Source organism: Phoca vitulina, unplaced genomic scaffold (assembly GCF_004348235.1).
Source record: "Phoca vitulina isolate PV1807 unplaced genomic scaffold, GSC_HSeal_1.0 scaffold16, whole genome shotgun sequence".
NCBI classification, from domain to species: domain Eukaryota; kingdom Metazoa; phylum Chordata; class Mammalia; order Carnivora; family Phocidae; genus Phoca; species Phoca vitulina.
This window is the reverse complement of record NW_022589719.1, coordinates 29,754,502-29,825,175: the sequence shown is the minus strand read 5'-3', so window position 1 is coordinate 29,825,175 and position 70,674 is coordinate 29,754,502. Positions and strand designations below refer to the sequence as shown.

Here is a 70,674-nt window from a genome sequence, read left to right as displayed (position 1 = left end):
CAATCCTGGCTTCTGCCCTCACCCCTCCTGGCACCTCTCTGGCTCACTTGGTTGACCATGGGCCCAGGGGCTGTAAGCACTCAGCCAGGAGAGGTGAGGAGTAGAGGAGGTGTCCAGAACTGTAATGGGACCAAAGGCCTCCTGTCATCTTTAAGTTGAAAGCCAGGGACGCCCGGGTGGCTCAGTGGGTTAAGCGTCTGACTCTGGATTTCGGCTCAGATCATGATCTCAGGGTTGTGAGATCGAGCCCCGCATCAGGCTCTGTGCTCAGCGGGGAGTCTGCTTAAGATTCTCTCCCTCACCCTCTCCCTCTGCCCCTCCTCTCTCTCTCTCTCTAAAATAAGTAAATAAATCTTTAAAATATGTGTGTGTGTGTGTGTGTGTGTGAGTCAAAAGCCAAACGTTTGGGTACTGAGACTGGGTGGCCGCTAGTAAATAATTACCAGATGCAGCCCCCATATTGGATTTCTCAGCACCCCCAGGAAGCTGCCAGATAAATGGGTCCCAAGGGGTCAGGGCAAACAGCAACATGGACATCTCCATCACAAAGACTGGCACCAAATTAGCAGGGAGGGGGGCGGCTGTGAGTGTGCAAGGAGGAAGGCGAGTGAGTGGCAGAGCGTTCCCCCAACCAGAGGACACCCCTGCACCAGGGAAGACTATGAGGAAATCAATGAAGACAGCAGTGTGGCATCTCAGCAGTGATGTCCTCCAAAGCAGGAGCTGAGAGAAGAGGCTGGCCTGTGAAGTTTAATGTCACAGGGAGCTAAGGGACACTAGCATCTCAGTTAGTGGGCTTGGAATGAACTAAGACAGATAACACGGCCTTCCCCCCACCACGTATTTTTTAAAATAATAATAATAATAGAGACTGGATCTGGCTGGTTCGGCAGGGGTGGGGGTGAGCCTGAGCCTGGGACAGGGCCAGGGATCTGGGTCCACCTGGCTTCTTCACTGTGAACCCTCGCGCTCAGGGTGCATCCTGCCTCCTGACCTACCATAGCCTGGCCTCTGTCTGCCTTCACCTTCAACCAACAGACCATAATAATAAAGCTCCCTGGTCTGTGCCGGTCTTCTGCGGAGACTGCAAGAAGTAACTAGAGGGGACAACACCTTGAATCGGGCCTTTCTTGCCCTCGGGGTTCTCTGCTGAGGCCCCAGGGCCCAGAGGGCCATCTCTGCTGGCTCACTGAGGCGTTAGAAAAGCAAGCCCTCCCCCCAGCCCCACCTCCCCCAGTCTACACCAACGAGGTTGAGAAGTTCAAGAGACGGTTCTGAGGCGCCTGGGTGGCTCAGTCGTTAAGCGTCTGCCTTTGGCTCAGGTCATGATCCCAGGGTCCTGGGATCGAGCCCCGCATCGGGCTTCCTGCTCCGTGGGAAGCCTGCTTCTCCCTCTCCCACTCCCCCTGCTTGTGTTCCCTCTCTCGCTGTCTCTCTCTGTCAAATAAATAAATAAATAAAATCTTTAAAAAAGAGAGAGAGACGGTTCTGAGTTAGAGTGGTCAGCCCAGGAGGAGGAAAAGTGTTGACACAAACACCCCCAAAAAACACCACCCCTCAAGCCAGGTGAGAGGGGGACTCATGAGCGCCACCGTGGAGGGCGGAGGCAGCAGAGAGGACTGTGGCACATCATTCCCACACTGTCGTCCTGGGCGCAGGCTGAGCCGCTGACCCTCTGGGCCTTGCAGCCTCTGGAGCAGAGCCAGGGGAGAGAAGGTGGGAGGAAATGGAGACCAGCCTGGCAGAACGGAGGGGAGAGGGCTGCAGTAGGGAGACCTGCCTCCCACCATGGCCAGAGTGGACATCCAGAAGAGAGCTGGACTGGAGTGCTGCTACGGGACTTTACCCAAGAGGGCTGCCTGTGGGCCCAGAAAGAGGCTTTGTCAGGAGCACTGGGCAGGATCAGACGTTCCCTACATCAGGATCAGTGCAGGCTGAGCCCCCCGAGGGGTAAGCCCACCAGTTCACCTTCCTTGTGTGACAACAGGGTAATCAAGGAGTGCAACCTTTTCCTGTCATCCTTCCTCCCCTCTGGACCCTTCTGCCAGAGCCAGAATGCAGCTGCCTTCCCCGGAGGAAGAAGGTGAATCAGAGAGAGCCAACCCTCAGTGACCACACACCCACCACCCACCTTCCCCTCTGCTGAGAACCCCATCAGCTTGCATTGGAGAAGCTGATACTGGATGGAGGATAAATATTTCTATTGAGATAGGACGAGGCTTATTTTTTAACTTGGCAAAAAGAGTTTATTTTTTGCCCAACTTTTTACAAGAATTTTCAAACACACAGAAAAGTTGAAAGAATAGTGCAATAAACACCCATATGCTCACCCAAAAATTGTTGACGGGTGTGTGTGTGTGCGCGCGCATACGTGCATGGTTTGGCTGAACCATTTGAAAGCAAGCTTCAGACATCACGGCGCTTCACTCCTAAATCCTTCAAATCTCCTGAAAGAATCATACTTTTTGATGCCAGAAATGGAAATTGACCTAACATCGGAAGGAAATGGGTAAAGCTACACTTAGCTGAAATATTTTCTTTCTTTTTTAAAAAAAGATTTTATTTTTAAGTAATCTCTCCACCCAACGTAGGGCTCGAACTCACAACCCCAAGATCAGGAATCCCACACTCTACTGACCGAGCCAGCCAGGCGCCCCCGAAATATTTTCAAGGAGCGGGAAGAGAGAAGAGACAGAGCAAGTGCTAGGGCAGTGGGGTGAGAAAAATTGAACTATTTCCCGCTTGCACCCTGCGAAGTCCAGCCAGTTGAATAAACAAGTTCCATAAAGAAGATAAGATAATATCAGATAATGGCTGCTGCCAGGGAAAAAGGAAAAAAAGCAGGACACACGCAACAAGACTAGGAGGCGAGGCAACATTGGAGTGGCCGGTACAGAATGATGCCACATAGGAGCCGAGACCCCAGTGACAAGAAGTCAGCCAAACAAGACAATCGGGAGATCGGTGTCCAAGGCAGAGTAACCAACAAGGCCAGAGGCCTGGAAGCAGGAAGGCCATGGAGTGACAGGGACGGGGCGGCGGGGCGGGGGGGGGGGGGGGTTGGACAGGAAGTACTGAGAGAGGAGTAGGGTTGGACACCCAGATCTTGTCAGCCAAGGGGAGGAGTCTGGGGAGAATTTTAAGCAGAAAGGCGACTTGATCTGGTTTATAGTTTTAGATACTCTGCAGCTTAGTTGAAAAAGACTTGGGTGGGAGGCCCAAGAGGGAAGCCTGGAAACCATCATGGAGACTGCAATCCTCCAGGCGAGGGAGGTGGTGGCTTGGACCAGGATGGTGGCTGTGACGTAGGCAGTAATTGCCCCCCACCCATTTTAAAGATAAGGACACTGAGGCTCCGAGAAGCGAGGTGACTTCACCAAGGTCATGGAGGTTTTAAGTGGCAGGTCCAGGATTTTTCTTGGTACTTTTTTAATTGTGGTAAGATATATATAACATAAATTTACCATTCTAACCATTTTCACGTGTACAATTCAGTGGCATTAAGTACATCCCCCATGTTGTGTGACCATCACAAACCATCCATTTCCAGAACTTTCTCTTCATCGCACACAGAAGCTCTGGACCCATTAACAGTTGCTTCCCATTCCCCCCACTCAGTCCCTGGTTACCTCTACTCTACTTTTTATATGTATGAATCTGCCTGTTCTAGATACCTCCTATAGGTGGAATCATACAGTATTTGTTTTTTTGTGTCTGATGTCACTAGGCACGTTTTCAAGGCTCACTCATGTTGCAGCATGTATCAGAATTCCATTCCTTTTTAAGGCTGAATAATATTCCGTTGTGTGTGTGTACACCACATTGTATGTATCCATTCATCTGTTGTTGGGGTCCAGGATTTTTACCAGGTTGTCTGAATTTCAACGTGATTCTGGTGGGCTCTGCTCCCGGACCTTCCCCAGAGCCCAGCGCAGTGCCCCCCTGCGGCCACCAGAGGGCGCATAGGGCCCCGCCACCCCCCAGGCAGGCTCGCTGCAGGCACAGCGCGGTTGGTGGGCGGAAGAGCAACGTGGAGCCCAGGCTTTTTGCACGCACAGTCCTACACCCAAAACATGCAGATGAGAGGGAAGCTGGCTGCGGGCAAAGTGGCTGGACTACAGGCTCAGCCTCAAATGGAGGAAAGTGGGGAGGTCAAGGTGGGAGGGGCTGCCCCTATAATCTTCTCCAACAGCACAGGAAACAGGTGCTGTCCTCCCGTGTGAACAACCCCGGTGCTGAGGAGCTCAGTGCGCAGGCGTGGGGGGGGGGGGTGAGTCCAGCAAGGCTCGGACCCCCATTCTGCTCTTTCCCCACAGCTAAGTGAGCTCCAGCCTGAGCCAGGCACATTTTACAGACAAGGAAACTGAGGCTTGGAGTCATGCGCTTCGCTGATTGCCCAAGCGAGTGGAAGAGGCAAGCTCTGAGCACCGCGCCGTGGCCCTGTGCACTTCCCTTCTCCAAACTCAGTGCCCTGATTTCTTCAAGCACACCACAGAGGGAGGGCAGAGTGGTATGCTGTTCTGGAGGCTGGTCTGACCACCGTGGCCTCCCCACTTCTGAGCCCTGGGCCTCTCGTGATGCCACCCGAGTTCACCCTGCCTGGTTTTGGCAAGCCACCTCATGTTGACCAAAATTTCTGCCCACTTAAATCCTTCCATTTTTCTCGCATGTGCTGTTGGTTGCTGAGCCATTTCTCCCCATCCCCCACCCCCACCCCGGCCCCCACCGCATCCATGTGCAGCTGGGTCTTTGGATCCGAGTCCAGGAACTGACATTTATCCCTGTCAAATTTCATCTTGTTTGTTCATCTGACAAACATTTGTTCCGTGCCCACGCTGTACAGGCACTGGGGACACAGCCCTGAAAGACGAGTCCCCTGCCCCTAAGGAGCTCCCCCTGTCTTAGGCGCAGCCGCAGCTATCCCGTACCGCGCACTGAGCTGGGAGCCGCGTGCAGGTGGTCTCACTGGGCGTAGAGGTGACGTTGCCCCCATTTTGCAGACGGGGAAGCCAATGATCAGAAAGTTGATGCGACTTGTCTGAAGGGGCATACCTAGAGAGTGGCAGGCTCAGCACTCAGCCCTCCAATCCCTTTGGATTCTGATTCCATCCTCCTACTTAGATACCTTCTATCTCAGCTTTGAGTTCTCTGCAAGCCTGAGAAACTTTACTCGCTGCATTTCATCAACAGCACTGACGACACCACCCCACAGAGCCCCGGGGTAGGCCACCACTGCCCCCGTTCCCCAGACAGACAGCCGTCTATGATCCCACACCCTGTGCGTTCAGAAGGTACAACACACCTGACTGGAAACCACAGGACCGTTCTCCACCCCCATGCCCAAGCCCCAGCCCCAGGCTCCCTCCCCTGTCCAGGCAGCTGCACATCTGCTTGTTGGCATCTTTGGCCATCAAACCGGTCCCCAAGGCCACATCCTCTATGGGCAGGAGCCTTTGCCTGCACCATGGTGAAGATGCATCTGCCAGTGTCCCTCCCCAGGGGGAGACTGGAAGTCCAGGGACCAGGAGCGGGCAGTTGCTTTGGGATTTCTCAGGCTCCGAACATCCCCCTGTGCATCTGTGGCTTCTTCTCTCCCGCACCGTCTGCTCCGGGAACCTCAGCCCATCTTTTTCACTCAGCGTTTCTGCCAAGCGCAGGGAGATCAACTGCAGAGCAGGCCTGTGGCAGGAAACAAGGCAAGTGGAAAAATGCGCTGCTGGGGGAGGGAGGGTTGTGAGGTGGTCTCCAAGCTCCCAGCCAGGACCCAGAGACACCATCCCCCATGACAGGGTTCAGACCTACCACCCCACAGGACCACGAGCACCTGCCCTCCTCCCAGCCCTGTAAGGTTAGAACTATTACTGTGCCCATTTTGCAAGCGAAGACAATAGGGCTGGGCGGGTGGGGTCCAGGGCTGAGCACTCCCCCTGCGGAGACCGCTTCCTGAAACGAGATGGGGGGGGGGGGTGCTTGTGGACAGAGCGCACCTGCTGTAATGAACTCACGAGCTCCTACCGTAAGCCCACTCGGCAGCGGCAAACAGGTCAAAGCCAGGCCCTGCCCTCACGGCCTCCTGGTTGGGGACAGGAGAGGTGGATGACAAGCATGTACGTAATTCTGGGCAGTGACAAATGGAGCCTGTTAGTGAAGGTGTTCCTAGAGTTGGGGGCACTACTCTAGTTAGTTCTGGAAGGCCTCTCTGAGGAGGTGACATCTGAGAAGCCGAGGAGGAGCCGGCCTTGGGAACAGCGAATATAAAGATAAAAGAACATGAGTGCAGCGTGAAGCCAAACCCACCCACCCCCATCATGGCTGATTTCAGACAGGGAACCACCGCTCTGATATGAGGCCTTGGCAGGAAAGCACATGGGACAGTGTCCTCAGGGTGCCTGACCCCTGGCACCAGCTCCATGGATGCCTGTCCCCTCCACTCTCCCTCCAGGGCTCTGTGGCCCCTCAAAGCCACGCTCTGTGTCTTTTTCACCTCTCCCATCCTCAGCACCTTTCTGCACAAGGTCCAGCTCAAAGAAGGTGCCGGATACATGTTTGCTGAATGAACAAACACTGGAAGGCCCTGCTCACCAAATCCTAGGTCCAGCAGGGAGTACGTGTGAGGACAAACCCAAGGAAATCCTCCCTTGTTCTACAAGGAATCACTTGATGGAGTCTGTGGCTCCAATGGGTGGTAGAAGCAGAAAAGACAAAGGGATTCCAGAAGGTGGGAGGAGGGGTCGCCTACACAATTGGAAAATTTCACAAAGTCCAGATTTCAAGCTATTTTTAAAATATCTGAAGCTCTGGCAACCCCAAGCCTGCATATTCCCATGGCAACACCAGCTGGTGCTGAGCACCGCTGCCCCCTTCAGACCGGACATGCGCTCTGCACTTCTCCGAGCACCTAGCCCACCTAGCCCACCCCACTCATTCACATCACCTGGTGCCGTGGGCACCTGCGTCGGCCAGCCCTGGTTTAAGACATTTCATGAGCAGAAAGCAGTGCCAGGGACATGGGGACTGAGACATCTGCTGCTTCAGCCTGTAGCCAGGGGGTCCCCTCCCTCAGGTTCTTGGAGCAGTCGTCCAGTGTGGGGGTTTCCAGATCCACAAACATCCATTCTCTGTGCTGGGTTCAGGTGGCAGGTGGGCTTGGGAACTCCAGGCCACGCCCCAGAGGTGAGAGATACAGTTCCTGATGTGCACCAGCAGGGAGCGCCACTGGGGCCTGCCCTGGGCAGGGGACTCCAGTTGCTTGAGCACAGTCCCTCCGCCATCCTGGGAGCTATGTCCCTGACCTTTCCTACGTGGGGTAACAGCTGCGCCCCAGCCTGCCTGGCAACATGATGGGCTCGGCAGTGACTGGCTGGGCCAGGATAAACTCCAGGTGCCCAAGGACAACCCCAAGAGCCCCCCCTCCACCGACGCCTGGAAAACCTTCCAACCTGCAACCCCCAGGGCCAAAGGGCACCCCTCATGGGCTGCCTTCTCCTAGCAACCTTTCCTCCTCCTCCTCTTCTTCTGCTCGGGCTTCCTGAAGCCCGTTCCCTCGGGACTGACCCTCAAATTCAGTACTGCGTGCTTGGCACTGTGTTCAGGGTTTTATATACTTTATTTAAAATCCCAACAATCCTATAAAGTAGGTATTAATCCCCATTTTACAAGTGGGAAAACTAAAGCTTAACCAGGCAACACAACCTGCCCAAGGCCAAACAACTAGCAAGATTCCAATTTAAGCATGTAGGAACCCTCTTCCTTGGATGGCCTTGCTCCTGTGAAGGAAATTTTAGAATAAATGAAAGGAAAGGAAGGGCTGGTTAGGGCTTGAGGGCAGAGGACAATCCCTTGTTCAGGACCACACAGGCTACCTATTCTGTTAAGAGCCACCCAAGGACAGGGACTGAATCTGGGGCCCCTAAGCCAGTGATAAAGCCCTAGGAATAGCTCTTGGCCTTTGGGAATTCACTGAACATCTCTCCACGCCCACCTAGGGCCATAGTCTGAGCCCCAGGACACCCCCACACATGCTGCGGCTTCTGACTTGAACCCATGATGGGGTAGTGAGGAGGCAGGCAGGCAGCCGCACCTGGAGGGCTCGAATGGTCCCCCAACTGAATGGGACCCTTATGAGGGGCAAGAGACCCAGACAGCACACGGTGAGTTTAGGCACCACAGAGCATGAATCCACTGGTAAGCCACAGCCTTGAGATCTTCCCCACTTCCACCTGCACAGGGACAGAGAAGCCCAGAGAATCATCAGCCCCTCTGAGACTATCACAGCTATGTGTGTCCCAGCCCCTGGGACCAAGGCCCCCACCAGGGTGGGAAGAAAGGTTCTGTCCACACTGTTTATCCAACTCACCTCCCATTTCCCCAAACGTGCCTGCACTCACACCCCTGGGTCTGCTGGTCCCTCCCCGATTCTACCTCCCAATCGTCCAACCCAGTGTAAAAAATACCACCTTCTCTGGGCAACCCACTGTAATCTGATCCATCAAACCCAGTCATTCTTTCCCTCTCTGGAAAGGACTAGAACCGCATGGACTTCTCCCATGGTGTTGAGGCCAATCTCCTTGGTGCTGTAATTGTTTCTGGGCTGCTATTTTCTCTGACAAGCAGACAGGAGGGTAGAGCAGACACCCTAGCTCCTAGCATGGGGCCTTACATACAAGGCATGAAGCACATTGGAAGGATGGAGGGGTAGATGAACAGACAGACGGACAGACGGACGGACGGACGGATGGACAGACGGATGGAGAGATGAACAAACAAATGAACAGGTGAGTGGGTAGGAGAGTGGATGGCCCCCAGAGAGTTCAGCGTGGTCCTCGTAATTGGCCAGAACACCCAGACTCCCCCCTGCTCCCGCAGAGTAAGATTGGCCTATTTCACTTGTCATGGTGCATCCTCTGCTTCAGCGAATTGAGGATTTAGAAAGACAGCACTGTGCGGAGAAGCCCGGGAAGCCGAGGGTCAGATGTGTGTTCCTTCCTTCTTCACTGAACCTTGGTCTCCCTGCGTGTAAGGTGAGGACGTTGGACTTGAACTTGATGAAGCCTTGGGCCCTTCCAGCTGAAGACACATGCCTGTGCTGGGGCCCAGCAGGGACGGGGGCCACCGACTGAGCCCAGTGCAGCTAAAAGGACACCAGGAAGGGTTCAGACAAAAGATGAAGGGATGAAAGAGAAAAGGAAAGAAGGGAGGGGGAAGGAAGGGAGGAAGGAGGAAAAGAAGAAAACGACATTTCCATATCCCAAGCTAAAAATGCACTTAGCATGTAAGATTTCCCAGATGCAACATTTCTTTAAAAAAAAAAGTTGATTTCCACATATTCGATTTAGTATCACAACAAGGCAGAAGTGATGGATCCTCTAATATAACGGAGATGCCTCTGGCAGGGTGGGCCGGGGGCAAAAGATGCCAAAGGAAAGGGTGAGCGAGGGTGAGCGGGAGTGGGCGGGGGTGACGAGGGGGCCGCTTTCTCTCCACCTTCTTTCCCACTTTAGCCAGACCACCTCCTCTCGCATCTGCTTTATATATTGATCTTACAAATCCAATATACTGTTTGAAAAAAAGATTTCTGGAGCGTGTGTGTGTGTGTGTGTGTGTGTAAGCCACTTAACTAATGAAGAGAAATGAGAGGCCCAGAGGGAGGTGATTTGCCCAAGGTCATACAACAAGTGCATGACACGACCCCCCGCGGGCCCAAGAGAACTCCTCAGGCCGGATACCGTGAATCCAAGCATATGCACTGGGGGCTGGGGCTGCCCCTGGCTGGGCTTGCACATCTATACTCTGGCTCACCTCCATCGGCCTCCACGGGAAGTCACCAGGCTCCTTTAAACAACATTCCACTAGGACAGGAACAGACGGATAACCCATGCCCAATTAAGCACCAGAAAATCTCACAGGGGGCGAATGCCCAGAACAGGGGGGCTCGAGCGGCGGCTCAGCTCTCTGCAAGCCTCACAGTCGAAAACCTTCCTAAAACAACCCCTTGGCTGCATCGGAGCATAATTTAATCTTCCTTTGATGACTCCGGATCTCGCCCTGCCTCAGGCCACTCTGAGAACATCAATTACTGCTGGGCCCAGGTGGGGAGCAGAGCCCCAGCGGCTGACTCCGCCCGGGAGGGGGTGGTGGTGAGGGGCTGGGAGAGACATCAGGGGGCGGAGGCCAGCCTGAGCCAGGGAGCCGGACGCTGCCTGGGTGGAGAAGGGGGCCAAGGGGGAGAATGGGAAGCCCCCTCTCCAACCAAGAAGGGGAGCCCTAGGCGGGCCCCTCCCGAGCCCCTGGAGCAGACGGGACGGGGCCGCTCCCTAGAGTCCCTGCAGGTAGAACCAGAGAGGTAAAGGCAGGCAGGAGTGACATTGAAAGCCCGCTGAGGTGACCTTGCTAAGGGAGAGACGGTGTAGCACAGTGGCCCCTTGGACTCTGCAGAAGACCTTGGCTCCACACTGCCCCTGCCCTCCCTGGCTGGGAGACCGTGAGCAAGTTACTTAACCTCTCTGTTCCTTAGTCTCCTAATTTACAAAGTTTAGAATAGTAACGGGGCTGCCGTGAGGTTACCTGAGCCTCCTGTTGACTGCTAAAGAATGAGGGTTAGACCACAGTCCCTGAGGAGGAAAGGTCTGGAAGAACATACATCAGAAAGCACACGGGGTTGGCTCTCAGGTGAGGCTGGATATTTGGGTTTTTTGGGCCTATTTATGTTCCCCATGTTTTATGCAAGAAAAACATTACTATGGAATTAAAAGAATTCAGAGAAAAGAACAAAACACAAGGGACCATGATTTGTCCCCAGAGGGACACAGCTGATCAGAAGAGGAGCCTGTCCATGGAGAGTGGAGATGGAAGGCGGCTGTTCCCCTGGGCCTGAGACTCAGACAGGGAGCCCTGGCTGCCCAGGAGCCCAGCGGATGATAGCCTTGAGCCCTCAGGGACAGACACCCGTGATATTTTCTGCTGGACCTGCCCTGCCATTTCCCAGGAGACAAGTCTCCAGGCCCCTTCTTGGGAGGCACCAGGCAGGGGAAGTGGTGCCCGGAAGAATGTCTTCTGCCCACACGTACACAACACCCCTCTCAGAGCTATTCTGAGCTCCGGGCCTACAGACCATCCGCACAGAGATGACCCTGGGCCCTCAGGACTCAGATCGGACCCCCTCCCAGACCTGCCTCAGGCCAGCCTGCCCCGACCGCCTACCTACCCCTCCGTCTGGCCAGCAACCCTGCTAGGCTCAGCCACACCACCACCCAGCCTTTGCTGAGGCAGCCCGTTGAAAGCGGGGCTCAGTGGGTCCACAGCACCCTCCCTTGCTGGCACCATTAATTCTCAAAAGAAAGTCAAACATTAGCCTGGGGAACTTAATGCCTTATATAAGTCCGCCTGGGGAAGGAACAAACATAGCTTGTTGGAGCGGAGCTGCCAAATACAGCAGCTGCTGCCGGACCCTGGGACAGACAAAGGGCCTCAGCCACATTCCACCGCCAGCCCCAGCGGAGGGAGCCGGGCCCAGCTACCAGGTGAGGAGGAACAGGGACCCCTGCCCAAGCCCCGGCCCCCATAGGCCCCTGAGAAGCCCCCAAGGTCTGGCCTTGTTTCCTTAGTGCGACTGCCTGGGTCCCTTATGCCCTTTGGGACCTGCCTGGGCCCTTTCTGCTGCCCCAGTCTGGTGGACCCAGCCCCAGAGGACAGCCAAAAGCCAGGAGGCTCTGGGCTTCGGGAGATCTTCCCAGCAGGCCACCTGGGCTCTGCTAAGCCTGTGTGTCTGCCCAGGGTGAGCAGGGGCCTCCCCACCTCCCCCCACCACCCGGCCCCTGTTGCCAATGGCCACAACCAGGCCCCTGAGTCCCGGCTGTGGGGCCTACACCACCCCATGCACGCAGCATGTGCGAGCAGCCTCACAGAGCACGCGCACACTCACACACACACACTCACACACGCCCAAGCTCCCACAGCTGCACCTTACACTCCGGCCTCAAGACACACATCACAGCAGAACCCTGGGCACCCACACCTGGACACACACCGCACCCGTGGCCCCACGCCTCGACACGCCGCTGGGTGTGTCCCCCTGTACCCCCGTGTGGCCACACACACCTGAGCCCCACATCCGTCCACATCTATGCACACGCCGTGCCCACCCTCCCGCGGTGTTTGCACACCTCCCCACTTCCCGGCACAGGACCGCACGCATACTTCCCTCTCCCGGGCCAGGTGCCCTGCCTGCGGCTCTGGCTCACCCTGACCTGCACCATGGCCTTCTCCGAGCTCATGGACCGAGTGGGCAGCAAGGGCCCCTTCCAGTTCCTGAACACCGTCTTGCTCAGCCTCCCAATCCTCTGCCTGGCCAACCACTACCTGCTGCAGATCTTCACAGCTACCACGCCGGCCCACCACTGTCGCCCGCCCCCCAACGCCTCCACAGGGCCCTGGGTGCTCCCCAAGGGCCTGAATGGGAAGGCTGAGACGTGCCTCCGTTTCATCTATCCGCCCAACGCCAGCCTGCCCAACGACACCCAGGGCGCCACCGAGCCGTGCCTGGACGGCTGGGCCTACGACCTCAGCACCGCGGACTCCATTGTGACTGAGGTATGCCCAGAGGTGGCCCTTCGTCCTCGACTCACAGCACGCAGCCCACACCCTGCCGCGCTCAGGGATGGGAGAACAGGCTAGGCTCTAGTCTCCCTAGGACTGGGACCGGAGGACAGGGCGCTGGGCAGGCAGAGAGGAAGGACCTGGGTGCAGATGCAAACGAACCAGAAAGTTCAGTTTCGTCGCGTTTAGAGTTGTCAGCGTTCCCGCGACACGCAGCCCATTCTGTGACAGGCACAATGCTAAGCTCTGAGGACACAAAAATGCACTGTCCCCACTACCACGGGGTCCACAGCCCTGCGGGACGGAACAACCACATAAAGAAATGTAGAATTACAACTTCAAAGTACTTAGGGCTGTGACCTTAGACTAGGGCCACTTAGGGCTGGGTGTGGGGGCCGGGGGGGGGCGGCGTCAGGCCGGGGAGGCAAGTTCCCTGAAGAAGTGGCCCTCAAGCTGAGATAGTTCGAACTTCGAGATAGTTCGCCAGGCAACAAGGAAAAGGAAGGAAATGCCATCTTGTTGGAAGGTCCCAAGAAGGGAGGGTGTGTGGAGGAGGGACCAGCGCATCCCCCAAGCCCCCAGAGTTACTCACGGGTTCACCTGCCATGTGTTCAGCTCTTTACTTATTTCCTGATTCTTCCACCTGCCATCCCTGGGACTGACAGAAGTAAATCTGACCCTCGGATGAACTGACAGGCCAGTCAGGAGACCACGGTGATGGGGGAGAGGAGGAGGAGGAAGAACCAGGAACGGGCATTTAGGGAGGATCTGCAAACCGCCAGGCACATTTTGGTGCTTTGCAGACGTGATTCTCACAGCGATATCCCGTCGAACGTGATTTTAGCTCCTTTTACAGATCAAAAAGAGCAAAACTCAGAGAAGGCAAGTGAGGGTCCAGTATCACACAGCTGGTCAGTTTTGGAACTGGGATTTAAGGCGAACGCCCCTAGGAGGCACAGAGAGGGATAGATGTTTACAGCAGTTGGAAGGAGGAAAGAGCGACGAACCACAGGATTCTAGGGAGGCTTCCCGGAGGAGGCGTGGCATCTGAGCTGGGAACAGAGAGGCCACTGTCTTCATTCTCCCCTCAGGGACCATGAGCCCCTCGGGATGTTGCTTCTGCCCCATTAGGAGAGCTGCATTTCCAAGTGTTTACCCTGCCCCAGGGCTGCACTGGGCGTGCTGAGGGTGAGGGCTCTTGGAATCCCAGGCGACAGCACGCGGAGCCTGGTTCCACAACTTTCCCAGGATTTCCTACGCTTAGGACCTGGCACAGGTGGGATTTGAACCCAAGACTCTCTGTGTTCCTAGTCTGTATAACTGTTTTTCATGTGTTTCATGAATATTTATTTATACATAAAGCAGGTACTACGTGCCAGGCCCTTGTTCTAAGCACTTTAGAAATATTAACACTTTTGGGCGCCTGGGTGGCTCAGTTGGTTAAGCGACTGCCTTCGGCTCAGGTCATAATCCTGGAGTCCCGGGATCGAGTCCCGCATCGGGCTCCCTGCTTGGCAGGGAGTCTGCTTCTCCCTCTGACCCTCCCCCCTCTCATGTGCTCTCTCTCTCTCATTCTCTCTGTCTCAAATAAATTAAAAAAAAAAAAAAAATCTTTAAAAAAAAAAAAAAAAGAAATATTAACACTTTTAACCTTGCTGACAACACTGTAAGGTAGTTAGTATTATAAGCTCATTTTTTCAGATGGGACTGGAGAACCGAAGCATGGAGGTTAAGGAGCTCGTTCAGGTTCGCACCACGAGCAAAGGGGCAGATTCAGGATCTGAGCAGAGGCATCTAGCCCCAGAGTCATGCTCTGAACTATGACACTCACTGACTCTCATACCCCTGGATTATATTATAGTTGCTTCTCCTCCTCGTGCCAAGCTCAGTGCCCGAAATGCAGCAAACGAACACTTACTAACAACTACATGCCTACTATTGAGGACAAAGAGTCATAGTCTGCCTGCTCCCCGCCTGCCCTCCAGGAGCTCCCCTCTAGTGAGAGACAGAGCCACCCCTCGAGGACCGCGATGCAACACACACGCTTGCTGAGGCCGAGATCTGCGGCTGCTCCGCTGCATCCCAGCAGCTAGAACAGAGCCTGGCCCAGAGGAGGCACCGCGAAATCAGTATTTATGGAGTGAATGCATAGGAGCTTTATACCCTCAGAGTGCTCTGGGAGCCCAGGGTCGGGGCATCTAACCAGCCTGGAGGGGGGCCCAGGAGGGTCAGTTGGAGTCAGCAACCCCGCACCAGGTGTGACAAGGGAGACAGGAAGCAGGCAGGTGGAAGTGGGCAAGCGTGCCCCAGGCCAAAGCAACAGCGTTGGAGGGCGCAGGGGGCAAATGTACGGTTATGGGAGCAGGATGAGAACAAAACAGTCAGGACTGCGAGAGACAGGGGAATCCTGGAGGGGCAAGCCGTGGAGCGCGGAGGCCACCAGACATGGGGCCGGAGAAGAGGAGGGCCCGGCTTGGAAGCTAAGGGGAGCGTGTAGCCTCTGTTCCAAGATGATAGAGAGCCATCGAAGGGTGTTGAGCAGGAGTGTGGTGCGTTCAGATCACCCTCCAGGGATGGTCCCTCTGACTGCAGGGTGGAGAGTGGCTGGTGGAGAGTTCTAGTCCAGGGGCAGGGAGACCGGTTAGCAGGTTGCCACTGGGATCCAGGGAAAGGAGGATGACAGGGGAAGGGACAGTGGGAATAGATACCAGAGAGTTTAGGGAGTCAGAATCCATGGGACTTGGGGACCCAACGGACATGGAGGTGAGGGACAGGGAGGGAGTCAAAGATGTCTCAATACCTATAAAGTTTCCAAATGTATGAGTGACTTGCTGTACACCCGGCCCCTGGGAAATCGGAGAGGAGGAGTGAAAGCCACCATCCCTGTCCTCTGAAAACACGGAAGCTAGCCGGAGAGACGACAATGGTGCAGGGAACAGTGACGTAACCATCATCCCTACCCCTTACTGTGTGCTTGCCCCGTGCCTGATGGCTCTAAGCACCTGGCCCTTATTAACTCCTTCAATCCTCACAACAACCCAGAGGTTGACACCTTAATTGTCCCATTTGTACAGAGGAGGAAATGCAGGCACAGGTCCCTGGCCCCCTGGCCCACGGCCCCACCATGTTTCATCAAAGGTGGAGCTGGAGTTAAAGCCGGGCAATGAGGCTCCTTAAGACTAAGCCCACCCACAGTCGATCCCTCTGACCAAGCACCCTGTGGCCCCAGGAGGCTGGCGGCTTCCTCCAGCACAGGGAAGGTGTCTCTCCAACCCATCCTTTTTTTTTTTTTTAAGATTGATTTATTTATCTTGAGAGAGAGAGAATGATTGGAAGGGGCAGAGGGAGAAGGAGAGAGAATCTCAAGCACACTTGGCACTGAGTGCAGAGCCCAACACAGGGCTCGATCTCACCACCCTGAGATCACGACCCTGAGATCATGACCTGAGCCGGAACCAAGAGTTAGGCGTTTAACCGACTGCGCCACCAGGCGCCCCTCCAACTCATCTTTCTCATCCCTGGGCCAGGTGCATAGTAAGTGCTCAGCTAATGCTGAACGAAGGCTGTGTCCCCGTCAGAGGCCGACAGGCGGGACTCAGACCCTGCTGACTGCTGGAAAGTGGCTTCCCTCCAGGGAGCCTGGCCAAGAACAGAGGTTGCAGGTCTTGTACTTGGTCAAGCGTCAGTTCACATCTGTGCCATCCAAGTTCCCAGACATGATGCCAGCACTTGGGGTGGGGGGGGGCATCTGCATCCCAACAAACACAGGGGTTCACCAGTCCTCAGGGTACTGTACCCTTTCCTGGGTCGGGCATGAGGGTCAGGACCCATGCGAGGGGTCCCTGCCCAGCCAGGAAAGTGTCAGTGGCCAGAGCCAGTGAGGTGCTGGTTACCAGCACAGCAATTTTTCTGTTTCTGGCTGTACTGCGGACAAATCTGCGCTCCATCTGCTTGGGGTGGGGCAAGCGGGGTTCAGGTCCCCATGAGGCTGGGGTAAAACAGTGGCCCAGCCTTACCTAGAGGTGGGTCGCTGGAGCGGGGGCAGGGTCTGGATGTGCCAGCCCCAGGGCAGAGGTTGGTAATAGAGGTGCGCGGCATCTGGCAACCGGCTCGGTCCAGGTGACCCCAGTTAGCAGAGGCCAGGGCCACCCCCAAGATGGACAGCGTGTGATCATGAGCCAGGGTCAAGCAGCAGAGTTCATATCCTGACTCTGCCCTTTACTAGGAATGTCATGAGGCCAGAAGTCTTGGTTTGCTCATCCGTAAAAGTGAGGAAGAGAGCAAGGGTGAACCCGACAGGAGACCATGCAAGGACCGCATGGGCACAGGGTCCCTGCGGAGCATTCAGCTAATGTCAGCAGCTGCTGGGGCTGTTGTTGTCACTATTATGGCTAATAGACGTGTCCTGAGATTAGAGGGGTTGTCCCCACCAGAAAAGTAGGGGGACCCCCAAGAAAAGGGGAATCAGCTGTCATGGCCCTTCCCAGTTCACCTGGGCCCCCATGGCTTTGCCATACTCCACGGCTTGCACCTAGCCCTCCTCTCGTGGAAACGACAAGCCTGGGTGCAGGTCCCAGCTCCATCCCAACAGTCAGTGACCTGGGGTGTCAGCCCTCTTCTCCACTTCTGTCCCCACATCTGTAGAACAGGATAATAAGGAACTTCCCTCCGAAGGAGGAGGCACAGGTGGGAGGACCATGCCAGTGATGTGAGTGAGCACAGCACAGGGTCCAGCCAGATTGGAGAGAGTCTCCCTCCCCCTCTGATCCCCTAAGCTTTCCTGGCAGAGGCGACCACACATTCCTTTCTCTGAGTTCAGCAGAGATAAGGTTGGAATTTTTCAGAAAGAGCTTTACTAGGAAATTAAGAGGAAACAAAGGCCTTTCTTTCAAGTCTGGAAAGTGTGGGGAGCATGGATTGTGGGTTCTGGGTTCCCTGGAGAGGAGCTGTAGCCCGTAGCTCCCACACCACTGAACCTCAGCCCTGTGGGTGCCCAGCTCAGTCTGAGGGTCCAAGTGGGCTTGGATGCGCAGGCTGGTCCCCCGAGGCCCCTGCAATTCTTCTCTGGCCTTGAGCTTTCCTGTTCTGTCTCCAGGGCCTGAAGGGCTGGCACCACGATGAGAACAAAGACATGATGACAAGTGTAAAAGCAGAGAGGAACACACAGCACAATGTTGTCACTGAATCTAGCAATAGTGTAACCCAACTAAAACCGCAGACCCCATGTGGCCCAGCCTGTGCATCAAGTCAAAGGAACATAAACCACATTCTCAACACCTTTGAGACCAACCAAGCCTTCAGTTATAGGTTTTCTTAACAAGGCCTTCTCAAGGGTTTTTGCAGCTAACCACACCAAAGCATGCCCAAAATGTCTCTAGGTATCTTTCCCTCCCCCCAGAATTCCAGGATGCCTTTAAAAAATCTCTCCAGTTCTCTCTATGTCTGGTTCCCTCATGGCCAGGTGGAGAGAAATCCCCTTCCCAATCCCCTTCCCATTACCACCTACCAAACCCACAGGTATTTCAAACATACAGGAATCACACAGTGTATCTGTTTCCTAGAATTTCCATAACAAAGTACCATAAACAGGGTGGCTTAAAACAATAGAAATCTATTGTCTCACAGTTCTGGAGACCAGAAGTCCAAAATCAAGGTGTAGGGATGCTCTCTCCCAAAGCTCTAGGGAGGAATCTTTTCTTGCCTCTTCCCATTTCTGGTGGTTGTCTGTGATCTTTGGCGTCCCTTGGCTTATCCATGCATCCCTCCAGTCTCTGCCTCCAATGTCTCATGGTGTCCTCCTTATGTGTCTATATCTTCTCTTCTTACAAGAGCACCAGTCATATTGGGTGAAGGGCCCAGACCTACCCCAGTATGACCTCATCCTAACTAATTGTATCTGCCACATTGCTATTTTCAAGTAAGGTCACATGCTGAGGTACTAGCGGTTAGGACTTCAAGCTGTCTTTTCAGGGGACACAATTCAACCCCTAGCAGTTGCATGTCCCAGATCTGAGCCCCATGGATTTGTGTTGATCGGCAGGGCAACCCTGGCCACAGTTTTATCATCAGCTTCAATGAGTTTTATTAACCATAAAATCTCTGGGAGCAACTAAGAGTGCATTTGAAATCCAAGATTTTTTAAATATCTAACCACAAAGCACTTCTTCCAAGATTTAAACCCTCATTTTACCATCTCCTAGTAGACAGTTTGCCATAGAAGTTTTTCCAGTGTGATTGTGAAGTTCTTCCAGTCCTTCTTGCTAACATGTGGTTATAGAGTCTACATATATAGCCTAGACACTCTCCATCCTGACATACACTCATTCTGGCAAAGCAAAACTGTCCTCCATGTAGTATCTGGAATGTGGACCCTATGACCTCTCCTTTAGACATCAGCATATCTTAACCACTAAGGTTCTCCATTTCTCTGTTCTTTCTATGGAATGCTCATTCCTTCAATCCCGCAAATATTTACTGAGTGCCTACTATGTGCCAGGCTCTGTTCTAAGCAATGGAAGTACAGTTGCAAACAAAACAGATGAAACACCCTACCCTCATCAAGATGATAATCTTGAGGGAGAAACAAACACACAAAAAGGAACTATGTAGTATATCTCACGGTAAAATTGCAATCAAGAAAATAAAGGGGGATGGAGTAATGTAGACAGCTGGGAGTTACAATTTTAAATAGGGTGGTCAAGGAGGTTCTTGTTGAGAAGATCTCAAGGAGGTGAAGGAGCAAGCCAAGTGGCTATCTGGGGGAAGAACTTTCCAGGCCAAGGAAATACCATATGCCAAGACTCTGAGGTGCCTGACATGTTTAAGGAGCAGCAAGAAGACCAAGTACAGTAGAGTCCATGGGGGAGATAGTAATAACAAATGAGAGCAGAGAGGTAACAGGAATAAATCTGCTCATTCTGCAGGGATTTATGGGTCATTATAAGGATTTGGGCATGTTTTAAACATGAGTCAAAGCCCATTCTAGAAATGGTATTTCCTGTACATTGCTCAAATTTCAAGTAGAAACTGGCTTGTGACCGTTATTCTAATGCGTACCTCACCACAAGTAGTTTGTAGAAACCAGGACCTGGCCGATCTGGTCTCAGACAGTGGAGAAGGGCAACAGTCTTAAACTAATCCAAATGGGTCTGACACTGACCCTCTCAGGATCCAAGCAGAATGATTTCTTGAGGCACTAAATAACATGGAGGCTGGTGAGGGGGGGAATCAAATTTCCATTTGCAACTTCTTGTGGAATGTATCAGGATAGGCCATGTTGCCATAACAAAAGAGTCAACGGTAATTCAATGGCTTGTGGGGCATAGAAGTGGTTCTCTTTCTCATGCAATAGTTCTAAGGTGGGAATTTCGTGTTGATGGGTGACTCTGCCCCATAGGGTCATTCAGGGACCCAGACTGACAGCAGCTTTGCCATCTTCAACACATGGCTTCCCGAGTTGTTCTAGTTGTCACCCTTCCCATCAACAGGAAGGGAGAAGGCATTCAAGTCCAGACCAAGGCTTCTCTCTTAATCAAATGAGGTGGAAGTAACAAGCATTTCTTCCGCTCACATTGCACCATCAAGAACAACATGACCCCACTCAGCTACTGGGTCACCTGGGAAATGTGCTGTTTACTGTGGAAGGGGGAGGGGGTATGAATGAATTTAGGTGGACAGGAGGTCTTTACTTTAGATTTTCCTAAAGGAGCTCTCCACAGCATGCCACAATGTACCAGAAGTCTCTCTAGACACCCTCTGGCGTACTCCTCCTCACACCCCCTCACTTCCTCCTTCACCCTTTACCCTCCCCTCATGCCACACACATACTGGGCAGGCTCCCCTCTCAGCCAGAAGAGCTCACTGGGTTTGCTGGCCATGCTGGGCCACCCGGAGGCAGCCGGAGCACCTGGAGTCTTCATCCACCCCATCCCCCTCACTTCCAGCAGAGGACGTAGAAAGAGCTCCCTGGGATGTATGGTTCTTCCCCCACACTGTTTCACTTCCAAAACATTCTTGTGAGGCATTTCTAGTTAATAAAATTCTCCACTTCATTACACAAGTAGTTCAGGACAGCTAGACAAAGGGTGCGTGTTGGGGATTAGCAGGAGATTAGGCCAGACAGGTAAGGCAGGGGCCAGAGCATGAGGGCTTTATAAATCTGTGTTAACAACGCTTTCTCTTTACCCAAAAGGCAGGAGGAAGCCAGTGAGTGCTTTAGGCAAGACAGGAACCTGACCTGAGTGGAGTTTTAGAAAGCCATTCATGTTAGCAGGGGAAGCACACATAAGAGGAACTGAAATCGAAGGCTGGGAGACCTGTCTGAAGATCATCACAATAATCATCAGCTGGCCTCAGTCTCCTTATCTGTAGCATGTGGATGATGATGATAGTCATGCCCCAGCATAAGGTTGTCGTGGGGACTGAAGAAGTTAAAGCTTGGGAAATGCTCCCTTATAACAGGGCCTGGTGCATAGTAGGCCCTCCATAAAAATCGGCCGTTATTATTAACCTTGCACTAAGATAGCAGTGGAAATAGAAGAATCCAGATTCCAGAAATATTCAGAAGTTAGAAACTGGAGGATGGAGTGGTGGTGCACTGGAGAAGTATGAGGCAAAGGAGGGGCTCCCAGAGATTGAGGAGTGGGTGACAAGTCTTGTTGACTCTGAGGTGACCGTGAGACATCATCCAAGTAGAATTTCCAAGAAGGCAGCTGAATCGACTGGTCTCCAGGCCAGAAGAGAGGTTGGGTTGAAGATATGGATTGGAGTCTTCCTCATAAAATAGAAATTGAAGCCATAGGAGCAGGTGACGTTTCCTCAGGAAAGTGGATAAAAAGAGAGGAAGATCCAGAAAGAGCCCTGGGGAATCTTTAAGGGATAGAAAGAAAGGAGCCCATGGAGGAAGAGGAGGAGTGGTAAATAGAGAGAGGAAGACCAGGGGGAGGGAGAGGTCAGCATCAGCAATGTCAGGGGCTGCCGAAAGTCAGGGCAGAGCAGGCCACAGAAGGTTCCAGTGGGCTTCGTGAAAAGCTCTCTCTGGAGAGCACGGTGTCGGTGGAGTGGCGGGGGCACACTTGAGCAATGAGCGGGAGATGAGACCAGAGTGACAGCAAGTATAGCTTCTCATTCGAGAGATTCAGCTTTGAAGGGAAGGGAGAAACACAGTGAATGTGGACCGGAAGGAGTTTCCCAGAAGGAGAGATCTGAGAGACAAAGACAGAGGATGTGGGATGGAGCGAGGTGTCAACCATAGAGCAGTGTCCCCGTGGAGGAGAGGGAGAGACCTAGGCTGCAGACCGGCCCTGACCTTGCCCGGGGCACAGGCAAGCTTGGAAGGGACGAGGGCAGGAGTTGAGAACAGACCTGGAAGTGACAGCTAGGCAGATACTACAAGCCTCTGACAGGCCCCGTACGCTGGAGAGGAACTGTTATTACACACCACAGGTCAGGGACCCAAAGAGCCACAGGCAGACCCAAGGAGCCCCGGGCCCAGTTGAATGCAGAACGGGGCTCAGGGAAGTCGGGTGAGGGCTCCAGTAGCAGGCGGGCACTGTGGGGCTCAGGCTGAGCATGGCTGGGAGGGCCAGTCTGGACCAAGCCAGGCTGGCACGACCTTTCTCCTGTGCAGTGGGACTTGGTGTGTGACTCCAGAATACTGAAGGAGGTGGCCCAGTCTGTCTTCATGGCGGGTACACTGATTGGAGGGATCGTGCTAGGAGACCTGTCAGACAGGTGAGACCGGGGAGCCTCCGGAGGGGACGCACAACCTATAGGGACATCCCACCTCACTCTGACCACCTATGCACCGCCCCCAAAAAGGCAAAGAGCTGGGGGAAGCAGGAAGTACTGTCCCTGTTTTGTGGCCTTGGGCAAGTCCCAGTCCCTTTTGGGGCGCAGCCTTCTCCCTGCCCCAAAACCCTCCCAACTTGAGTCTTCCCACCTCCTCAGACCCTGGGGAAAGCCTCGAGGTTTTCAGACACAGCGTAGTGGCCTGTGCGGCCATGGAGGTGCGGTGCATGGACTGTTTAGAGATGGGAAGTCCCTTGACCTCTGCTCAGGCCGCTAAGCTGGGGATAAAGGCCGATCACTCATTAACTTGAACCTGTAACTGCAAACCTGTCAACAAAATAGCAATTACCAGTCAGGCTCTGTCTAAAGCGGGAATTGCATGCCCTACCTAGCCCTTTGGGAGGTGGTCCGACCCTTTGCCCCAAGACCTGCAGTCACTGTCTCAGCTAGCTCACTGTGGCTAATCGGTCCTTCCTCTCCTTTGAGCTCCAGGTTTGGCCGCAAGCCCATCCTGACCTGCAGCTACCTGCTATTGGCAGCCAGTGGTTCAGGGGCAGCCTTCAGCCCCAACGTCTCCATCTACATGGTCTTCCGCTTCCTGAGTGGCTGGAGCATCTCAGGCATTGTCCTGAGCACCGCGATCTTGAGTGAGCCACAGGGGGAAGAGGCAAGGGAACAGGAGTTGAGGGACCCCAGCCTGAAGCCAAGGACCTGACTCAACACAGGTTCCCTGTGATCTTGGTCACATAAGGTGCTGCCCCTCTCAGGATCTCAGAGGCCCCCTCTGAGCATAACGACAACAGCGATCAATACCGAGGACCCCACCCCCTCCCCGGGCCTGACACTCTGCCGGGGACACAATCCCATTCAGTCCACACACACAACGAGGCGACACTGTTGTCCTATTTTTACAGACAAGGACATTGAGACAAAATAAGGGTAGTCATTTGCCTCTGGAAAGACAGTCAAGAGGGTGGGCTTGGAGGTGAGGGGGTGACTGGCTGGCTCAATTGATAGAGCATGTGACTCGATCTCGGGGTTGTGAGTTCGAGCCCCATGTTGGGTCTAGACATTACTTAAAAATAATTTTTTAAAAAATCTTAAAAAAAAAAAAAAGTGTGGGCTTGGAAGTCAGACAGACCTAAGTTTGAGTCCTACCTTCTTGAGCCTTAGTCACAGATCTGTAAAATGGGGGTGATGAACCCTTAGGATCAGGATCAGATCAAGTAGCTGATGGTGGGTGGGCAGGAGCTGGTGCCCCTTCATGGGGAGGTGGCCCAGGGCCCAGCACGATCTTAATCTGGTCCTTGGGCTCCTCCTGCAGATGTCGAGTGCCTGTCCATCCAGATGCGGGCCATCATGTCAACTTTAATGGGTTACTTCTATACCTGTGGCCAGTTCATTCTACCTGGCCTGGCCTATGCCATCCCCCAGTGGCGCTGGCTACAGTTAACCGTGTCCATTCCCTTCTTCGCCTTCTTCCTGTTGTCCTGGTATGTGGCCCTCTCCTCTTCATCTCCCTCCTTACGTGCCTGCCGGGGCCAAACCGGGGGAGCCCGCGTCTGACCAGTCAGGACACCTCTGTCCCAGAGTCGGGAAGGGCATTCCAAGGAGGAGGAGTTAGTACACAAAGATGTGCTGTTGGAGCAGATGTCTGGGGGGCATTCAGGGGAGGAAGGGGCTAAGTTGAGAGGCAGGGCATGGGGCCAGACTGTGGAGAGCACAGAAAGCCAAGGAGCCTCAGCTTCGTGTGGAGGGACAGAGAATGTCTCCGAACGTGTCTGCAGTGCGGAAAGGCCTGACCAAGCTTCTATTGGTGGCACAGGACAGACCCAAGGAGGTGGGGATGAGAGAGAGAAGGGACGTGACTGTGTGGGCAGGAGGAGCCTTGGGGACAAGTCTGAGAGGCATTTTGAAGGACAAATCCACAGGGTTTGGGGACTTCTAGATATGAGGTATAAAGGAAAGGAAAGCCCAAACCTGGGGACCTGGGAGAATTGAGGTGTCTGGGTCAGAGACCCCAAATAGGTAAAGAGCTCACTATCATCACATCAAACCTAAGGACACACTGAAAACAGGAACTGAATCTCCAAAATGTAATTTGGTTTTTTTGTTTTCTGTTTTTTAAGTAGGCTCCATGCTGGGCGTGGAGCCCAGTGCGGAGATTGAATTTACGACCCTGAGATCAAGATCTGAGCTGAGATCAAGAGTCGGTTGCATAAACTGACTCAGAGTGACCCTTTGCTGAGCACTTACTCTGTGCAAGGCCCTGTTCTAGGCATCCACCTAAATCATTCCAGTCCTCATGGCATCTCTGTGTGAAGGAGGCATCATTGTCCCACTTGACCCATGAGGGAACTGAGGTTCAGAGAAGTCAAGCCATCCCCCAGGGTTACACAAAAAGACACAGAACTGGGATGGGCCTCCATTTGAAAATGAGAATAGAATCTTCTAGAGGGGTCTGGACAATCTTGCAGAAAGAGAGGTGGTCAGAGGATCCAGGGTAGAGCTAGGGAATGTTCACAACCTGGGATGGGAGCAGACAAGGAGCAGAAAGTGGGGAAGAAAATAAGGGCAGAGGGTCAGCGGGGAACTGTCGAGAGTGCAAGCCCCTTCACCCTGGGACTTGGGACAAGCCTCACCCACTCTGAGCCTCAAGATTTTCCTAGGCGAAATGAAGATAATAATGCCCGTCACCCAGGGTCATGGGTGCCTGGTCCAAAGGAAGGCTCACTGATTGGGAGCCACTATTCCTAATCTCAGGGAGAAGAGGACAGAGTCCAGGCCCTGGGTGCCTGTGGAGGCCACAGCCACAGCTGACCACCCCCCCAGAAAGGAGTTTTAAAAATATCATTCCTTTCTCCCCACACCTCCTCCTCCTCTGTTCCTCTTTGCCTAGTGACACTTAGGGTCTGCTCAGAGCGAACCAAGCCCAAAAATACAGCCTGGAGGTGGGGAAAGTGAGGTTAGCTGCCCGCTTGCCAATCCCAGGACCTCATGCTGTGCTCCTATTACAGCAGAATTGGTCCTCTGCCCCAAACCCATCCCCTAGGTCATAACCCTAACCTGAGCCACCTTCTCAACCTGCCCCAGGACTGCAACCCTGCTCCTTCTTCACCCCGGGAGGCGGCCCAAGGAAGGCTGGAGAGGTGGACGTACAGGATCATCCAGCTATCTAGCCTTCAACATGCCGTCCCTTCCCCAGGACCCACCTGCCTTGGCCTAGGCCCAAGGCTCCTAGCTAAGGAAGATACCCAACGATAACAAGTAGCCCAGGTAGGGGGCAGAGGGAAGGCTCTTCTGGAAGGGGAAGAAGATAAAGCTAGAATTTGTGCTGGCGGCAGGCAGTCCAGGTGCAAAGCTTGGCCAAGTTTAAATTCCATGAAATCTGCAGTAAAACAGCACGGGTTTCTGGACCTCCTACCCCTGGGCCCTGTTGATGTTGATGTTCTTCCGGTCCCTCAAAAAAGGTTCTGGCATGAGGGTAGTCACTGTGACTCGGTTCTGGCACCCAGGTGGATACCAGAATCTGTACGCTGGGTGGTCGTCTCTGGAAAATTCTCGAGGGCCCTGAAAATACTCCGGCAGATGGCTGCCCTCAACGGCAAGAAGGAAGAAGGAGAAAAACTCAACGTGGAGGTAGGAGCCGGGAGGGATTGTAGTCTGGAGCAGGAACCCTCCTCTCACCTCTGCTTCCCTGCTCACAAGCCAACATCACATCCAATGCCCCAAGCAAAGTCCTCTAGAGACGCCTGCAGCTCCTTCCCTTCTTCCTCCTGCCCGCCAGCTGATCACTAACGGCAACCCTCTCTTTCCTCTTCCCCAAGGAGCTCAAATTGATCATGCAGAAGGAGATCTCCTTGGCCAAGGCCAAGTACAGCATAGCTGACCTGTTCCAGACACCCAACCTGCGCCGTGTGACCTGTTGTCTTTCTCTGGCCTGGTAACCCACCACCCCTCGCTGCCCACACCCTGGCACCTCTACAGAACAGAGGTGATGAACAAGGCTTCTGGCAGTTTCCCCTAAGGGGAAGGTCTAGGGCACCTGCACGAGGAGTCAAGAGATTCCCTCCCTGGGCTGCCCCAGCCCAGCCCCAACCCTGGAAATAAATCTCCTGTGTACCTGCCACACACCTAGTTCCGGCCATCGGGGTCTGCTTCCTCGTCAGGTCACGCCCACCCCACCCACAAGGCAAATGCTCCAAACCCCTTCCCAGCTCACAGCTCACATCCCTGCCATGGCAATTTCCCCATTCTATGCCTCTCTGTCACTGCTCCCACTGGCCCAGCTCTGCCCTCTGGGACCCCACAGAATGAGGCTGGCCCTCACGCTTCTCCGAGTCTTCTCTTCTGTCTGACATTCTACAGCTCCTGCAAAGCCCTTTCTGTCACCTGGTTCTGAGACCCTTTTTTATCCCTACGTGAATAAGGTCCAATATGTCCAGGGACTTCAAAAGGAATCCCAGGATTCTGAGAGGGAAAGGGGAGGCATCTGACCCAGCTGCACAACTTGACTCTCACCTCTCCCATTCTAGACGTGAAACTATTACCCAACCAAGAGAGATCATTTACTACCTCCTTGGATCTCCCAGACTCCTGCCAGTCCTGATATTCTCTGGAGTCAATTATGTGGATCTTTGCCACCACACCCTAGACCATACCCATGTCAGACAGAACCAATCCATCCCAGCACTGAGCCCAGACACAATCTCAGAGAGCTCAAAACAGCTCTCCAGCAGCCCGTACTGATCAGCTGCAGCTGGGATAAGAAATGAAACTATTCATCATCCCTATGACCCAATGACCAGTCTGGGGAGAGACCCCAGTCTGGCTGCAGGTGCCAATCAATCACTCTCTTCCCCTCAGGTTTTCCACCGGTTTTGGCTACTACAGTCTAGCTATGGGTGTGGAAGAATTTGGAGTCAACCTCTACATCCTCCAGCTCATCTTTGGTGGGGTCGACATCCCAGCCAAGTTCATCACTGTCCTCTCTATAAACTATCTAGGCCGACACATCACCCAGGCCAGTTGTCTACTCCTGGCAGGAGGGTCCATCTTGGCTATCATCTTTGTGCCCTCAGGTGAGAAGCCAGGGCTAAGCCAGAACCTAACATGCCCGTGGGCATCACAGGCTGCCACAGGCTGGAAAGTGGGGTGCGTAGGACCCCAATTCCACTGGCTCTGCCCCTAATTCTCTGTGTTACCTTGAGCAGGTCCCTGCGCTCTCTGGGGCTCACGTCTCCCATCTAGAAAATGACTCAGTTGGGCTAGATGATATCAAAGCTCCTTTCCAGATCTGACTCAGCCTGGGCAAAGTATGGTGGTATCTGGCCAGTGTGAGGGATTGCTCAGGGATCGGGCATGGCCTGGTGACATCACTACAGAAGACGAGCTGGCATGGAAAAGCCACAGGGCTCAGTGCCCAGGGAAGACCCCACAACCTACTCCCACCACGACCTTGGAAAAGCCACTTTTATATAGATGTTTGTGTGTTGACAGATACACCCATATCCTTCCAAAGGAACTTGAGCTATTTTAGGACAAGCATATATACAACAAAATATGGGAGTAGGGAATGAGAGCCAGGGAAAAGCACAAATGCAGCAGGACAGCCTGCAAAGCACTAGAAATAGCAGAGGGACTATTACTCAGCTTTAAATTTATATCTGAGCTTTCCAGCAGCCAAAGCAAAAAGGGAGACAAAGTCCACTGAGGAGGAAGAACACTCAGGTGCTCCTGAGCCCGAGGCCCATCGCCTTTTCTTCCCGCTGCAGACTTGCCAACCCTGAGGACAGTCCTGGCTGTGTTTGGGAAGGGCTGCCTGTCCGGCTCCTTCAGCTGCCTCTTCCTCTACACGACCGAGCTGTACCCCACAGTCATCCGGTAGGTGCTGGGCTCGGGGCTGGCCCAGCCAAAGGATACGGGGTCAGGTGGGATTGTGACATCCTCCTGCCCCGCCCAGGGGTCCCAGACCTGTCCTTTAAGAACCACGCACAGGCTGCCAATCCCTGCTCTGGACTCTCCCAAGGCAAACAGGTATGGGCGTAAGCAACCTGTGGACCCGTGCAGGAAGCATGTCAGCCCCGCTGGTGAAAATCACAGGCGAGTTGCAGCCCTTCATCCCCAGTATTATATTTGGGACCGTCGCCCTCCTCGGAGGCAGTGCCGCCTACTTCCTGCCTGAGACCCTCAATCGGCCCTTGCCAGAGACTATCCAAGATGTGGAAACCTGGTCAGTCCCTTGCCTCTGGTCCCACTGGAACTCCTCATTGGGGAAGCAGGTCCAGACCCAGGGCTTTTCCTGAGATCTCTTTCCCTAGGTCCTGGCGGGCAAAGAAACCAAAGCAGGAACCAGAAGCAGAAAAAGCATCCCAGAGGATCCCTCTGCAGTCTTGTGGACCGGGCCTGGACCCCAGCTGAGGACAACAGAGCCCCCTTCCCCTGCCCTCCAGAAACGAATCTTAGCCAGGTCTTAGCCTGCTTCTGGGCTCTTGAGGGCACCTTGGGGGGCCCTGAGCAGTTCCATGCTCCAGCCCAAAGCTTTGGCCACAGGCCTTCCCATGCCCCACCCTTGTCCTCATCCTCCCTCAGCCCAGGTCTTGCCATTCTTCTGTCCAGCCCTTTCCCACTTGCCACCTTCCCCCATTGTTCCAGCCTCCTTTCCCCGAGGTCCCCTTTGGCTCCCTGGCTCAATCCTAAACAAAGACAGCTTCCCTTTCTTGCTCCCCACCCCTTTCTTCGATGGGAGGGTTCAATAAATGGCAATGAACTCAAGCCACATTGCTCAGGAGTGGGGGTGGCAGGGAGAAGGGGGCAGGTCACCATACGGATGTGTGCGCTACACAACCATCACCGGGACTTGTGTGTCGCATGCAGGGATGGGCACACGGGTACATAGAGGCTGGGCTGATGGGAACCTGTGTGCGCATGTGTGAGCACGCAGAGCTGCGTATACACCAAGCCTGCTCAGGCTGTGACAACAACATGCCACAGACAGACCACGTAAACAACAAGGGCTTCTTCCTCCCAGGTCTGGACGCTGGGAAGTTCAAGATCAAGGTGCTAGCAGACTGTTTCCGGTGGGAGCCCTCCTCCTGCCTTGCAAACAGCGACCTTCTCAGTGTGTCCTCACTTGGCAGGGAGAGCGCAAGAAAAGCAAGGTTTCTGCCATCTCTTCTTGGGAGGACACTAATCCCACCATGACGCCCCACCCTCATGACCTCTTCTATCCCCAGTTACCTTCCAAAGGCCCCACCTCAAATTGCCATCACACTGGAAGTTAGAGCATCAACATACAAATTGGGTGAGGACGCATAGCAAGTCCTGTGCTTGGAAATACCCTGTGTGCATGACGCCGTGTGTGCACATACGTGTCCCAGCGTGCGCGTGAGCAGGGGACGAGACAAGCCCAGAGCTGCTGCAGACAGAAGCCTGTGCTGCTCCAGTCCCGATCTGATCCACCTGCTTGCCCCAGGTCTCCAATGACGTCCCAGGCCCGTGCCACCAGACAGCTCTGCGTCCTATTAAAGTGAGAAAACCACAGCCATAGTCAAAGGCCACCAATGTCACCCCATGTGCCCCGAGTTCCCTTCAATCCCAGCAGAAAGTCCGTCCTCCCAATGGGGCTCTGCATCCAGCCCCTCCGGAAGGCAGCCTTCGGACGTCTTCCCCCTCAGGTCTCCTCCACCTATTAGCTCTTTCCTGGCTCATTTCTCATCGCCAGTCAGATAAGCTCCCGCCTCTCCTATCTTAACGAAAACCAACCAAACCAACCAGTCCCTCTTGGAGTCATATCTCCCGGCAGGGGCCACACTGTCTCGAAATTTCTCCCCTTCACAACTAAACTTTATAAAGGAGCTGGGTGCCTCCCTGGCTTGTACCTTCTAACCTCGTACATCTTCAAACAGCACTCTGGCTCTCCCCCCTCCCCAAGAGAGCTGTCACATACAGCACTCAGCACCCCCAGTGCTGAACCCACAGGTCGTTATCAACTTGTGTTACTTGGCCTCTCAGCCGACTTCGGTCCTATTGGCCTCGCCCCCCTTTCCCAGTTTCTGAGATGCCAGGGGCATGAAGCTCCCTCCCATACTGCAGCTGCTCCTTCAGCGTCTCCTGGAGGGTTTCCTGTAAATGCTACAAAACTCTGCTTTGCCCGTCCTGCCCCACCCCTTCCTCAAAGGTCAACATCCCCTGAACCTGCCAACTGAATAGTTACATGACCTCCAGGTCTGGTCATGACTGACTGGACCAGAGGGCCCTTCTGATCCAAGTTTCATTCATCATGTATTCCCTCCTGGGCTGGGAATCTGAGTCACAGAGGTTCTAGTCCATGCCTTGGCCCTTGTCCTGGGAAGGCAAGTTAGCATGAGGGTGGGCTGGCCCCGATGCCAGTGGGTCAGAGAAAGCCGGTTGCAGAGAAAAAAAAAAAAGCAAAGGGCACAGAGAAAGGGAGAACCAGAGACACAGGGGCCCAGATAAAAAGACTCAGTGAGACTATTCACATTGATTCTTAATGGATTCCAGGTCCTCCTCAGCCCTGGATATATTTTCTGACCCTGAGCTCAAGAAAATATCCTGAATTCTCTGAATAGCTTTTGTTTTGTTTAAGCTAAACTCAAGGGTTTCCAAACCAAACAATTCCAAAAGCAGCTCCTCTCCCTGTATCGTCTCCTGAACACTGACCTTCCCCAGAGTTTTTCCTAAGACCCCTTCCTCAAATATTCTTTACCAGCACTGTCCCCTGGAACCAAGCCACTTATGTAATTTAAAATTCCTGGTAGCTAGTTCTTAAAAAGAGGTAAAATTAATTTTAAGTATGTATATATGATAATAATAATATATTTTATTTAACCCAAAATACCCATATATTACCATTTCATCATGTAATAAACATAAAGGTTACCAATAAAGATATTTTACAGCCTTTAATTCATCATAAGTCTTCAGAATCTGGTGTGCATTGTACCCTAATAGCACATCTCAGTTGGGAATCAAGAGGACCGAGTTCTAGATGGGTTTTCTGTGTGACCAAGGACAAATCCATTGCCTACTCTGGGCCTTGGTCTCCTTATCTGTACCATGAGAAGTTTTCATGTGAGTGACAGCATTCATCGCTGATCGTATGTGGTTCTGTAGCTCTTGGCCAATCAGAAGTCCTGGATTTGACCCCTTCTTGGTGAGCATGGCCAGAATTGAAGTTCACATTCCAGTCGGTCCAGGGAGTCCAACTCTGAGTATTTAATGACCCAGAATGTCCCTAAAGGATAGTTCTCACTCTGCCAATCATTCGCTATGGTAGCATTTCCATCCAGAAACCCTCCATGAGCTGGGAGGCTGGTGGGAAGTCTCCTTGCTAGCCAGATGATCCCAGGAGCCAACCACAATTTAGTCCCTGGAGTCTCCAGTTGAGCCTTTTCCAGGCTCAGCCTGGCTTGGAGCTAGTCAGGCCCTAGGGAGGGGGCTCTTCTCAAAGGCAAAGCTGGGCTCACACTCAGAAAGGGAGGGTGCTTGTAGAGGCCATCTCCCCCACTGCCCTCAACACTCCTCCCACGCCCCCATCAGGGCACCAAGTCCTGGCAGGAGATTGGCCCCAGAGGCCCCAGCTGTTTGTCCAGCTGTCCTCACATCCCCAGGCTGCAAGGCTCTTATATACCTTGGCCTAGAGAATGTTGTCAGGCATCTGGACACCCACTGGGTCCCAGCCCAGAACCAACATTCAGGGGGTGGGGAGGGGGAAGCTGGGCTGAGTTACATCCCTCTCTGAGCTTCCTTATTCTCTTCTGTACATAATGAGACTGGATGAGCCCTAAGGCCTCTTTAGCTGGGCAGCGCACACCTCTAAATCAGCAGGAAACAATCTGGCTTTGAAGTTAGACAGACTAGGTCTGAAACAGTCTAAGACTTCATGTATCCCAGCACCTCAGCAGACGGTAAACACCCTCCCAACTTAATACAAAAGTGTAGTTTGGGTAAACTGCACAAGAATAGCAGGCATCTTAAGTCCTTACAGGAGAAGTTGGGAATACAACTGCTTCCCCTCAACAATATGACTTGGAGATTTATGCCTGGAAGAACTGAGAAACTCCCCCTCCCTTCATGGCCCTTTGCATCAGCTAATTCATACGGGGCCTGGCTACCTCCCATAAAACTCAGAACCCTAACCATCCATGCTGTTCGGATATATGCCAAAGTATTTGATGAAGTGAGGTGGATGGACAGTCAGTACAAGACAGGTAACAGGGAGGGACAGCCAGAGACCCCAAACGGAAACACACCACAAAGAATAGTCTGGCATGAACCCTCAAACCAACAATCGAGTTAGAACATGGTGGAGAAGAATGTTGGCCTGGACCCAGGAAGGTTGGGGTCCTGATTTGACTCCTCCAGTGACGAAATGCCTAGGAAAGGAAGGGCCACCATGCTTCAGAGTCCAGGCTGCTCTGCTGTACTCCAGCAGAACGTGGAGGAGGAGTTCTCCTCCTCACCTTGCAAACATTTTCCCTAATTCAATAAGAGCATGGGCATTCTTAGAAATATTCTGGTAGGAGTCATCTGTATGCCTGGAATATCCTTGGCCAAGCGGGTATGGGATTGACCACTATTCAGAATAAGTCTGAGACATCTCTTAGGGTAGGGTTTCCCAAACTTAGCACTATTGACATTTGGGGTCCAGAAAATTCTTGATTATGGGAAGCTGTCCTGTGCATTGTAGGATGTTCAGCAGCATCCCTGGACTCTACCCACTGCACGCCAGGATTGCTAACCACCCCAGTGATCTGATGAGATCTGATTGGCTGGATCATGGGCTGGGAATGCCAATAGAGCATGTCGCAACTTCTTGCTTTTATTGATTTTTTTTTTTTTTTAAGTAAGCTCCACACCCAACGCAGAGCTCAGTGCGGGGCTTGAACTCACAACCCTGAGATCAAGACCTGAACTGAAATCAAGATGTTTCATCGACTGAGCCACACAGGCACCCCAACAACTTCTTGCTTTTAATTTGCACATTGCATAATATATAAAACATGGACTCTGGAGTCTGTTTACTTGAATCTAAATCCAACCAAAAATGTCTCCAGACATTGCCAAATGTCTCCTGGAGAGGGAGAGAGTTGGGGGGAATCACCTCCAGTAGAGAATCACCGTTCTTAGGGTAAGATGTGCTTAGGCCTATTTTCTCTCTAAAATCCATATGATTGTCTCACCTTTTTACCAGAAACAAATAATAAGAACAGCTCATACTCACTGAGCTCTAGGGCAGTGGCTACTTTAAGATCTTTACTTAAAGGATTCACTCATTTAACCCTCAATAACCCAACAAGGCAGACACGACTATTATACCCATCTTACAAATAAGAATACTGAGAAATATAGGATTTTAGCAACTTGCACTCACTACACAACCAGCAAATGTGGAATGAGGATTTAGATCCAAGTAAACTGACTCCAGAGTCCATGTTTTATATACTACACACTATGCAAATTAAAAGCAAGAAGTTGTTGGGGTGTCTGGGTGGCTCAGTCAATGAAGCATCTTGATTTCAGCTCAGGTCTTGATCTCAGGGCCATGAGTTCAAGCCCCACACTGGGCTCTGCACTGGGTGTGGAGCCTACTTAAAAAAAAAAATTTTTTTTTCAATTCAATAAAAGCAAGAAGTTGCAACTCACTCTATTGACATTCCCAACCCATGATCCAACCAATCAGAGCTCATATAAGCCCATCCAATTAGAACTTGGCACTACCCTGATCTTGAGTGATCAGGGCTCAGAAGCCAAACCGTTGGAGGAAATCAAGTGATTGTCTTAGAGTTGTGGCTACAAATAAAATAAGTCCATGCTCAACTGAAAAAATGAAAACAAAAACAAAAAAATTATGGACAGAGACAACGAGACAAAGGGAAAATTTTGAATCAGAATAAGCCAGAAGGTAAAAGCTGAGACACTGGAAGAATCGATCTACATCATGTATGATGTTGGTCCTAAGTCCCAGACCTTCAAAAGTAGCCTCTGACCTCTTTAGTTTCTTCCGACTGAACAAAACTGTGGTCCCATAAGATCTGAGTTGTCCCCAGGAGACCAGAGACTGGGGCTGCCAATTTTAGCAAATAAGAATACAGGATGCCCAGTTAAATCTCAATTACAGATCAATGAATATTTTTTTAGTATAAGTATGTCCCATGTAATATTAGAGATATATTTACACTACAATAAAATGTATTTGTTGATCCGATACTGGGAGTTCTGTATTTTCTCTGGCAACCCTTCCCAAAGACAGACTGCTTGGATCCTGTCCACTAAAAAGGACAGAAGTCCCTTAAGAGGCCACCACACTTCCCAGAGACCTGTCTTCTCACTAAAAGGAAGACAGTAAGGTCCCACCTGGCCCCCTCTGGCCCCCAGATGCCCAGACACGCCCTCCTAGTACATCCCGTCTCACCACCCCCACTCCAGTTCACTCTCCTGCCCTTTATACCCACTTGGAGAATTTCCACTGACACAAGGATACTCAGAGGGTTAATCCTTCTGATACCAAGTCACACTTTAACTCATTCCCTCCAGGCCAAGGATTAAATCCTGCCCATGTAGGGGTCAGGGCTACCACAGACCCTGAAAGCTGAGTACCCCACCCCCAAGTGAGGGGAGGCTCAAGGGAAAGGGAGGGACAGAAGACGGAGAGAGCAAAGGAAGGAGGGGCAGCTAGCCAGGCTCCTGTCCCCCCACAGAGCCAGCTCCGAGTCAGCTCTAGGAACAGCTCAGCTGCAGAAGCAACAGCGGCTTCTCTCCTCTAGCTAAGGACGGCAGGCGCACGGACACACAGACAGAAGTCCTCAGCCCCCAGCCGCTTGGCCGGGCCTGGCCCCATGGCCTTCAACGACCTCCTGCAGCAGGTGGGGGGTGTCGGCCGCTTCCAGCAGATCCAGGTCACTCTGGTGGTCCTCCCCCTGCTCCTGATGGCCTCCCACAACACCCTGCAGAACTTCACCGCTGCCATCCCCACCCACCACTGCCGCCCGCCTGCCGACGCCAACCTCAGCAAGGACGGGGAGCTGGAGGCCTGGCTGCCCCGGGACAGGCAGGGGCAGCCGGAGTCCTGCCTCCTCTTCACCATCCCCCAACAGGGACCGCCTTTTCCCAATGGCACGGGGGCCAACGGCACAGGGGCCACACAGCCCTGCACCAACGGCTGGATCTATGACAACAGCACCTTCCCTTCCACCATCGTGACTGAGGTGAGGATACCTGGGCCCCCTGCTCCAGAGGCCAATCAGACTTGCCTTCCCTTCTGAGACAGACAGACAGAGGCATACACACACGCATGCACACACACACAGACTGTCTCAGATTCTCCAGAGGCCAAGATGGGAAGATGAAGAAAGGGATTCAAGATGGGGGCCTTTACAGAAAAGGGGAACGTCAGAGTCAAGGAAAGTCTCTCAGCAACCGGGACTGGGGAAGCAAACAGCAAAGGGAAATGTCAGGGGAAGAGGGTGACATAAGCCTCAGAGGGCCAGCCCAAGAGAGGGGAAGGGGAGCCTGGCGGCCCAGGCTCATCTCTGCCTGACCCTTGCCTCCTCTCCCCACAGTGGGACCTCGTGTGTTCTAACAGGGCCTTACGCCAGCTGGCCCAGTCCTTGTACATGGTAGGGGTGCTTCTCGGAGCCATGGTGTTCGGCTACCTGGCAGACAGGTCAGTCCTGCGTAGAGCCACCGGGCCGGGCTGGGCCTGGGCCTCAGCTGGGTTCATGGGAACCAGGTGGGAAGTTGGCCTGACCACTGGGGCTGGTCTGAGGACCTACAGGGCCAGCCTCAGGACACGGCACAGGTCCTCAAAAGAGCCCCAGCCCAGAGCCTCCCCCAGGGCAGGCACTCCTCTCCGTACCTGGCCTGGCACGGTCAGCCCTCAGGATCCCTGCTGCTGTTCTCCCCTCCCCCCACAGGCTGGGCCGCCGCAAGTTGCTGATCTTGAACTACCTGCAGACGGCCGTGTCAGGAACCTGCGCCGCCTTCGCTCCCAACTTCCCCGTCTACTGTGCCTTCCGGCTCCTCTCCGGCATGTCGCTGGCTGGCATCTCCCTCAACTGCATGACACTGAGTGAGGGATGCCGGGAGGGCAGGGCAGGACCCTACCCACTCCTCTCTGACCCCCCAACCCAGCAGCCCCTTTTCGGCTTCCTCTCCCAGCCAACCCCTCCTGAGTCCTGCCTGCCCACTTTTGGGCGGCCAACATAACAGCCTTTCTCCCGGACTCATACCATCCTGACCCCTCATTTAGACACGATTGCAAACTCCATTTTAAGGGCCAGGCGGTTCCCATAAATGACTGAAGCCGACTGGGTACAAGAGGCATTAGGGAGTGGTGAGGACTGTAGACAAAGGAGGGTCACAGCCCCATCCAGAGGGGCCACAGCCACTCAGCTGCTCCAGCCAGAAGGGTCAGGGCTGTCAGATCTTACCGCCTCCTCTTTATTAATGTAAAATACCCCAGTTTTGTAATGTTGGAAATTAATTCTAATATTTTTAACATAGGGCAAGCCAGCATCATGTAGACCAAACACATTTATGGTCTGAGCATGGTCTGTCCATGAACCATCAATGGGCATCCTCTGATAAATCACCCCCTTCCCCCTGGTTCTCAAAGGAGGAACCTGAGACTGGGGAGAAGGGCAAGAATCTACCCAAGGTCATCCCTCAAACCCAGAAGGGAATCTATGGATTGGGGGTTCTCTGGACTACAGGAATGAACCGGGATGGGGCCAGGGCCAGGGCAAGACACCTAGAGAATTCAGCCCCAAAACCCAGTCTACGTGTCCAAGTCATTGCCCCAGCAGCCGAATCAGGAGCCCACAAGGAACAAAGCTGGGCCTCTTCAGACCACAGCGGAAAGGTGGTCCCACTCCCACCTTGACTCTCCTGGATGGAGGAAAACCACTGTCTCTTCCAAGCTGCTCTGGCCACTGAATTGGCCCAGGCTGAGGGAAGCCAGCACTGAGTGGTCAGAGACACTTTGAAGGGAAAGGGGGCCTTGGCCAGGACAGTAGTTGGGGAGCAGCAAGACACAGCGGGGGAGTGGAAGGGACAATTCCTAGGGATTCCAAACCCATCTTCCCATTCCTTCCTCCACCAAAAGTCCCCTACTTCCCCCATCATGGCACCCATCTTCATTTGATGTGTCTTCCACTGAGCTCCAGGACAGATCAAAGTTTGGGTGGAGAGAGGGGTCTTTGCCTGGCCCAGGGGTCTCCACCCACCAGGCAGCCCCGTCAGTGGCACCCCTCTGTTCTCGCCCTCTTTCCAGATGTGGAGTGGATGCCCATCCACACGCGGGCTTGTGTGGGCACCCTGACTGGCTATGTCTACAGCCTGGGCCAGTTTCTCCTGGCCGGGGTGGCCTTGGCCGTGCCCCGCTGGCGCCACCTGCAGCTCCTCGTCTCCGTGCCTTTTTTCGCCTTCTTCATCTACTCCTGGTGTGTGGGGCCCAGGGTGGGCAGGGGTGCCCGAGGGCCGCCCAGAGGGCTGCCAGAGACAAGACATCCCCCAAATCCCACTGCACACTCCACCACACAGAATCAGAGGTCAAGGCCAGAAGGTCAGACCCAGGCCAGTGTCTCCGTATGACAGATGGGAGAACTGGGGTTGTGGGAGGAAGGATCTGCCTCCCGCCCCAGGGATCCTGTTCTTCAGCTCCGCCCCCACCACCGGCTCTCCACCCTGCCTGCCCTACTGCCCTTACCCAACACCTCAACGCTGAGCTCCTGGGTTGGGGAATGGGTCATCACCAAGCTGGATGCTGCTTTGCGGTCCTAGAGAGATGGATCTGGCAAAACCCCTGGGTTCCCAGTCTGAAATGAAATCCCACTGCAGTCCCCTGGGAAGCCCACCCCCTGCCCCCAGCCGAGCCTACTGGAACTGAAGCCATGTTGACACCTCCCCCCCCCCCCACCTCCCCACCCACCCCTGCTCCCAGGTTCTTCATCGAGTCGGCCCGCTGGTACTCCTCCTCTGGGAGGCTAGATCTCACCCTGAGGGCCCTACAGAGAGTGGCCTGGATCAATGGGAAGCGGGAAGAGGGGACCAAGCTAAGTATGGAGGTGAGACCCACACCAAGACCTCCCATGACACCCCACGAGGATTCTACCCTCAAACCCTGAACCCAGGTCTCAGAGGGCTTCCCTGAGTAAGGGGTTAGGCTGGGAGGAGCTTCTGGAGGAGTCCAGGCCCTGAGCCCTGTCCATCCTGGCAGGTGCTCCGGGCCAGTCTGCAGAAGGAGCTGACCATGGGCAAAGGCCAGGCTTCCGCCTTGGAGTTGCTGCGCTGCCCCGCCCTTCGCCACCTCTTCTTCTGCCTCTCCACGCTGTGGTAGGCCCAGACAGACGGAGCCATAGAGACACAGACAGACCAAGAGACAAAAGGCTGGCTGGGGAAAGAGTGGATGCAATGGGTGGAGGAAACCAGAACAAAGGGAGGAAAAGTCAGCAGACCTCCCATGAGAGGCAGTAATCCTCCACCAGGGACAGTCTTGAAGAACCAGATGACCTCCCCTCAGTTTGCTTCCAGTCCCCATACTGGGCACCAATCTTTCCATCTTCTTCTCCTTTTATTAACTCTGTTCCAATATGAAAACACCTCATCAGGATTGATGAGCCCCAGAGTCAATAGAATTACATCTTGAAGGCAGAGACCAGTCCGGCTTGCAAAACATTTGGAGACTTTACTGGCCTTGCAGGGCCTGCCAGAAACACAAGCACGGGCAATAAGATGGCTAAAACTCATCTCCAGAAGTACACGTTGGCCAAGGCTGGTATCAGCCAAAAATGTCCTTTCCGGTTGCAACATTCCCCATTACCCTTCTGATATGCTCCCCTCCTGAGCCCATCACCAGAGTAACCCCATGACAGTTAGGTGAAGCATGGTCAACAATTCTACCAGTGAATTTTTTCATTCCAATTTGGGATTTACTCCAGGTTGTGGGTCTTATCCAATAACCTGAGCTTCATTCTGTGGGCTCCTGACATGTTAAGAAGCACAACCATCCCAGAACCGTGCACAGGTCTGCAAAGCTCTGGCCTTTCCTAACACCTTGACCCTAAAGATGTGGCTTGAAAATCCACCTGCCCTCAGCCCAGTATCAATAGATAAGCTAAAGTATCAACAGATAAGATAAAGATTAAAACTATATAAATCTTACATGACAACTAAGTGAAAATCCCCTAATACACCGGGGATCTTAGTTCTCAGAAGACTGAGAAGTTTGGGGTATTGGAGGACTACCCCACACTTAGACTAAATGCATACTAAATGTCTGAAGAAAGATTAGCCAAGGCAGATTCCAGCTTCTGAAGCAGGGTCATAGTGTAGCTCACCCCTATTTTGAATGAGCAGCCCCCCCCCTTAAGCCTTCCCAACCAACTCCATATCCTTCATCCCTCACCACTAGGTTTGCCACTAGTTTTGCCTACTATGGGCTGGTCATGGACCTGCAGGGCTTTGGGGTCAGCATCTACCTAATCCAGGTGATTTTTGGTGCCGTGGACCTGCCTGCCAAGCTTGTGGGCTTCCTTGTCATCAACTCTCTGGGCCGCCGGCCTGCCCAGATGGCCTCACTGCTGCTGGCAGGCATCTGCATCCTGGTCAACGGGGTGGTACCCCAGGGTGAGCACCCACGAGTACCTTGGTCCTTCACCCTTAGCCCTATCCCCAGATTCTCAACCCCCACTCCCGAGCTCCCACTGACCCCCTCCTTTCTCTCTCTAGATCAGTCCATTGTCCGAACCTCTCTTGCTGTGCTGGGGAAAGGCTGCCTGGCTGCCTCCTTCAACTGCATCTTCCTCTATACTGGGGAGCTGTACCCCACAGTGATCCGGTGAGTGGAGCCTAGTGGGAGGGGTCTTGGGACAAGACATCCCCCCACACACAAAGGTCAGACCCCAGAGCACCGTCCAGCGTGCCGTAGCCCAAGGCCCCCTCCCAGCACCCACCCGTGCAAGGTGTGTATCAGCTGCTCAGTATACACTTCGTGGCTAACACAGATGCACCTGCCCACTAAGCCCTTACCTGATCCAAGGAAAAGATCGCAAAAGGAGCCACCATCTGGGGCAGGGTTGAGAGCCAAGAAAACACATCTCAGAGGCAATTCATCGAAGTTCCCCCTCCCCCACTCCACCTTGATCTCCAAAGCCCAAGTTAGAAGCTGCCATCAAATCTAAATTTCATCTATAAACCAAGTGGTACGTCTGAAATCAAAGACCAAACAGGAAAGTAATTTCTTATCACAAGAGCCACATTTAATAATGCTGGTGCTTGGTAGCTGTATGGATAAACACAGCACTGCTTTTTGAGAGCCAAAACTGGGGGGAGGGCATTTTTGCATTGAGAAAAAAGAAACACATGTCTATTTTAAGAATGGGACGAAAAATTCACATGAGATGTCAAAGAAGGGCCAGGCTTCCCTAAGCTGCTGGGAATGAGCAGGGTCATGGTTGCTGTCCTGCGCCCTCACAGAATTTCAGGGGAAAGAGCAACAGTATAAATCACTTACTATGCACCAGGCATCTTCTTAAAATTTTTATAAATATCAACTCATTGAATCCTCATGACAAGCCCATTTTACCAATGAGAAAACTGAGCCACAGAAAGGTTGAGTGACTCGGCCCCGCGTCACACAGCTTATAAGTGAGGAGGCGTGGATTTGAACCCAAGCGGTTTGTCTCCTAAGTCAAGGTTTTTAACCTCTGCTCTCTCAGAGAATGTTCTTAACATAGTCTTAACATGCAGCTTCCAGGTCCTCTCCCCTGGGGATTCTAACCCAATAAGACTGTGTGGGCTGGGGCAACTAGAACTCAAAATCCCCCAGGAGATCTGAGAATGATTGGCCTAACTTAACTGTCTCATTTGACAGCTCAGGAAACTGAGGCCCGGAGAGGAAAAGGGACTCTTCCTCGGGTCACATGGCAAGTTAAGGGCAGAGGCAAAATTCAGCCTCCTGATTCTCTGGCCAGAGCCCTTCCCACCCTGTTGTTTTGTTTTGTTTTAATCTCCAAAACAAATGCCAAATTGGTTTGCTAATCAAAGGGGGAATAGAGGAGGGACCAGGGGGCTTCGGCCTGAGCTGCCCTGACCCCAAATTCAGCCAGCACCTCAGCATTCACGCTAGAACAGTGAGTGACAGCACCCCACCTTGAGCCCTACAGGCAGACAGGCATGGGAATGGGCAGCACCATGGCCCGTGTGGGCAGCATCGTGAGCCCACTGGTGGGCATGACTGCTGAGCTCTACCCCTCCGTGCCTCTCTTCATCTACGGCGCGGTCCCCGTGGCCGCCAGCGCTGTCACTGCCCTCCTGCCAGAGACCCTGGGCCAGCCACTGCCAGACACCGTGCAGGACATGGAAAGCAGGTGGGAGCAGGGACTTAACCCGGGTCACACGCCCAGGCTGGGGTGGCACCGAGACTCAAACCCAGGCCTCCTTGTTCAGGCCAGGGCTCTTTGTCCACTTCCCCAGTTGGCTGGGGGTCTAGAGTCCTTCCTGGGCTCCTGGCTCCAGGGAGCAGTAGATGGGGCAGAGAGATGGTAGCTGGGCACCGCTGAGTGGAGACTCCCGGGAAGCCCCCAGCTCCTAGCCCTGGTCTGGAGGCTGCATACCCAGGACACCGCTCTCCTGCCCCCAGGAGGAGAGGAAAGCCAAGGCGGCAGGAGCAAGAGCAACGGAAGAAGATGGTCCCGCTCCAGGCCGCAGCACGAGAGAATGTACTCTGAGCACTGGGAAGGGGCCTCACAGAGCCCCAAAGGGAGTGAGGGTACTACAGGTCCTGAGCCATCCCCTCCAGGAAGGGAAAGGGGAAATGGCGGCCCAAGGGTCCAGGCTGTGGTTCAGGAAAGCACCTCCCAGGGGTATCCTGCCCTGAGCAGATTCCACCAAGACCGCGTCATTAAAAGGTTTGTGTGAAGCATTTCCTTTTATCTCTCTTGTCTCAAATGTAATAGCCGCTCCACATCAGCCGGTGGCCCAAAAGTCCATACAGTCCAGTCCCCTGCCCTCAACCCCAGGACTTTATAAACCATCCCAGAGAATTGGAGAAGAGTCTCTTCCCTGGACCCCCTCCCCTGCCCCTCTTTCCACCCTCTTCCCTCCTTCCTTCTCTACCTTATTCAAATATTTCTGCGAGTTTTATTTTTTTTTATTTTTTTTTTTAAGATTTTATTTATTTGACAGAGAGAGACACAGCGCGAGAGGGAACACAAGCAGGGGGAGTGGGAGGGAGAAGCAGGCTTCCCGCGGAGCAGGGAGCCCGATGTGGGGCTCGATCCCAGGACCCTGGGATCATGACCTGAGCTGAAGGCAGACGCTTAACGACTGAGCCACCCAGGCGCCCTCTGCGAGTTTTAAATATCTTACGCTCCTCCCCCTCCCTATCAGACTGGAAATTGACAAGGGACTAAATGAAAGCAGCCAATCAGAGGCTTTGTTTCAGGCTCCTCCCCCTCGTGAGGGCCAATGGGAACCTCCGGCAGCCAAGGCGGAGAGAAAGGACCACAGAGGCTGTGATGTCAGGAGGCTGGCCCCTGCTCTTCTAGATTCCACCAGGGTCCAAACTCAAAACCAGTTTGCCACTTCCAGCTCTGCGACTGGAGGTTCTGCCCACTAGCTACCCTAACCTTCCCACCACCCTTCATGGATATTCTTTGCTGTTCTGCCTCCTGCAGGCCCCGGCGGTGGGGGGGGGGGGGGGGGGGGCAGTGGAGACAAGGGAGGAGGGAGAAGGGAGGGTAGAACCCAACCAGAGAGCGCCAGCACTGAGTGCCACTTTGGTGCCAGGCACTGTCCTAAGCACTTTGCATACACTGACTCATTTAATCCTCCCAGTAACTTTCTAGAGATAAGTACTATTGTTATCCCCCATCTTATACCTGAGAAAATCAAAGCACAGAGCGGCTAAGTCACTTGCCCAAATTCACACGGTTAGTAAATTGTGGAGTCAGGATTAGAATGCAGACAATCCGGCTCTGGAATGCATGGACCTGACCCCTCTGCCCAGAGTTGTAAGGCACTGAGACTTTGGCCTCTTGCACCCCCAGGGCCTGACTTCTTCTCCTTCCTGGCCTGAAAAGAGAGAGAGAAGGCTAAGGTGGGCGGGGGGGGGAGGCGGAGAATCCTGGTAGGAACCATGTGAAAGGAGGGATGAAAGGCAGTTCAGGTCACAGTCAGGAAGAGACAAGGATATCTGATCACTGCGTCAGCAAGGGAGCTCATTTCAAGGAAGCCTCGGGAGCATAGAAAAGACAGCCCTATAAGCATCCACAAGTGGCAGGAGTCAGGGCACCAGCCATGCCCTGCTGTAAATGTGCTTGCTTGGTCACGCTTGTCTCCTGGTACACTGCCCGTTACTCTCTCCCCTGCGGCTGACTCAGCCCCCCAGCCCCTCATCCCTCGGGGAAAGTCCACACCTCTGAAGCTGAGCACATTGTCTTCCAGGTGGGATCCTGGGGCTCTAGCTGAATCAGGGCAACCTGGGTAGGGTAGGTAGCCCAGAGCTCCCCTGAAAAAGCCACAAAGCCCTGGGACAGCTCACAGCAGCTCAGACAGCAGGATTTCCAGGACAAAGTGACAGAGCTGAAATTATGATAACCCACTCCACCTCCTGGAACATCTGGGGACTTGGTGTTCCCCGTGTGCAGATATGCCCCATGCTCCCCAAGAATTTCTGGGCCACTGTAGGATCCAGTAGATGCTCAAGGGCCACCAGCCCTCCCTCTGCTGCTATTTCTCAGGCAGCACTGAGTCATGGCTGACAAGGGGCACCTAGGATGACATCTTCACCAGCCTTAAGCAGGGAGACTGGACTAGGACTGGGAGGCAGGCCACCTGCATCTAGCCCTGTGTCTGTAGATCTGGAGGTCTTGGGACCAGTGACTTGCCCTATCCCTGCCTCAAAACCCTGCCGGCAACTCTGACATGCCCTGACTCCTGTGGCTCTCTCATCTCTGGGCTTAGATCACCTGGTATCTGCATCCGCCTCAAGCAGAGACAGCCCCTGGCCTGCCCTCACTTCACACGCCCTCAACGGGCCCAACTGCTGGTGTTGACTCAGCTCACACCGTCTGCACAGATCCCATTTCCCCAGCTCCTGGCCAGGGACTTCCTACGCTCACCCCATACCCTTGAGCAAAGGGGAACCCTGCCTCCCTCCCATTTTTAAGTCACCAGCAAGTGACTTCTGACCTGTCTCCCCAAGGAGTCATCTGCAGAATTCTGGCTCGCATTCCACCCTCTCACGTTGGCCCTGAGCCTGAGTTCTGATACCGCTGTGCCCCACTTCAGTGGTCTCAGATGCTATACCCAGTTTTGACCACAAAGTCCTATCCTCGGCCAGCACTGGTAGGGCCTTTGTGGCCACCCTCAGATTCTCTGCCTGCAGCTCTGAGCACATCCTGCCCAGAATGGCACACGCAGGAGGTTTCTCCACTGCCTGGCCCTGGTAGAGTGCTCACCAGAAGCCACCTTCCTTCCTGGGCTCTACCCTTGTATCCCGGGACCCACCTCTACAACCCAGGCTTTAGTCCACACCAAGCCCCTTCACTAGGCTCTTCTCTCCTTTCCCAAGAGTTTTCATGGCCCCTTAGAGAATAGATGTCCAATCAGTTCAGCTTTCATATCACATGGGGGCTGAATAATGGACCTCCAAAGATGTCCACATTCTAATACCTGGAACCTGTGAATATGTTACCTTACATGGTAAAAGGGACTTTGCAGATGCGATTAAGCTAGGGATCTTGAGATGGGAAGATTATCCTGGATAATCTAAGTTGGCCTCATGTGAATATAGGAGAGAAGCAGGAGACCAGAGTAGGTAATAGGAGACGTGACAACAGAAACCAGAGTTTGGAGTGATACAAGAAGGGACAACAAGCCAAGAAATGCAAGCTGAAAAAGACAAGGAAATGGCTTCACCTCTGAAGGCTCCAGAAGAAACAAAGCCCTGCCAACACATTGATTTTAGACTTCTGACCTCTAGAACTATAAGAAAATTGATTTGCGCTGTTTTAAGCCACTAAGTCTGTGACAATTTGATGCAACAGCAGGTGGAAACTAATGTACATCCCTTGTTCTCAAACTCCTCTAGGGATGTCAAACTGGCCCATAGGGGTTTTGTTTCCCCATGCTCTATTTTTTGGTGGGGATAGGGTTTTACTGTCTAGATCACCATAGGCCTCACCACTCCTTATTGTCTTATATCTGATCAGATTCACACATCTGTGTTACCTTATGGTTCTTACAGCCATTAAGTTTGGAACTCCTAGACTATGCTCTATTAAACCCCCAACTTACCTTCATATGTATTAAAAACTGTGTGATCAGAAGCAGAAGAAAAGCTCTGTATGGACCCCATTGCCCCCATTGTTCCTCCTCTTTCAAGAAAACCATCTAATGATGTTCTTTGAGATGTGACTGTCTCCACGTGGCTCATGTTGTAGTCATAGAACACTTACTGACTCTACTGCAAAAAGCTGGAGTCATAAGCTAGATGAAATTGAGCCTCAATTTCCCTGACCAGCTCTAGTGAGGTCTGTTCCTGCTACTTCTAAACTTTTCCCCTAAGAGAAGCCTGCACTGAGAAGCAATTCCGTGAGCCACACCCATAGAAGAAACCAAACAGCCTGTTAGTGCCTGAATTGGTCAGGGTTTAGATTCAGGTGGTAAACAATGTTTAGTCTGGATGGGATGTCCGGAACTGTGGCAGCCATCTTGTGACCCAACAGGGAAACCAGAGCAAGGATTAAGGCAACAACTGAGAGTGACATAGTGGAAAGATGGAACTGAGGTTTGATTATGTCACTGAGCCACTGATTTAACCAATCCTGAAGCCACCTACCTCTACTCTAATTGTTAAGCATGGGAATTTCAACTTAAATCCTCCTTCCTCTTTAAGCTATTGTGAGTTGATTTTTCTGTGATCTGCAGTTAAAGACATCTTAACTAATATATTTTTTACAGCTTTATTAAAATGTAAGAGACAGGGGCGCTTGGGTGGCTCAGTTGGTTAAGCAACTGCCTTTGGCTTGGGTCATGATCTCAGGGTCCTGGGATAGAGCCCCCCATTGGGCTTCTTGCTCAGCAGGGAGTCTGCTTCTCCCTCTCCCTCTACCTGCTACTCCACCTGCTTGTGCTCTCTCTCTCTCTCTGTCAAATAAATAAATAAATAAATAAATAATCTTTAAAAAAAAAAAAGAAATATAAGAGACAATTAGTTGTTCATACTTACAGTGTACAATTTGATGAGTATAACAGATGCACGCACCCGTGAAACTATCAGCACAATCAAGATAATGAACATATCCATCACCACCAAAAGTGTCCTCATGCCCCTTCTTTGTGTGGACATAGGCTTCCATTTCTCTTGAACAAATACCAAGGAATGGAATGGTTAGGTAGTATATAAGGTATTTGCTTAACTTTTTAAGAACAGCCAATTTTCCAAAGTGGTTATAACATTTCACATTCCCACCAGCAGTATATAGGAGAGTTCCAGTTGCTCCACATCTTTGTCAACACTTGGTATGATCCATATTTTAAATTTTAGCCAATGTAGTGAATGTGTAGTAGTACATTATTATAGTTTTAATTTGCACTTCCCTAATGACTAATGATGTTAAGCAACTTTTCATGTGCTTATTTCCATTTACATCTCTTCTTTGGTAAAATACCTGTTCAAAAATTTTGCACATTTTTAATTTAATTGTTTGATTTCTTATGATTGAGTTGAAATTTTTTTAATGTATTCTAGAGACAAATCCTTTGCCAGATATGTGTTTTGCAAATATTTTCCCCAAGTTTATAGCTCGCTTTTTCATTTTTATAACAGTGACTTTTGAATAGCAAAAGTTTAGGAGCGCATGGGTGACTCAGGTGGTTAAGAGCCTGCCTTCAGCTCTGGTCATGATCCTGGGGTCCTGAGATGGAGCCCCACATCGAACTCCCTGCTTAGCAGGGAGTCTGCTTCTTCCTCTCCCTCTGCCCCTCCTCCCTGATGGTGCTTGCTCTCTCTCTCTCAAATAAATAATAAAAATAAATAATCTTTAAAAAAAGTCATTGAATAGCAAAAGTTTAAAAATTTTGATGAAGACCAACTTACTGGGTTTTTCTTTTGTAGTTCATGTTTTTGTGTCTTATTTTATTTTATTTTTTCTTAAAGAGAGAGTGTACGTACGCACATGAGTGGGGGGAGAGGTAAAAGGAGAGGGAGAGAAAGAATCTCAGACACACCCCTCACTGAGTGGGGAGCCAGACACAGGTCAGGGTTCCACCCCACAACCCATGAGATCACAACGTGAGCCAAAACCAAGAGTCCAAAGTTCAACCAACTGAGCCACCCAGGCACCCTGTGTCTTATTTTAAAAATCTTTGCCAAACCAAAGGACACTAAAATTTTCTCTTAAGTTTTCTTATATAAATGTTATAGTTTTAACTCTTACATTTAGGTCTGTGTTCTATTTTTGAGGTATCTTTGTAAATAATGTGAGGAAAGAGGGTTGTGATGCACTGCCTTTTGCATATGGATATCCAACTGTATCAGCACCATTTGTTCAAAGATTTTTTTTCATTAATTAATTGTCTAGACATCTTGTTCAAAGATCAAATGTCCCTTGTGTATCTCTATTTTTGGACTTTCCATCCTGTGGCACTGATCTATTTATTTGTCTTCGCATGAATACCACAGTGTCTTATTATTGTAACTTTATAATTAGTCTTGAACACAGACAGGGTAGATTCTTTAATCCTGTTTAGCTTTTCCAAAGCTGTCTTGGCTAATCTAGAGCCTTTGCATTTCCATATAAATTTTAAAATCAGGGGCAGCTGGGTGGCTCATTCGGTTAAGCAGCCAACTGATGATTTTGGCTCAGATCATGATCTCAGGGTCATGAGACCAAGCCCTGCATCAGGCTCCCCACTGGGGGTGGAGCCTGCTTAAGATTCTACCTCTCCCTCTCCCTCTGCCCCCTCCCCCTTCATGCTCTCTCTCTCAAATAAATAACTAAATAAATGATTTTAAACCAACTTGTAAACTGACCCCAAAAAACTGCTGTGGTTTTGATTTGTATTACAAAAAAACCTATAGATCTTATTGGAAATAATTGACATCTTAATATTAAGTGCTCCAATCCATGATACAGTTCTCCATTTATTGAGATATTCTTTAATTTCTCTCAACAATGTTTTATAATTTTCAATGTATAGGTCTCGCACATATTCTATCAAATTTATCCCTAAGCATTTCATAGTTTATGCAATTATTGAAGATATTTTTATTTCAATTGCTAATTGTCCATTGCTATTACATAGAAATACACTTGATTTTAGTATACTGACCTTGCATCCTGAAAATTTGCTAAAATCACTTATTAGTTCTGGTAACTTCTTTTGCAGATTCCTTAAGATTTTCTGTACAAACAATCATATTGTCTGCAAATAAAGGCAGATTTCCATCTTCTTTCCTTTCTGGAATTCTTTCATTTATTTTACTTACATTATTACATTCCAATACAATGTTGAACAAAAGTGGTGAGAGTGAACTTGGAAGGAAAGCATTTAGTCTTTCACAATTAAGGATGATGTTACCTATAGTTTCTCCATAGATGTCCCTTATCAGTTTGAAGAAGGTCCTTTTTACTCCTAGTTTGCTGAGACATTTTTCGTAGATGCTGTGGATGTTGAATTTTGTCAAACGCTCTTTCTGTATCTATTGAAATGATCACACAGGGTTTTTTAGTCCATTAACATGATGAATTACGTTGATTATTTAAAGTTAAAGCCTATGATCCAGCAATTGCACTACTAGAAATTTACCCGAAGAATATAAAAATACTGATTTGAAGGGGCACATGCACCTCCATGTTTATAGCAGCATTATCAACACTAGCCAAATTATGGAAAGAGCCCAAATGTCCACCGACTGATGAATGAATAAAGAAGCTATGGTATATATATATATATATATATATATAGAGAGAGAGAGAGAGAGAGAGAGAGAGAGCTGTGATATATATACATACGATGGAATTAATGGAACATTACTCAGCCATCAAAAAAATGAAATCTTGCCATTTGCAATGACATGGATAGAGCTACAGTGTATTATGCTAAGCGAAATAAGTCAGTCAGAGAAAGACAGATACCATATGATTTCACTCATATGTGGTATTTAAGAAACAAAACAGATGAACATGGGGGAAAAAAAGAGGTAAACCATAAAACAAACTCTTAATAGACAGCAAATTGAGGGTTGCTGGAGGGGAGGTGGGCAGGGGGATGGGTTAAATGGGTGATGGGTATTAAGTAGGGCACTTGTGATGAGCACTGGGTGTTGTATGTAAGTGATGAATCACTAAATTCTACACTTGAAACTAATATTACACTATATGTTATAGTGTTATAGAATTTAAATAAAAACTTGAAACAAAAAAGTAATTAACCCCAAATAATAAAGTTAAATCAATTTTGCATTCCTGGGATAAACCCACTTTGTCAAGATGCATTATCCTTTTTATATATTATTGGATTAAATTTGGTAAAATTATAGGGGCACCTGGATGGCTCAGTTGGTTAAGTATCTGACTTGATTTCGGCTCAGGTCGTGATCTCAGGGTCGTGAGATCAAGACCTGTGTCGGGCTCCATGCTCAGCAGAGTCTGCTTGTCCTTCTCCCTCTGCTCCTCCCCCTGCTCTCTCTCTCTCTCTCTCTCATAAATAAATAAAATCTATAAAAAATAATAATAATAATTGAATGTCCTACTCTGAAGTCACAGTTTAACTTGGTGTCTTAAAAGACGTTTTAAAAGCTATTGCCGGCCATCAGGAGGCCTAGGGCTACAGCAGACCCAGGAACTGACGAGCTGAAGAGACAAAGCGCAGTCCCTCTCCTCCGCCTGCATGGGAAGACAGAAAACAGACTGAGGGAGCAGGAGGCCTCAGCCCAGCTGTTTCTGCTAGGTCCTGCCCACGGTCCTCAGCGACCTCCTGCAGCAGGTGGGGGGTGTCGGCCGCTTCCAGAAGACATATTTGCGCAATTTTTTACAGAATTTCACTGCCACCATCCCCACCCACCACTGCCGCCCGCCTGCCAACGCCAACCTCAACAAAGGCAAGACAGGCAGGGGCAGCCCAGGTCCTGCCTTCCCTTCACTGTCCCCCAAGAAGGACTGCTTTTTCCCAACGGCACGGGGGCCACAGAGCCCTGCACCAACGGCTGGATCTATGACAACAGCACCTTCCCTTCTACCATCGTGACTGAGGAGAGGATACCTGGGCCCCCTTGTCCCCCCTCCAACCCCCGTGTCTCCGTCTTATCATCCCCACACACAGACACAGACACTGTGTGACCCTAACTTGAGTTTGTCTAAATGTGGGAAAGCACAGGAGCTGTGAAGACCTTTGCCCAAAATGGAGGTAAGAGAACTGTGGTTGGAGTTGCAAACTTTCTGGTACAGGAGATTATGGAAGCCCTCACAGGAAGCTGCTCTCTCCCCCTCTGCCTTCACCAGGGAGAGACACTACTCAGGGAGTCTAATATTCTGCTTTGGTTTCCCTGGGGGAGTGGACAATTCACACTTCCCTGGGAGGTGATAAAGAAGAAGAGAGAGGGGCGCCTGGGTGGCTCAGATGGTTAAGCGTCTGCCTTCGGCTCAGGTCACGATCCCAGGGTCCTGGGATCGAGTCTCGCATCGGGCTCCCTGCTAGGCGGGGAGCCTGCTTCTCCCTCTGCCGCCGCCTCTCTCTCTCTCTCTCTGACTCTCATGAATAAATAAATAAAACAAACAAAAAAAATTTAAAAAAAAAAAGAAGAAGAAGAAGAAGAGAGAAAGGAGGTGTGTAGGTGGTGGAGGGCAAAGGGAATATTCCTGAGCAGGGAATATGGGGGCTCAGAGTCCTAGAGACAAAACAGTTTTCTGACTTCATCTAGAAAGAGCTTTCAGCAGCTGAGACCAGGCCTGCTAAGTGGTTCATCCAGCTGAATTCTGCACTTCGTAGCTGTCACATTGATCATGCTCTTAACATCTGTTCTAGTCAATTGTCTTTTGGTTGCAAGGAAGAGAAGATCTCTTGAATCGGCTCATGGGAAAAAGGGGTATTACTGTAAGGATACATAGATATGGGGGTGATTGGGTGGTTCACTGGTTAAGCGTCTGCCTTTGGCTCGGGTCATGATCCCGGGGTCCTCGGATCGAGCCCCGCATCGGGCTCCCTGCTCAGCGGGAAGCCTACTTCTCCCTCTCCCACTCCCCCTGCTTGTGTTCCCTCTCTGGCTGTCTCTCTCTCTGTCAAATAAATAAATAAAATCTTTTAAAACTTTTTTTAAAAAGGATACATAGATTTTAGGGAATCCAGGGATGGGAAACAAAGCGTGTCTAGCCTTGTGGAAGCTGGAACCAGGATTTAGAGCACCAGAGGCATCTTTATACACTTACTCTCTCCTTCTCAGCCCATTTTGTCTGCATGTTCATCTTGTAAGATTACCACCAGTCCCAGATCTGCTCCATTATCTCTCAGATTTAGGGCCCACTACCAACCAGAATGTTTCTGTGTATCTTAGTTCAAGTTTTTAGAAAAGGCTCCGATTGGCTCAGTGCAACCACACTGATGAGCCCCCCCTTACCCTGCAACTGCAATCATCATGCCAAGGCACAATATAGTGGAATTATGTAGACCACTGCTTATTAGTCAGAGATTTGCAGAGAAGATGCCCTAAGAAAGGGCTAGAGTAAGCCATACTCCCACTAGACAGACCCAAGACACAGAAGCAGAAGGTGCCTAAGCATGGCTAGTCCTCCTCCCTCTGAGGTAAGCAGGCATTATATGCCATCCCCCCCACCAGGCATAGCTGGGGGGATTTTCTTCATTATTTGCCAGCCTCAACCCAAGTTCTAAGACGTCCTTGTCCACCCATCTTAATTTGTATGTTATGGGGAAGCAATTCTGCTTCCCCATTTCCCTTCTTAAAACTCTACATTCTGCTTTCCAAGGTTGACAATACTCCAGGATCTATCAACCTAGCTCTTGCTTTTCTGTTCAAAAGAGCACACAGTTGTTTGGGCTTTTTAAAGATTTTATTTATTTATTTGAAAGAGACTGGGCGCCTGGGTGGCTCAGTTGGTTAAGCGACTGCCTTCGGCTCAGGTCATGATCCCGGAGTCCCTGGATCGAGTCCCACATCGGGCTCCCTGCTCGGCAGGGAGCCTGCTTCTCCCTCTGACCCTCCCCCTCTCATGTGCTCTCTCTCTCTCTCATTCTCTCTGTCTCAAATAAATAAATAAAATCTTTTAAAAAAAAAAAGAAAAAAGAAAGAGACAGTGAGTGAGAGAGAGAGAGAGAGAGCACGAAAAGCAGACTCTCCTGCTGAGCAGGGAGCCCAACGCGGGGCTCCATGGCAGGACCCTGGGATGATGACCTGAGCCAAAGGCAGACACTTAACCGCCACCCAGATGCCCCAAAAGCAGGCAATTTGACCCAAAGCTCATATTTCTTGCCATGTAGGACAAAAAATCTGGGTAAGTGAGCACCTTGGATTTCCTTCAAAATGGAGACTTGGTAGTAACCTATCATTTTTTGTTTCAATGGCTGATGAAGTCAGATGCACATAGTTCTCCCATTCCCTGAGATGTATGGAGATGCCAAGGATAATCCAAGCCTCTTCCAATAGGCATTGTGGATGGGATCATCATCCACCACCACACATGAGCATGAGGCACTAAAAGTCCTATTTCATTAGCACAGCCAGGATACCTCTTCCTTGAGCCAGTAATGTCAAAGCCTGTGCCTGCACCAGAGAACATTTCATTAGGATAATAGGCAGCTTACATGTATAACCCAATGTGAAGCTGGACCTTCTGAGTTGCGAAGCAAATGAAATGGCTCGCAAGTTAACAGGGGCTGCTTAAGCAAGATGCCTAATTTCAGTGAAGACACCCCACCCAAGCCACATGCTGTATCTGGTAGGTGCAACAGCACAGGTCACCTGAGAGAAACAAGGCCCAGCTTGCCCTTGGAATGACCCGACAACCCAAAGGGATGCTTCAGCACTCTGAATGCAAAGCAAAAGATAAATAAATATAACAAGAAAACGATGCTGGGTTTGGGTGTATGGGTTATAATAAAATCCTGCCTGAGCTCTTCTCCTTGTTTTCTTCTCAGTTAAAATGTCCTGAGCAATACCTAGCAGCTTCCATCTGAACTATATTAGAATCCTTTTTCGCAAATGGCTGCAATTTAATTCAAGCTAATTTGAGCAGTAAAAGAGTGTATAAAGTCTCCCACAACCAAACAACAAGTTAGGCAGAGGTGGAGCTGGCTCTAGGGACAACAGTAACCAAGACCATGGATGTCATGAGGACCTTTGCTGGCCCTCATCTGTGCTTCTCTTTGCATGCTGGGCATGTCCACTGTGCACAGGACCCTTCTCAAGGCGTTCACTGACCCTTCTGGTATCAATCCTAATGACTTCCTCACCAGTGAGAAAAAGGGCTTCTGTTTCTCAGCTCCGACTTCAAAAAAATTCTAGGAAAGGGGCGCCTGGGTGGCTCAGTCATTAGGCATCTGCCTTCAGATCGGGTCACGATCCTGGGATCAAGTCCCACATCGGGCTCCCTACTCCGCGGGAAGCCTGTTTCTCCCTCTCCCTCTCCCACTCCCCTTGCTTGTGTTCCCTCTCTCACTGTGTCTCTCTCTGTCAAATAAATAAATAAAATCTTTAAAAATAATAATAATAAAACAAAATTAGAAATTTAAAAAAATAAAAAAATTCTAGGAAAGACTTATTGGCTGGCTTGAGTCATGTGCCTACCCTTGGTCCAATGACTGTAGGGCAGGGAGGGCATGAGTTATTATGAATGACCCAGCCTGAGTCTCCTTGTTCACTCCTACTCTGCAGATGTGAACAGCCCCCGCTTTACCTTTCTACTTCCTGGTTGCCTTTTGTTTTCTCTTTTTCTCCTTTTCTTTCTCCTGAGGCCAGTCTCATAGCATCTGTCATTTATCATAGCCTCTCTCAAGTTAGCAGGGTAGAGCAGTCCTAGGCAGCAATTCTCTTAGTCAAGCTCAAACCCAACACTGTTTATTCCAAGACATTGTTTCTTGTTAGTGGTAGTGAAGTAAGTATCCGTGAAGCCCACAGGGCCACAGAGCACACAGCGATATCTGGTATTTGGGGTTTCAGCTGCACATGAAGAGAACACAGATGGCAAAAGCCAATACTAACCCTCTGATGGTATAAGCCCCACGAAACTGTTGCTTTTGCAGATGACAAGCACCTTAGAGCAGACCAGAGGCAGAGAGATTTTTTCTGAGTATTCTGTATTCATGGATCAATTTCTAATCTGGACTACATATAGATTTCATCACTAAACTGCGTACAGATCTTGTTCTCTTTGCACTCCTCTGACTTCTTACCTCTTTCCTACATCCTCTTGTTTCTTATCCTTCCATTCCTTGGCTCCTATCTATAATATCCTTAACCCACTCACCACAGTGTGTCCCACATGCCTCTCCACAGTCATATTCCATTCACGTATTTCCGTTAAAGTATTGTTAAAATTAAGTCCCAGCCTGACACAGCCCCATAATCTTTTTTCAAATTAAAGCTATATCAGACAACACATAGAATTATAGAATAGCAGTTATTTGAATAAAACAGCAATAAAGTCCATTGCTCTTTGGAGAAAGTATACAAGGGCTGACATCCCAAATTCTACAACATGTGAATGTGTGTATCTATGGTAAAAGTCCTACATAATAATTATATTCACAAATAAGGATTTCTCTCCAACCAAATCAAAATTATCAAGCAACTACACTTGAAAGCTGAGTTCATTTGTATATATATTAACACATCTAGGGGGAATTCCCTAATTGTCCTGGTCATTCCAGCCCCTTTTCATTTTTTTGTTAACAAAAGAAATGACAGTTTTAAAATCCACTCAGAAGTGTATAAAAATTAGGTCTTACTCGTAAAAGAAATGCCACATCTCTTTATTATTTTGACTTAATTTTAATGGCACATCTGTCAGCAATATGATTTTTCTGCAGGCTCTAGAGCTGTTTTACTCCACCTAGAATGGAAATACTTTCACAATGACAGTGTTTTCTTCATATTCATTAAAAAGAGCAACAAAGGGGAGCCTGGGTGGCTCAGTTGGTTAAGCGACTGCCTTCGGCTCAGGTCATGATCCTGGAGTCCCTGGATCGAGTCCCGCATCAGGCTCCCTGCTCGGCAGGGAGTCTGCTTCTCCCTCTGACCCTCCCCCCTCTCATGTGCTCTCTCTCTCTCTCTCTCATTCTGTCTCAAATAAATAAATAAAATCTTTTTAAAAAATTAAAAAAAATAAATTAAAAGAGCAACAAAATTTAAACTATCAGTTACAGTATCCAATTGCTGTTTATTTCAGGATTGCAAATAACCACAACCTTCTCAAATTTGGTTATGGGAAGTTAATGGAAGGATGCAAGAGTGTTTCACAGAACCCAAGGTCAAGAACTTGAACCCAGCCTTTTGAGAGACTGGGATCAGGTAGCTGAAGGGAGCTCTCCATCCCGATTTCTCTGGCACTGACTGAGCTCTCACCCTGACTTCTCTCTGACTAGAGTACTTCATTCTCCCCCTCCCTGCTCCCTCTCCCACTCTCTCATATTTCAACTCCACTTCTACATTGTGCCAAACTTGGCCCTCTCACCCTATTTTAGGTATCCTTATAAATCTTGCTTCTCTGAGTCACATTTCCAAATCTGTAATAAAAATATCCTGATTAGCCCAATCCAGCTCCTGGGTCAGGTTTCTTCAGCTATGCCCAGAGAAGGTCAGGTTCAAGAGCTCTAAAGGAGGGTGAGTGGCCAGGGAAAGTTAGTGGTTAGTGGCCAGGGAAGGGGGAGTAGTCTGAGCTGGCATCCCAAAAGGCAACTTTTACGTGTTTTGAAGTAATATGAATCAATTTTGCCAGGAGAAAGTGATGAGAAAGATTGTGTGGCAGGGGGAGGGAAGCACTCTCTATGTGCTGGTCCCAATTCAGGACCCTCAGCCCCACCAGGAGAGGGGTAGTGGTGCTTCCCTGGGGCCAGTCCAGCTCTCCTTGACCCAGCTCTTCTTTCCTCACTGTGGGACCTTGTGTGCATACACAAGACCTTGCCCCAGTTGAGCCAATCCATTTTCATGGCAGGAATGCTAGTTGCAAGCTTGATGTTTGGGACCTTGGCAGGCAGGTCCATGCTGGATCAGGAGCAAAGGGCTCTCTAGGCTGGACATAGAAGGGAGACTGGCATCCCTGAGGATCCAGGGAGGGACACATGACTGATCCACCCAAGTCTGACCATGTCTGGAAAGTCTGTAGGAATCACATAGCAGTCCATGAGCACTTCCCATGCTTCACTTCACTTCAGTGTGAAGCCAATACGAGTGGAGTGGTACTATTATCTGCATTTTGCCAATGAGAAAACTGAGGTTCAAGGATATTAAATAATATGTCCAAACTGTCTAGAAGGAACCCAAGAAAGTTGTCAGTTGTGAATTCTGAGGAGTGGAATTGGAAAGAAGAGAAGTTTTCACTTTTCATTAATATATTTTTTAACTTTTGTGATAATTTATTATTTTATGACTGTAACAAGTAAATATTGAATGTTTACTTTTTTAAAAGAAAAAAGTACAGTCACATAGCTAGAAAGTGACAAAGAAGGACAAAAATCTAGATTCCCTGACTCAGATCTACAACTTACTGTGAGCCCATGGGAAAGTTACACAACCTCTCTTAGACTTGGTTTTTCCATCTATAAAATGGAGGTGTTGGTCTAAAAAATAAAATTTGCAAATATTAGAAATGTCATAGCAGATCAAAGGTACTCAAAATCAGCTTTATTCTTCACAAAATATAAGCCACAGCCATATCCATTTTCCAAAGCATAAATAAACATCACAAAAGATTTTTTAAAAAATTAAAGATCACTATCTCTTGGGAGAGGTCCGACAGGAGTCACTATAGACCAACAGCCAAAGTACCAACCACATCTCAGAGCACTGGAAGCATTCCAAGCCTTGGAAACTTGTTAAAAATTAGGTTTCTAGCTTACCTTACAGGACATGACTGGGATTCATCATCCAAGTTGTTTTAAACACACCGTTATGATTCTGATGAGAGGGTGTGGGCCCCTCCACCGAGATGCTCGGGGATGTGTCAGGACCCTGGACAGCGGCAACACAACAAGCCTCCCAATACTCAGGGCCATAAGATGCCAGCCCTCACCTTATCATTCCCCACTTTCCATCTAAGCACCCACCTCATGTCACATTTGGGCAACCTCACATGCATCTATTAGATTCCCAGGGCACCAAGGGCAAGACAGCCAGGGAAACAGGCCAGAGGAGGAAGCAATGTGCTCTCTATACATGTTTCCTCTCCCCACCACAGGCTGGGCTCCCCAAAGGTGCTGATCTGGACCCATCTGCAGTTAGTGGTGTCTCCTGCCTTCACACCCAACTTCCCAGCCTACTGTGCTTGCCACTTCCTCTCGGGCATGGCTATGAATGGCATCAGCAGCAACTCTCTGATGTTGAGTGAGAAGGGCCCTGGGAGGGACAGTCTCCTGGGGACTCCTGAGTCACAGGGTTTCAGTGGACCAGGACACCTGACAAATTCAGACCTCAGCTCCTTCCCTGAGTGAAAACAGAGTCCACCTTTCCCAGCATCCCTGCCTATCAGGGCCTTTCCTGGAGTAGGCTGAGCCCAAGGCAGAAAGAAACTGAGATTACAGCCTCTTTGGAGGCTCTGATCATTTGGGGCTGGAATCCATCCCAGATATTTAGGGATCCCTGAAATAATGAACTGAGTAAAGACTTGATAGAGATTAGGTGGGGTTCCTTAAAGAGGCCAATCAAACTGTGAGCCTTTAATTCAACATTCATTTACTGAACACAATTTCTTTTTCTTTAAGATTTTATTTATTTATTTGACACAGAGAAAGAGAGAGAGAGCACAGGCAGGAGAAGCAGCAGACAGGGAGAAGCAGGGAGCCTGACGCGGGGCTCAATCCTGAGCCGAAGGCAGAAGCTTTACCAACTGAGCCACCCAGGCACCCAACTGGAAACAATTTCAAAAGGAATTTTGTGTCAGACTCTGCACTGGGGATACAAAGTGAACAAGAGGACACTATCCATGACCTCAAAGAGTTAACAGTCTACCGGGGGAGACTGCCAAGCAGTTACAAATTAGTGTGTTAAAAGCTGTGATGGGGGCCATCCTGGGTGATGTGGGAGCTCAGAAGTGGGAAAATCTCCCCAGAAGAAGTGATATCTAAGGGGCGCCTGGGTGGCTCAGTCGTTAAGCATCTGCCTTCAGCTCAGGTCATGATCCCAGGGTCCTGGGATCCAGCCCTGCATCGGGCTCCCTGCTCCGCGGAAAGCCTGCTTCTCCCTCTCCCATTCCTCCTGCTTGTGTTCCCTCTCTCGCTGTTTCTCTCTCTGTCAAAAAATAAATAAAATATTTTTAAAAAGAAGAAGAAGTGATATCTAAGCTCAGAATTGACTGAAAATTGAGGCAGAAAGTGAAAGGGAGTAAGGTTCTGGGGCAGAGTTCTAGACAAAAAGAATAGAATATACAACAGAATATACAGGGGCCAGAAAGTATGACCCATTGGAGGAAATAAAAGTGGTATAGGATGCCCTGAGGGCAGGGCTCATTCATCTCTATTTCCCAGGGCAAGCAAAGGGCATGGCACAGAGTTGCCAACCCTAAATGTTTGTTGAATTAAAATGAGTTGAAGGAAGTGCAGAAGGAGTAACTATAGGCAAAAGTGGTTTGGGGGAAGCCAGGAAATATGAATGTTTGGGTTGGGGACACTGAATTGGAGTATGCCTGGGAATTCAGAGCCTTCCAGCCCATCCCTTGCTCCACACACATGCTGAACCTTGCCAATGATCAAACGACCTTTGCTTTATCCTCTGAGGGGCCTGGAGGTGCAGAGTAGGACTGAGCTCAAGAGAAGAGTCCTTCTGCTCCAATGCGAGGATCCTCATAATCACCTGGAAGTGACTACCACCCCCCACATGCACACATACCTACACAAACCCTGACTGATCTGAGTTCTGCTCTTCTCCCCAGGCCTGGACTGGCTGCCCACCCATGCCCGACCAGGTCTGAGCCTCCTAATTGGATTTGTACCCTGACTTGGCCAGTTCTTCCTGCTGGCGTGGCTTATGCTGTGCCCCACTGGCACCAACCGCACTGTTGGTCTCTCTGCCTTTCTTTGTCTTCTCCATCTACTCCAGGTGTGTGGGGCCTGAGGGTAGGGTGGAGGGTGCACAATAAGTGAATAAGATGGGCAGAGCATCTCCTAGAACTCCCTCTCTTCCCCCCTAGTATCAAAGCAAGTGAAAGCAAAAAGAATCAATGCTCAGTTTGATAGGTGGGAAAGACCATGGCCCAGAGAGGAGCAAGACTTGTTCCAGGTCTCCCAAGAAGACAGTAGCAATCCTTAGAGTAGAACCCAGGGCTCCTAACTCCCAGGCCAGAATTCTTTCCACCTCTCCAAGGTGTCTTCCTGCTCTGCCCTGTGCCCTTCTCAGGCAACCACAACTCTCGTCAACCCAGGCTGAAGTGGTGTTCGCTCCTGCCCCCCACCCACAGGTTCTTCATTGAGTCTGCCCTCTGGTACTCCTTCTCGGGGAGGTTGAATCTCACCCCAATGGCCCTGCAGAGAGTGACCCAGATCAATGGGAAGCAGGAAGAGGATGCCAAGCTGAGTAGGAGGTGAGAACCTGGGACTTTCGGTGACACCTCATGAGGGCTCTGCCTGCCCTTACCCTCAGCCTAGAACCCAGGACATCTGGTGCTTCCCAGGGCAGGGAATGGGGATATGGGTCCCTAGGGGGAACCCAGGCCCTGAGCCTCATCTATCCAAGCAGCTGCTCCAGATGAGTCTGTGGAAGGACCTAACCAAAGGCCTAGCCCAGCCCTCAATATTGCAGCTACTGTGTTCCCCTCCTGTTCACCCCCTCTGCCTCTGCCTCATGCCACTATGGTAGGTCCATTCTTGTTCAGGTAAGAGATGGAAAAACTGATAGATACAGACTAAGAAAACAGGACAGGCTGAGAAGGTGAAAGGCTGAGGGAGGGGAAAAGGACACAAGTGCCCTGGAGGCTCAGAGGGTTCTACCTCTCCAGGGAAAGCTCAGCTGTCCCTCAAAATCTGAAGTTCTTTGCTCCCCTCCCAAGAGTTTTGAGCTCAGCCCCACTGACCTTGGGGGAAAAAGAAACAACTACCCTCAGAAGCCCTAAGAGCTGTGTGTCATAGGCCCTCATATTCCCCTGAAGATGTCTGTATTCTTCTATAGCGGTGCACATTGCCACATATTTAGCAGCTGAAAATAGCACACATTTATTATCTCACTTTTACTGTGGGTCAGGAGTCAGACCACAGCTTAGCTTGAGTCCTCCACTTAGGGTCTTACAAGGCTGAAACCAAGGAAGCAGATGGTCTGCATTCTCATCTAGAGGCTCAACTGGTAAATAATCCACTTCTAACCAAGCTCACTCAGGTTGCTGCCTGAATTCATTCCCTTGCACATGTAGGACCCAGGGCCCTGGCTTCTTGCTGGCTGTTGGCTAGAGGTTGTCCTGAGCTTCTAGGGACTGTGTCCTCAGCTCCTTACCATGGGGGCTTACCCAACATGGCTGCTTACTTCATCATGCCAGCAAGTAGAGTCTCAGAGTGGGTCTGCAAGCAGGGGCCACCCTAGAGTCTGTCTGCCACAATGTCTTCCTAAACACTGTGCAATATGTCCATGGCAATGCAGTCATTTGCAGTTGACAAAGGTATAGCCATGACCTCACATGATTTGCGTATTTCCATAATAGCTCTGAAGGAAAACTTACAGGTAATCCATGTTTATAAGGTAATATTAGGCAGTAGGAATAAGCAAACACAAAAAATTTTAATGATTTCCTAACCCTATCTTTCAGAAACAACCACCATTAACCTACTGGCATATGTCTGTCCAGACTTTTATTGTTTTCACATGAAAAACATACAAACACACCGTAATTTACATTACATGTAGGTACAAAAATGCAACCATACTCTTCCTACAGCACTAGAATCTTTTTTATTCATTTTTTTGTATTTATTCATTTAAGTAATCTCTACACCCAACATGGGGCTCGAACCCATGACCCTGAGATGAAGAGTCACACACTCCTCCAAAAAAGCCAGCCACACGCCCCTAGAATTGGTTTTTCCCTCATATTTCATGAACATCTTTCCATATCAATAAATGTGGACTTACATGGTTGACCCTGTATTCTCACTAATAAACCACCTCCAAATGGGCTCTACTCTCTTTGGCTGTGCAAAGGGCTGGGAGAGCAATGAAGGCAGCAGGTTTCCAAGGTGACAAGCAACTCAAGCCGACTCATAAAAGACATTAGGAAAATGAGGCTCTACCTGTTTCCAGTCTAGGCTATGCAGAAGTTGTAAGAGATAGGAGTGGTGGGCAATTCATTGGCATGTGGTTTATTCGTGCTAGTTGTTCCCTTGCCAGTAGCAGAAATAACAGACTCTAGAAGTTTGAGGGCACATGGGTTAGGTATATTCTTTATATCCACTGCTCGAACCCTCCACCATATTATTTTATTCATGTTCTGCACACAAACACTTCCCAAACTCCATGGCTTTCTCTTCCCTTCCCTCTTCTCTTACACACACACACACACATTTAAAAAAAAGCACTGTTTCTTCCTCTTTCTCATTTGCATGTCTCCAAGCATCTTGCTCCCCAGCCTTTTGGACTGTTGTTGATGGAGATTATTGTGTTGATCCAATTGTACCAACCGAATGTCTTCCCTCTCTAACAACAAAACATCACAAACAAAACATTGCCAAACATACAAGACCACTTGTAAGATCTCTTATGCACATTCACTGGACATATTCCCTTTCCTGGTGGTTTCTCCTTGTGTAATTACAATAAATTTACCCCCACCCTCATCAGAATTCCATATTAAAAGATTACACAGTATCCCATAATTTTGTAATTTATATTACTAGTACGAGTGGTGAACATGAGGCTCTTTCCTGCTCTTCTTAATTATAAACAAGGCTGCCATAAGTATCCATATACATGCATCCCGAGCATCTGTCTGATATCCCGTGGATAAAGCTTTAAAGTGTGGTCGTTAGGCCAAAGGCATGAAAATATGTAAGGCTTTTCACAGATACTGTCAACCTACTCTCTGGAAAAGTAATATTTTTTGAAAGTGTATAAGATACCTTCACCAACAATGAGTACTATTGCTCTTAGAAGTAGAAAATAGTATCTTGATGTTTTAATTCACATGTATTTGATTCTGGAGGAAGTTGAACATTTCCTTCATATGATTTTGATCTATTCCTAATTTCTTTTTCAAAAACTTCCTATTCATATCCCTTGCTCACTTTTTTCTTTTTATTGACTTGTTAGAACCCTCTTTTACATTAAAGATGCTAACCTATTACCATATATGACCAATATTTTTTGGACTGTAGAATCTCTTTTGAATGTATCACTTTTTAAAAATTAAGGAACTTTTAGGGTGCCTGAGTGGCTCAGTTGGTTGAGTGTCTGATTCTTGATTTCGGCTCAGGTCATGATCTCACTGTTGTGAGATCCAGCCTCATGTCAAGCACAGTGCAGAGTCTGCTTGAGATTCTCTCTCTCTCCCTCTCCCTCTGCCCCTCCTCCTGCTCTCTCTCTCAAATAAATAAGTAAATATCTTTTAAAAATTAAAATTAATGAACTTTTATTTATTTATTTATTTATTTAAATCTATCCATTTTTTTTTTAAATTCAGCTTCCATGTTTCAGATTACATTTAGGTTATTCTCCTCCTGAGTATAAACTATTCCCCTAGATTTTCTTCAAGCATGTTTATATTTGTTTAGGCTTTTATATTTTGACATAATCCATCTGAAATATAGTTGAACATAAGTTAAGAAGTAGGATTCTATTTTTTCCCCTAGATTAGTAAATTGTCCCAAACCCACTTAATCAATATCCCAACCTTTCCTGGCTGGTGTGAAACACTACACTTATCACATATTGTTTCTGGACTCTTAAGTCCCATTGACCTGTCTGTCTATTCTGGTGCCAATACTATTCTGATTGATTCTTAATTAGAGAGTGGCTCATATAAGATTGTCTTCTGCGGACAACCTCTCACTGTGCCCTTCACCAACCTTGTGGCAGGACACAGCACCTCATTGCATCTCTAAGGAACAAAGCTGCCCCACAAAGTGTCACTAAACATTATTGATTTTATGAATACTTCATGGAGAGATGGAAGAGATGCTTATATCATATACCACACAGCCAAAAAACTTAATAGGCATTTCTGCTCTCCCTCAAATTCATCCTTGGCTAACAACCATTGATTCTTGCCCTCCCTCTCCTGACACTTCTTCCACGTAACCTCTAAAATCTGCTACCAAGAATTCATCTCTAGTTGTAGTTTGCATACATCACCCAGCAAAGCAAAACTCCTGCCATGAAATGAATCCTTCTTTCTTAGAATTCATCAGTTATTACTTGAACATCCCTAGGAGGAGGGGTCTTTCAAAAACACCTTCTCCCTCCACCTTCTCCCAGTGCAATCAACTAATCAAAAGCATGCACCTATCAAAAGCAGGTCTCTTAACACAGGGAATTGGGGGGAGTGTTGACGAGAAGACCTAAGTAAAAAACATTACTTTCTCCTACATAATTATACATAATTATAAAAAGTAGTCTAATATGTGATAGATAATCATCTCTTATAGTTAAGAAAAGACATCCTTGCCTATATCCAAAAGATAAAAAGCCCACTCACACGACTGACAGCCCTAAACAAAGAGCAGATGTGAGAGCAGTTTGCTAGCTGCAGTTGTTATGTAGATGTGGCATGGCCATTCCCCAAAGCACATCCCCTCTGCTTTTGCCCTAGGTCCACATCTTGTTCAGCTTCTATGGTATAGTCATGAGTCTGCAAAGTTTTGGGATCAACATCTCTCTGTTCCAGGTGCTCTTTGCAACTGTGAACCTACCGTTTTATTTCCTGAGCGTTTTTGGTTTGTTTGTGTTTTTTTTGAGAATTTTTTTATTTATTTGAGAGAGAGAGAGCATGAGTGGGAGGAGGGGCAGAGGAAGAAGGAGAAGCAGACTCCCCACTGAGCAGGAAGCCTGATGTGGGACTCCATCCCAGGACCCTGGAATCATGACCTGAGCCAAAGGCAGAAGCTTAACAACTGAGCCACCCAGACACCCCTCCTGGGCTTTTTGGCCACCAAACGGCTGGGCCACAGGCCTACGCAATGACCTCCTTGTTGCTGTCAGGGATCTGCACTCTGGCCTGTGTGATGACACCCCTGGATGAGCACGTCCCCCATTCCTGCTCCTGTCCTGGTCCCTTCCCAGACCCAGCCCCTAACCTGGCCAGAGCCAGCTACCTAGAAGGGTAGTAAAGGCCCAAGACTCCTCCAAACCTCTCCCAGCACCCTGTCATCACCTTCATTTCCTTCCAAACCACTTACTCCTCCATGTCACAATAGCTGCATTAGGAAAGGGCTGTGTGACTAGCTCCATGAACTGCATCCTCATGTACACAGGGGAGCAGTATCCCAAAGGAATGCAGTGAGTGGGTGTGAAGTAAGCGTCCGGGAGGGGACAATCAGGCCCCAGAGCCAGAAGCTTTTCCAGTCAGAAAAAGCACAAAGGTCAATCAATCATTTTTTTTTAAGGCAAAAAGGAGGACAAAAACATATAAAAATTAAGACAAATTAAAGACAAAAAGTAAGATGTATCAATGATTCCAACTATATCAGTCACCAAAATAAATGTAAATAGGTTAAACCTACCAGTTAAGAGGCAGAGACATTCCAAGTTAATTTTATTTACCACTCCATGCAGTTTAAGGACCCATCTAAAATGTCAGCACATGAAAATGTTACATATAAAGAAACAGAAAGGGGTACCTGGGTAGCTCAGTCGTTGGGTGTCTGCCTTCGGCTCAGGTCATGATCCCAGGGTCCTGGGATCGAGCCCCACATCAGGCTCCCTACTCAGCAGCAAGCCTGCTTCTCCCTCTCCCACTCCTCCTGCTTGTGTTCCCTCTCTCTCTGTCTCTCTCTCTGTCAAATAAATAAATAAAATCTTTTTAAAAAGAAAGAAACGGAAAAATATATACCAAGCAAATATTGACCAGAAGAAGTTAGGTAGCTTTGCTGATAAGAGTCAAAATACACTTTAAGACCAAAGAAAGTACAATGGTTAAGAATATGTCTCTGGGGGTGCCTGGGTGACTCGGTTGGTTAAGCGTCGGACTCTTAATTTAGGCTCAGGTCATGATCTCAGGGGCTCCCAATCGAGCCCTGCACTGGGCTCCACGCTCAAGGGGAGTCTGCTTCAGGATTCTCTCTCTCCCTCTGCCCCTCCCCCCCTCAAATAAATAACAAATCTTTAAAAAAAAAAAAAGAATATGGCTCCAGTATATAAAGTAACTAGTTCAAATGCTCAGTTATCTTACTTATAAAAACACACATAATAATAATAGTACCAGAAATAAATAGAAAACAAGGATATAAAAGAGAGCCAACAAAACAAAAAAATTGATCTTTGAAAATATCAATGAAATGAACAAATCTTTGGCAACAATAATCAAAAAATAAAAGACTGAAGACATGAACAAATATTAAGAATAAAAAAGAAACCGGGGCGCCTGGGTGGCTCAGCTGTTAAGCATCCGCCTTCGGCTCAGATCATGATCCCAGGGTCCTGGGATTGAGCCCCGCATCGGGCTCCCTGCTCAACGGGACGCCAGCTTCTCCCTCTCCCACTCCCCCTGCTTGTGTTCCCTCTCTCGCTGTGTCTCTCTTTGCCAAATAAATCAATAAAATCTGGAAAAAAAGAAACTGAACTATAGACCTAGAGTACTTACAAAGACACAAAATATTTATGAACAAGTCTATGCTGATAAATTTAAAGTTTACATGAAATTGACAAAATCCTGAAGAAAAAGATAATACAGGAAAACTAATTCTAGAATAAATTGAAAATCTAAATAGGAAATCTTAAAATCTTGTCTCAAAGAAGACACCAGGCCCAAATAATAACACAGGTGAGTTCCACCACACTTTAAAAAAAAACAATCTTCCGGGACGCCTGGGTGGCTCAGTCGTTAAGCGTCTGCCTTCGGCTCAGGTCATGAGCCCAGGGTCCTGGGATCAAGGCCCGCATCAGGCTCCCTGCTCCACAGGAAGCCTGCTTCTCCCTCTCCCACTCCCCCTGCTTGTGTTCCTTCTCTCGCTGTGTCTCTGTCTGTCAAATAAATAAATAAAATCTTTAAAAAATAAAAATAAAAAAATAAAAAAAACAATCTTCCAATATTATACCAATGCTTCCCCCCAGAAGAGAAAAAGATGAAATTATCTCAGATTCATTCTCTGAAGGCAGTTGATACTGAACCCGAAGGAGTATTGCTGTGAAGTAAAGACTACAGACCAATATCACTCATAAACAGATACAAAATCCTAAATAAAATGTTAGAAAAATGAATCCAGTGATATATATAAAAAAATAATACATTATGACCATGGAAAGTCAATCTCAGGAATCAAGGGTAGTTTAACCCGAGACAATATATTAATATCACCATATTAATAGGTTATAACCCTAATAAAAGTAGAAAAATCTTTAATAAAAATTAACATATATTAAAAATTCTTAGTAAAGCAAATAATAGAAAGAAATTTAACCTGATGTAGAACAGCTACCCAAAATCCACAGCAAAGATTATACTTAACAGTGAAACATTAGAAGCATCCCCTTTAAACTTGGGAACAAGACCAAGGTGTCTGCTGTCTCTTCCTCTAATCAGTATAATCCTGGATAGTGTGGTCAGTGCTCAGGATAAGAATAACAAATAACAGAACTAGCACTGGAAAGGAAAAATCAATACTGTTACTATTTACAGAAGATATAATTGCCGATACAAAAGTTTGAAATTATTAGAAATAGTAAAGTTTGGCAAGGTGGCTGGATACAAGGTCAATAAATAAAAAATCAATTGCATTCTCCACTCTGGTAAAAAGTAGTTAGAAAGTGGGGTGCCTGGGTGGCTCAGTCGTTAAGCATCTTCCTTTGGCTCAGGTCATGATCCCAGGGTCCTGGGATCAAGCTCTGCGTCAGGCTCCCTGCTCCATGGGAAGCCTGCTTCTCCTTCTCCCACTCCCCCTGCTTGTGTTCCCTCTCCCACTGTGTCTCTCTCTGCCAAATAAATAAAAATCTTAAAAAAAAAATAGAAAGTTTAAATTTTTTAATTCCTATATTGAGAAAAATTTTAAATTATACTGAAAGGTATTTTAAAAACTTAAATAAATATATTATGTACATGGATCAGAAATCTCATATCAACTCATAATTGACATAAGATAATATAAAAATGTCAGTCATTCCAATACTTATTTACAAAGTCAGTGCAAATCTGATCAAAATTCCAGTGGAGGGGCACCTGGGTGGCTCAGTCGGTTAAGCGGCTGCCTTCGGCTCAGGTCATGATCCCAGGGTCCACTCCCCCTGCTTGTGTTCCCTGTCTCCTATCTCTCTCTCTCTCTGTCAGATAAATAAATAAATAAAATCTTTAAAAAAAAAAATTCCAGTGGAGGGGAACCTGGCTGGCTCAGTTGGTAGAGCGTGTGACTCTTTTTTTTTTTTTATGTTATGTTAGTCACCATACATTACATCATTAGTTTTTGATGTAGTGTTCCAGAGCGTGTGACTCTTGATCTCAGGGTTGTGAGTTCGAGTCCCAGATTGGGTGTGGAGATTACTTAAAGAAAATAAAATCTTAAAAAAAAAAAAATTCCAGGGACACCTGGATGGCTCAGTCAGTTAAGCGTCTGATTCTTGATCTCAGCTCGGGTCTTGATCTCAGGGTTGTGAGTTTAAGCCCCTGGACTTGGAGTGTACTTAAAAAAAATTTTTTTTAATTTAATTTAATTTTTTAAAAAGATTCCAGGGGCACCTGAGTTGCTCAGTCAGTTAACTATCTGCCTTCAGCTCAGGTCATGATCTTGGGGTCCTGGGATTGAGCCCCACTTACCCCACCCCATCCCCCTTGGGTTCCCTGCTCAGTGGGGAGTCTGCTTCTCCCTCTCCCTCTGTCCCTCCCCCCACTCATGCTATCTCCCTCTCTCTCTCTCTCTCAAATAAATAAATAAAATCTTTTTAAAAATTCTAATGGATATTTTCCAAAAACTGTAAAAAGCAAATGGTAAAATGTATATAAAAGTGCAATAGGCCACATATAACTAAGATAGTTCTTTTTTTTTTTTCTTTAAGACTTTATTTCAGGGAGAGAGAGGAGAGCATGAGCAGGGGGAGGGGTAGAGGGAGAAGGAGAGGGACAAGTAGACTCCTCTTTTAGCAAGGAGCCCAACATGGGACTCAATCCCAGGACCCCAAGATCATGACCAGAGCCAAAGTCAGACACTCAACCGACTGAGCCACCCAGGTGCCCCAATTTTTTTTTTTTAGTACGCTGCACATCGAGGGGGCTTGAACTCATGACCCTGAGATCAAGACCTGAGCTGAGATCAAGAGTCAACACTTAACAGACTGAGCCACCCAGGCACCCCTAAGGTAGTTTTTTAAAAAGAATGAAGTAGGGGCGCCTGGGTGGCTCAGTCGTTAAGCGTCTGCCTTTGGCTCAGGTCATGAGCCCAGGGTCCTGGGATCAAGCCCCACATCGGGCTCCCTGCTCAGCGGGAAGCCTGCTTCTCCCTCTCCCACTCCCCCTGCTTGTGTTCCCTCTCTTGCTGTGTCTCTCTCTGTCAAATAAATAAATAAAATCTTTAAAAATAAATAAATAAAAAGAATGAAGTAGAAGGATTTGTCCTACCAGAAATCAAGGCATATTATAAACTCTTATTATAAAAATGTAGTAATTAAGACACTGGATGATGGAGCAGGAAAAAACAAATTGCCCAGTGGGAAAGAATAGCAAGCTCAGAAACAGACCCACACACAGGAGAAAGCTGCAGAGGAAGCATTGCAGATGACTGGATAAAACATGGACCATTCAATAAATAGTATCAGGACATCTACTCACCCATATGCGAAATAAATAAAATGTAATTCATATTTCAATCTTAAACAAAAATTAATTCCTTCCGAAGAGGAAAGGATTTCTTAAGACATAAAAAGGGCTAACCAAAACAGGAACATTGATAAATTTTTCTGCTTTGAGTTTTTTTTTCAATTCTGGCCATCTGTTTCACTATAAATAATGTGAAAAGAGTAAAAGAAGGTATTTGCAAGGATTTGTATCCAGCATTTATAACAAACTTCCGGAAATCAATTAGAAAAAGGATTTCTATTTCCATTAAAATGACAAAAAAACACTGAAAATAAGCCCAAAAAAAGTATAAAGTATTTTAAAATATCCTTAAAAACACCAAAGGGCTGGAATAAGATTAAAGGAAAACTAGGCCAACCGTCTAAGGGAAATCAGGAACCCAGAGAGATAAGCATCAAGGCAAATACTATACAGAATGGGGAAAGTTGTGGGCGTTCTCTTTGACCTCGGAATCAACTGTGTAACACAGTACTGGGGGTCCTAGCCAACACTGATCTACTAGAAAAGAAAGAGAAATAAGAAATTTAAAAGAGAAGTGTTTAAAATGTCATTATTTAGAGAGAATATGATCATTTGCCTAAATAAACCAATAAAATCAACAAACAATTAAAACTGATAAGAGAGTTCAGCAAGGATGCTGGATACAAAATCAAATTACCAGAAGATCAATAGCAATAATCTAGAGAAATAATCTAGAAAATCTTTGAAAATTAAGATACCATTCTGAATAATGCCAAAAGCTAGGTAATCACTAGGGAATTGACATAGGACACCCGAGACTTCCATGGCGAGAATTTTTGAAACTCTTTTAAGATCACGAAGATTATCTTAGTAAATGGAGAGAGATCCCACACTCTTCTTTAAATGACATAATGTGGGGGCACCTGGGTGGCTCAGTTGGTTAAGCGTCTGCCTTCAGCCCCAGCTCATGTTCCCAGGGTCCTGGGATCCAGCCCCGCATCGGACGCCTCTCAGCGGGCAGCCAGCTTCTCCTTCTGCCTCTGCCTCTCCGTGTGCTTGCGCTCTCTCTATCTCTATCTCTCTCTCATAAATAAATAAATCTTTTTTAAAAATTAAAAAATTTAAAAAATAAATAAAAGATCACTTTGTGGCAGGGGGAATGGGG

The 70,674-nt window shown here is 49.5% G+C and overlaps 2 protein-coding genes across 2 annotated transcripts; both read left to right on the top strand.

Annotated features, from left to right (window-relative positions):
• Positions 1 to 12,252: 12,252 nt before the first annotated feature.
• On the top strand, positions 12,253 to 28,803 carry SLC22A8 (solute carrier family 22 member 8). Its single transcript, XM_032414947.1, has 10 exons — positions 12,253 to 12,588; positions 22,223 to 22,326; positions 22,876 to 23,030; positions 23,708 to 23,876; positions 25,899 to 26,022; positions 26,211 to 26,326; positions 27,250 to 27,464; positions 28,158 to 28,266; positions 28,412 to 28,615; positions 28,704 to 28,803. The coding sequence occupies exons 1-10, from the start codon at positions 12,253 to 12,255 to the stop codon at positions 28,801 to 28,803; spliced, it is 1,632 nt and encodes a 543-aa protein (XP_032270838.1).
• Positions 28,804 to 35,243: 6,440 nt separating this feature from the next.
• SLC22A6 (solute carrier family 22 member 6) lies at positions 35,244 to 42,320 on the top strand. Its single transcript, XM_032414380.1, has 10 exons — positions 35,244 to 35,612; positions 35,967 to 36,070; positions 36,321 to 36,475; positions 37,679 to 37,847; positions 38,348 to 38,471; positions 38,624 to 38,739; positions 39,818 to 40,032; positions 40,135 to 40,243; positions 41,571 to 41,774; positions 42,047 to 42,320. The coding sequence occupies exons 1-10, from the start codon at positions 35,244 to 35,246 to the stop codon at positions 42,132 to 42,134; spliced, it is 1,653 nt and encodes a 550-aa protein (XP_032270271.1). The 3' UTR covers positions 42,135 to 42,320.
• Positions 42,321 to 70,674: the final 28,354 nt, after the last annotated feature.

What these genes read in the sequence shown, in the direction of transcription:
- SLC22A6 (XM_032414380.1), top strand. Translation starts at nt 35,244, where the DNA reads ATGGCCTTCAACGACCTCCTGCAGCAGGTGGGGGGTGTCGGCCGCTTC. An exon ending in CCTCAACTGCATGACACTGA is followed by an intron (nt 36,476 to 37,678) that starts GTGAGGGATGCC and finishes CCCTCTTTCCAG; the next exon opens with ATGTGGAGTGGATGCCCATC. An exon ending in CAACGGGGTGGTACCCCAGG is followed by an intron (nt 40,033 to 40,134) that starts GTGAGCACCCAC and finishes TTCTCTCTCTAG; the next exon opens with ATCAGTCCATTGTCCGAACC.
- SLC22A8 (XM_032414947.1), top strand. Translation starts at nt 12,253, where the DNA reads ATGGCCTTCTCCGAGCTCATGGACCGAGTGGGCAGCAAGGGCCCCTTC. An exon ending in CCTGAGCACCGCGATCTTGA is followed by an intron (nt 23,031 to 23,707) that starts GTGAGCCACAGG and finishes CTCCTCCTGCAG; the next exon opens with ATGTCGAGTGCCTGTCCATC. An exon ending in TATCATCTTTGTGCCCTCAG is followed by an intron (nt 27,465 to 28,157) that starts GTGAGAAGCCAG and finishes TTCCCGCTGCAG; the next exon opens with ACTTGCCAACCCTGAGGACA.